This window comes from Arachis stenosperma, chromosome 6 (genome assembly GCF_014773155.1).
Source record: "Arachis stenosperma cultivar V10309 chromosome 6, arast.V10309.gnm1.PFL2, whole genome shotgun sequence".
Classification (NCBI taxonomy): Eukaryota; Viridiplantae; Streptophyta; class Magnoliopsida; order Fabales; family Fabaceae; genus Arachis; species Arachis stenosperma.
The window spans coordinates 138203113-138258771 of NC_080382.1; the positions used below are offsets into that span (position 1 = coordinate 138203113).

Genomic DNA, 55659 nt, shown 5'->3' on the forward strand with positions numbered 1-55659 from the left:
CAATGTTCCAGCAGGAGCACGTGTAATCTGTCCTCCATTAGAAACATACCCAACAAAGGGTATGGCTTCTCTACAGTCATATCCACTTGTCCACCTGACTGTCATCTATGTTTATTTTAATATTTCTTTACATTGTTACAGAATAATTTAATCATTTTTATTTTTATATTTTTATTTTTTAATGATCATCTACCTAGTGAAATAAAAAGGTATTTTTATTAAGAATAAAAATCGAAAATTATTTTTCTTATGGATGAAGAGGTGGTGTAATGGCTGGATATTAACAAAAGAGGGGTATTATCGAATGTGGAGCTCACAGTCAACACGTCAGGAGAGTAGTGTCTGAACAGGTGAGCAACGTAGCGACACTCCTTCAACACGCTAGGGACGTGCTGACTCAACACGTTGGGAACGTGGTACCTGGACACCCGTGACGCGGTGCAAAGTCTCGCAGAGTTCTAAAGCTGCAGTAGCACCACGCGTGGGCGTGTTGCAGGCCTGCCTGCATGCAGGGGACAGTCCCCCACTCCGAAAACCAACGAGCTCTCTCCTTCATGTATATGTATGCACTCTTTTCCCTTTTTATTGTTAACATATACACCTGCTAAAGCAAAGAACTAAGAGAGAAGGAAAGAAGTGTGTTAGCGTATAGGTTACAGTGAGAAAAGTAGTTGTAGGAGTGTATAGTGAGTAGTAGTAAATACTGATATAAGAGGAAAAAAATTATTAGTTTAAAGGGATTAAAAAAAATAGTACGTAATTATACGACGTTCGAAAAATATATTTTATCAACTATTTGGATCATCCTATTTATGTAAATTGGCAAATTTTAATTTTTTGTTTATATTTAAAATTTGTTTTTTATGTATATATATATATAATGAAAATATTATTTTGTATATTTTATGAATATTTTAAGAATATAACAATAATTTTTATAAACGTTAATAATATGTAATTTTTTAATAATTTTTTATAATTTTTGTTATTATGAATATATTAAAGAATAAAAAAATATTTTAATTTTTTAAAAATAAATATGTTGGGTATATTAATAAGTAAATATTATAATAAATTAAATATGTAAAAATGTATAAAATATATTGTTATTAAAAAATTGAAAAAATAAATAATTTGACAAATAAAGATTATTAAATACTTTATTTAAAGTGATAAATGTTATTAAATATTACTAAATATTGTTATCGCTTAAATATTTTTTGTAAGAATTAAATATTTTATTCGTTAAATAAATAAAGAATTTAATTTTTTAATAAATAAATAAATAAGCTATGTTAAATATTTTAATAAATAAGATATTAAAATAAATATGTGAATGTTTATTAAAATATTTATAAGGATTATTATTTAATTAATGTAACATATATCTTTGTTGATGCAGATTAATAGGAATTTGTTGGTGCATAAACTGGATCCGCCACATACGTAAAATCTGATGGTCAAAAACTATTTACGTGCCACGGGATTCTACCACGTCTCTAGGACTGGGGTCATAAGAGGATTTCAGCCCTTATTAGCTGCTCTGGTTGAAAGATGGAGGCCAGAAACCCACACCTTTGTATTGCCGGTCGGTGAGATTACAGTAAAATTGGAGGATGTCGCTCATATATTTGGCATACCCATTGATGGAGAACCTGTGAGTGGATGGACAGATAGTAGTGGCGACTTCCTTCAAAGTTAGAGCATAGCGATATTCGGTCGTGAAGCAGCAGTCAGTCATTCTTCGAAGTCCTATATAAAGTTGGGTTGGGTTCGACGTATCAGAGACGTAGAGTCGTTGGTATGCAGGGTCGTACTTTCGACCACACATCAGGGAGTGCGTCATGTGATAGTGGTTATATCCAGCGTCAGCGGGCATACGCAGTTGTTGACACATTCAACCCCGGTCCATCCGCTCCAGCAGAGGCAGGTGGGTCGGCCGCTCCGACAGAGGCAGGTGGGTCGGCAGCTCCGAGGGTGGATGACTCAGTTTGAGGTCACCCGTATGACCTACGGACGGAGCAAAATCCACCTGATAGGTATACTCCATCGCGATTCGGTCAGGGCATTATGGGTAAGGGACTGAACTGGTTCATTGGAAAGAAGTGAGCTTAGGTTTAGGTTTTTTAGATTTTATTTTCAGAATTAAGTTAACGTAAATTGTGTTTAATGTTTTGTTTGTTAACTTATGTACTCCGTAGTTCTTTTTTGTATATTTACTTCAGGAAATCAGTTAATGACAATATTAAGCTGACATTAAATATCAATGGATAGACTCCAATTGAAAATACAAACACGTCTAATTTCAAAAGTATCAACTGACAAAATGCAAATTAAAAAATACAAACATGACCGTATTAAATATCATTCACTGGGAAACACAAAGACAAACAAAGACCTACGAACCATCATCGTCACCCGCACCACTCGGTCTAGCATGTTGAGGACACCTACTCCGACTATGAACCTGAGCACCACAGAGACAACATATCCGAGGACCACGCATGTCGCGTGAGTCCATTTCATTCAAGTATCGGGTCAATTTGGGCCGGCCTTTTGACGTTCGCCTCAGTGCAGGATTAGCGACCCATGTGGGTCCTTCATAAGCAGGCCATGTCTCGGAGTCACCTAATGGTGTGAACTCAAATCTATATACCTTACGAACCTCTGTCATCTTGTACACATCATGCACATACAACTACCAATCGAGACGCTGGTTAGCACAGCAAGCAATAACATGGCGACATGGTATTCGTTCAACCTGAAAGTGTCCACAGCCACACGTCCGTCGCGCAAGATCAACAACTAACACCTTTCCGCTAGTCATTTCGCACACCTCATTTCGTCTATTAAAGCAGTGCACAACTATATTCCCAGCCTATTGCATATTTGCTTCTATCCGCTGTTGTGCAAATACCGAGTAAGTAAATTCAGCATGCTTGCGTTCGTGAGTCTCGGCACTCTTCCGCGTAAAAAGTTTATTTAACCTATAATATGTTGCTTGGACCAGCGCCAACACAGGTAGATTACGGGCACCCTTCAACACTAAGTTAATGCACTCGACAAGATTTGTTGTCATATGGCCTCATCGATGTCCCTCGTCAAATGTCAATATCCAATGTCTGAGTCCAATGGCATCGCACCACCTGGCAAATGCCTCGCCTCGCTCTTCCAATCTCTTATAGTTGATATTGTACTCTTCCACCGTTCTTGAATACCCTATGTTGACAACAAGCTTTTGCAAGTGAGGGACTTTGAATGCCCTTAAGAAGTTACTGCCGATGTGCCTTATACAAAACATCTACCATGCTCTTGGAGGTTGCCAGTCATATCTGGAACGATTTATTGCTGTCCGTATTGACTCATGCCAGTCTGAGATCATACCCACACTGTCTTTTTTAACAATATACATTCGCAGATTCCTGAGAAAGAAGTGTCACGCATTAGCTGTCTCCCCTTCCACCAAGGCAAAGGCGATAGGCACAATGTTCTGGTTCCCATCTTGTGCAACAGCGACTAGAAGTGTACCTTTGTATTTTCCGTATAGGTGTGTGCCGTCAACCTGAAACAGGGACTTGCAATGCTTGAATGCCCTAATGAATGGATTGAAACTCCAAAATATACGATGAAGTATTTTTACACCTTGCGCCTCCTCATTCTCGTTGTACAGTGGTCGTATTTCTATTTGGACAACTGAACCAGGCATCTTCTGCACCATGACTGAGAGCCACCATGGCAAGGCTTGGTAAGAATCCTCCCAACCACCAAAAACTTTGGCTATGGACTTCTGTTTTGCCAACCAAGCCTTTCGGTAACTGATGGTATAGTTGAACCTTGACTGGACTTCCGCAATTATAGATTTCACCTTAATGGACAGGTCCGTCTCGACCAATGGCCTTAAAGCCTCAGCAGCTATATCCGAGTCCAACTTGGAATTATCTTGTGAAATCGTTCTGATTGTGCACGTGTGCCTACCGTTGTATCTGCGTATCTCCTAACAACCTTTTTTCCGTATCAAGCTAGCTCAGATAAGTCAGTCGCACCCACACCCGTACATCTTGCATTTTGCATAGAACATCTGTGGTTCAGACTCATACACATCATAGTCAACTCCTCTAGATATAGTGTAACTTCTAATTGTTGAGACGACCGACTTTCTAGAACTATATTCCATTCTAATCCAGAACTCTCCGTCCTCTGGATCAGCAATGCTTACAGAAAGCCGAAATCATTGTTTTTTGATATATCCAAGGTATAAACTAACAAAAACTTATTATTTGGTCAACACGTACCTATGTTTGCATATTTCGGAAACTCAGGGGCATGCATGGCGTCGAGATCCAACTCACGCATAAAAGGTGGAACGTACATCGGTTGACTGCTGCAAGGATGAACCACTACATTCTCTACTGCTGCCTCAACTCCTACATCACCATCCTCATCTTCGTTGCCGCCTTCATAAGTGGCTTCGAAGTCCTCTTCGCTGTCACTATTCATTCTTTCGTACACTGCAGCTCTATCATCATCTATATCTATATCATTTTGAACTGCTACTGCCTCTATAGTTTCACACTCAACGTATAACTCAATCCGTGGGTGTCGCATCTGAGTCTGCTGGTGAATTTGAAACATATTCCGCATACTTGCTTTATTAGTGATCGGCATGGTATCAAACTGTATTAGACCACCAAAAACTACAACCGGATTTTGGTACAGAATTTCGCTCACTCTCTTTAACGTGCTGTTCTCCATGCTTTGAAAGAGGCCGTTCTGCAGCTCCATTAACGTCATCGTACATGGAACCACAAACGAAAACGGATTCTGGCACACAAACCTCACTCCCTCATGAGTATTACGTATTATCTCACCGTTGCGATACACCACCAAGTTTGCGGTGCCCTCTATTACACTAACAACACTCTCAAAGAACACTCAAAACGCACTCAAATCTTATTCAGAATGCAAAATACTATCGAGCTCTGCCTTATATAGAGGGGTGCATTTAACACGCCCCCACGTGCTGTCTGCCTCAGCCAATCACGCTTTGACATGTGTCAGAACGCCCCTGTGTACTGACTCAGCACGCCCCCATGTGCTGCATACGTCAACCAATCAATCTTCGCCACGGGGTGTGCTGACTCAGCATGCCCCCCATGTGCTGCCAATAAGCCTTTGCCACGTCAGCACGCCCCCCACGTGCTGCCTTGTTGGTTCAACCACACAATGCCATGTGGCTTCCACGCCCCCTATGTGCTTCAAGTAACACGCTCTTTGTGTGTTGTACTTTTATCTGACACGTCCACATGTGTGTAATACACAGAGTAATTCAATTTCCAGCCAATACACCACAATGTTTTCCATATTCAAATAATTGAGCCAATAAAAACATGTAATTAGATATTTATATAAAATATTTTTACACCAATGATATATAAATTTTAAATTCATATATTAATATTAATTATTATAATTTAGGTTAAGTAATTATTTTATTTTTTTTGTATTTAAAATTGTCTATAACGTTTAAAATTTATTTTAAATTCATATATCAATTATTATTTTATGTGTATTATTTTTATAGTTTTTTAGTTTAAAAAATAACAAAAATAAAAATAAAAAATCATCTTTCATATTAAAAAATATATAAAAAAAGTTCCAAACGTGATTTTTATTTATTTTATTTTATGCATAACAATAAAGTAAAATTTCAGGTATAATCGATTTTATGTAAAGTTGATAATTAAAAGCTATTAAATAATTTAATTGATTTATCTAAATTTTTATCTAACGTCTTTCAATTATTAATTTTAAGTGAATTCGATTGGACGTGAGTTTCCACAAGTAATAACATGAAATGAGAGGGAGCGGGAAGATCTGCATAGTTAGATGATGGGAGATAAGGTTGGGCAGCGTGGTCATCACCAAAACCAAGCACTTAAATTTCCAATCACACGTGGCATGCCACAAGCAGCTTCAACACTCGCCATTGACCCTTGCTCCTTCGTGACAGTGCCATGGCCACAGCTTCAGCTTCTCCTTCTCTTTTCCTCAGATCTTCTTCGTCCTGTGGTGGCCGTACTAACATAATCACTCTTCGCTCCTCTCATTCACGTTTTCCTCACCTGAATCGCCGCCACGTAAAGAAGAGCCTCACACTCACTGTTTCCGCTTCGGTTTCGGTGTCCAATCCTGAGCTTCGTGCCGCTCCCGATGATCTTGTTTCGTCTATTCTCTCAAAGGTAACTAAGATCACCTTCTGAAATTCAATTTGAGTTGAAAAGAGAAACTATTAACCGTGGTGTGATTGAACTGAAGGAGCTTATCTCCGCCCTTGACCAAGTTTCTAGGGTTGATATGCCTACAAGCTAGAGAAAGATTAGAATAAAAAATGTTTAAGTATAGATGATTGACATATGGTATGCATAGAGCATTTTTGTTAATACTAAAATTGGAAAGATAGATGTGATTAATAATTTCGATTTTCAAATTTGAAAAATTGTAAATGATATATATGTTGTAAATTTGATAATATTGCTAACCTCTCTGGATCTTTAGTTTCTCCTGTTCCAATTGGCAACTGATAATGAGTTTACTTATGATTAAGGCATCAAAATACTTAGCAGCAGATGATTGGAAGACACTAATTTTATCTAAAGAAGAGCATAATATGAACTGTAATGTTAATAAGTTTCATGTGATAAATTTATGATTTATGAGTTGTGAATGCTGTTGTTCCGTTTCAGCAGTGCATTTTTTTTTTTTATAAATTGTTATAGTTTCTTCCATTTCATTCGATGTTCAATTTTCCAACTTGCATGCTAAAAAGGAATACTGAATCCTGACTTTAATCAGGTGTTGGAAACAGATGGAGGTGTTTTACTAAAATCTCAAGAACATAAAGAGGTGGCTGAATTGGCTCAGCAATTGCAGAACTATTGTCTGAATGAGCCAGTTAAAAGCCCATTAATATTTGGAGGTGAGTTCAGATTGTGCTGCACAACCTTGAGATGGCGTTAAAAGGCTCTAACAAAGTATCTTTGTACAAAATTTGCTTACTGCATGTTGGTTTTGTAGTTTGTGATGACACCAAAAATAAAAACCACTTAAAATTGATGATAGCAAAATGAAATTGAACAGTTTCAAAAGTGTTTGGTTACTAAGGTGTGTCAACATACTTTTGAGAGCCTCCAAAGTGTAAAAGTGAAGATGCTTTTCATTTCGGTGAACTGTTTTTACTTTTCACTGTTATAAACTCAACCTCAGTACTCCCCTATCAGAATTGTTCCTCCGAGATTTATTTGTAAAATACTCAAACCAAACAATTAAAAATTAAGCCAAAGGACCCTTAATCTTCTTAACCTTGCAAAAGAAGCCCTACTCAATGTTTTATCTTTATATACACTTTTAATTTCTACAAAATATTTGCATCTTTATATATAATTTAAAATCATTAAGTTCACTAGATATCACCTTCTCCAAGCAGAGTCCACCTTCCATTGCTAATTACAATACATATTTTATAAACATTCCTTTGGGAATTTTAATTTGTGATACACAAATCAAATTGGTTTGCCCTTTTATCTATCTTTCTTTTTTGTTCATTCCATTGACAAAAGTTGTTTCCAGAGTGGGATGTGGCGTACTGTTCACAGCCAACATCACCTGGAGGTGGCTATAGGAGTGCGGTGGGACGCCTTTTCTTTAAGACGAAGCAAATGACTCAGGTTATTGAAGCTCCTGATATCGTGAGAAATAAGATCACCTTCACTGCCTTAGGATTTTTGGATGGAGAAGTCTCTCTGAAGGGTACGTTTTCTAAATATTTGAAAGGAGGTGTAAAACACTCCAATTTCCACATGCTGATGTCAAATCCAAAAAAGAAAGTAGCATTAAATTTATCAGCTTCATAAACTCTAAACTGAAGAAATAAATAATTAATTGAACGATCTAAAGTTTTTAAGGTAAATTACATTGACATCTCATGGGTTAGGCAATATAATATATAACACAAAACACTCTTGTGGTTGTAGAAGTATATGTTAATCTATGTTTAAGTTTGGGTGATACTATGCTCGACATCTGGGCATTTTTTTAAAATGTTATAGTCATCTTCTTTCTGAAAAATGACACTAACCTCCCCAAACTAAAAGGTACAATCAAAATGGGAGCTTAGTATAGGTTTGATGAATAGAAGGGTATTTGTGTATTTTTATGTAACTTTAAGGACGGCAGCATAACTGATTGCCTTGGATCTTAAATCTTGATATCTATTTGCTTATTGTTCGGTCTGCGCCTTTTCAGTCCAGTTTTTTGGGAATGTATCCTCTCAATTTTTTCTCTCAATTGTTTGGTAAAGTATCATCTCTCACCAACAATTGAGAAAAAAAAATTGAGAAGATCTACTCCCTAGTTTCTTAACTTTCTATGTGGTGTCACCTTCTGTGCTGATTTTATCTATGCAAACTTGGAACAGGAAAACTCAAGGCTTTAGATACTGAATGGATTCAAGTTGTATTCGAAGCACCCGAATTGAAGCTAGGGTCATGGGAGGCCCGGTATGGCGGCGAGAGTCAAGTTAAACTGAGAATCACTTACATTGATGAAAAAATCAGGTTGGGAGTGGGTTCTAGAGGTTCCCTCTTTGTATTTCAAAGAAAATGAAGTTGAGCTGCAAACTCTCAGATTTCTTTAGCTTTGTACACTGCACACTTCCATATTTTCATGTATAATGTGATTATGAGTGAATCTCATTAGATCTTGTAAATGAAAACAGATGACAAAGTCAAGGGGCAATTCACTAACCATTAACCAACTAACTATTTTCTATAAACCAAGGTATTGTGAATTGTGGCAGGACAAAAGATTTCTTTGATTATTCTAGATTAATATTATAATGATTAATATATTAAAAGACACATTAATATCTTATATTTTATAGAAGAGATCAAATATTCAAATTTTGGAAATGCAGTTTTTCTTTTATAAATCAATATAATAAAAGATATTTTAAACATAAAAATTTGTATACAAAACTTCATTTGCATTGTATAGAGTAGATTATGGGTTTGTTTGAATGAGTTTTTAAAAAGATATTTTTAAATTTTTTTCAAAAGATTTTTTAGAAAAATTAAATTTATTTTATATAAATTTTTTTTATTGTTTGAATATAATAATATAAAAGTATTTTTTGTTTATTTATTATATAAAAAATATTTTTTAAAAGACAAATTATAACTTCTAAAATTGATATTTTTTATTTTTTAGTATTTTTACTATTAAAAATTTGTCACACAGTCAATGTAAAATATAGTTAATTCCATAATTTGATGCACGTGCAAAATTATATAGTGCATTAAAATTAAATTTATGTTTAAAAGTATGGGTTAAAAATACGTTGTTAAATTAATAAATTAAAAAAATTTATCTACTTAATATATTAAAATTGGGTTTTTTTCCAACTAATAAAGGTGAGGTGTCGATTCCTCGTAATTATGTTTTTCCTCCAAAATGAATTTCCCTATTTTCTATTCTAAATTATTTTATAAAAAATATCTTTATTATAATTATATTATAATTAATATTAAATGAATAATACATAATTATACTAATTTAGAAACATATCTTTATTATAATTATATCGAATCAATATTTAATACATTATTAAACTACTTATCAATTATCAATTGAAAATAATAATAATAATAATAATAATAATAATAATATATGATAATAAAATAATAATTGCACCCGTTGTGATAATCATGATAAAAATATTTAAATATAATCATAAAATAATTAAATTTTAGATATTAATAACGCACATTAATTTTAAATATTTTTAGTCATTTTAATTATATTCATTTTAAAAATATTGATATAATTATAATTTTTATTCATTATCTAATAATAATAATAATAACAATAATAATAATAATAATAATAATAATAATAACTTGAAAAAACTTGTATATACACTATTTCAATTACCGGTATATTATTATTAAAATTCTATCTATTTATCTACTTAATATACTAAAATTGGATTTTTATCCAACTAATGGAAGTGAGGTGTCGATTTTTCAAGAATCTATTTTTCTGCCAAAATGAATGCACTAATTTCGCTTCTAAATTTATTTTATAAAAACATCTTTAATATAATTATACTGTAATTAGCATTTAAGTAATAATACATAATTATACTAATTTAGAAAAATATTTTTATTATAGTTATATAAAATCAATGTTTAAAGTATTATTAAACTACTTATCAATTATCAATCGAAAATATTTTTAATCATTTTAATAATAATAATAATAACAATAATAATAATAATAATAATAATAATATCATAATTATATGATAATGACACCGGTTATTAATAACCAATTTATATTTTTTTAAGTAAATTTATTTTGGAAAAATATCTTTATTATAATTATATTACAATATTACAATTAATATTCAATGAATAATGCACAATTATACTAATTTAAGAAAATATCTTTACTATCTATCTATTTTATTATATAAAAATTAGATTTTTGCACTTAATAACAGAACTGATACGACATGCTCTTAAAGTGTTTCCTGATTTATTTCATTTAATTCGTTAAAGCAAATCAATTATAATTAATTAATTATATCAATTAATTAATTTGATTAGACATTCAAATCTCACCATTTATTATAATTTATATGAATTTATTAATTATAATTAATTATATCAATTAACTAATTTAGTTAATTATATTAATTATTTGATTTGATTGGAGTAAATATTGAATTATTTAATAAATAATAAATATGATAACGAAATATATTAATTAATTTAATTAGTTTATTTTTCTTAATACCATCTATTTATACCAGGTCAAATATTTTTTATTTATTCACTTTCTTTTCTCTCTCTCTACCTCCCTTCCTCTTCCTCTCTCTCGTGTTTAGGTACAATTTTTGTAATTTATTGAATTTTTGTTTCTTTTATTTTTATTTATACATTTTTTTTATTTTTTAAAATTTTTGTTTATTTTAATTTCTTATTATTAGGCGCATGCTTTTTTTTCTCTTTTAACTTCTGATTAACTATAAAAATGTGTTATTTTTAAATAATCTTACTAATAATCAATTATGTAATTTTATTTTATTAGAATAAATATTTTATCATTTAATATTTTATTTGATTCATTAAATTACATTAATCATAACTTCAAATATTTAATTTAATTAGAGTAAATATCAAATTATTTTAAATTTTGATTGATTCATTAAACCAAATTAATTATAACTAGTTTATTATTTAATAAGATCGAGATAAATATTAAATTATTTAATAAATAATATATAAAACAATGAAATAAATGAACTCAATTAATTCAAATTATTATCTTATTATTTTATATATCCCTTTTCTCCCTCTTTATTTTATATTTTAGGTAAAATATTTGTAATTTTTTATTTATTTTTTATCTTAATTTTGTTAATATTTTTCTATGATTTTGGTTTATATTAATTCTTTTTTATTTATTTTGATTAATAATTCTTAAGGGTATTATTATTTTAATTAAAGATAATTTAAATATTTTGTAATATTTTTATAAAAGTTGATTAATAGGTTCTGTTTTAAAATATTTTTTTGAAAATTTTTAATAAGATTGTATTTTTTTTCTCTTTCATCCTTTGTATTAATTAATTATATTAATCTTTTATTGCAATACATTTTTTTATCTACTCCACACATTATTTTTTCTATATATCTTCTTTTATTTTTTTTAATTACTCTTTTTACTTTATTTTTAATTGTTTATTTTACTTTTACTTCTCATATATAGATTTATTATAATTCATCACATGTTTTTGTTTAATTTAAGTGATTTTTTAGGTTATATTTTGCCATTGATGCTTTTATTTTGTTTAATATATTTTTTTACTCTATGTTTAATATAATAATCTGTAAATATCTATTCTATTATGTAAAAATTAAATTTCTTCATTTAATGATAAAACTGTCGTAACATGTTTCTGATGGTATTTTTCGATTTATTTCTTTAAACTCATTAAATTTATTTTATTATAATAAATTAATTATATCAACTAATGAATTTGGTTAATTATTTAAATATTATACAATTTATTATAATTTCTATCAATCAATTAATTGTAATTCAAATTAAATGATTATTTTGTTATGAAATTATTATTTCTTAATCTATTTATAGGTAATACATATATTGATTATAATCGTAAATTAAGCTATTTTACATTAAATAACTTATATAATGGTCATCTCATTTATTATCATAAATGCTGAATTAAATAAGTTATTATTACTTTTGATTTAGAATTAAATGAGAATAAAACCGGAGATACCATTTTATTTGGTCTTTTGGGTTTAATGGGTGTCACACTCAAATATAAATAGTGACTTCCGAATTTTAGTCTCCAACACATCAAAGTCATCTCCGTAACTCTTTTTCCATAGAAGGAATTTCGATTTAACTCTATCAGGGATACATAAGGTTTTCAAAGAACAAAAAAATTGTCTGAATTTGCATGAATTCTAAATGTTCGAACTTACGACGTTGCTTCAGTTCGTTGTCGTTACGAGAATGACTCTAATCTATACGTGTGTAAGGATTAGAATAGATTAAATATTATTTAAGTAATTTATTTCTAATATTGGTATTTGATTAAATTAGTTTTAGAGAAATTTAAATTGTTGACTCAATTTATAAATTACGACTATTCTTTTTAAATGTATTATTTTTACATTTTTTAATATAAAATTTCTTTTTTTCTAATTTTTAAGTTTATTTTCTTTCTTGATATATATATCACCTTTTTTCTCATTTTATATTTCAAATTAGTAATGTAATTATTAAGAAAGATATATTTTAAAAAAAGAAAAAAATATTAAAACATCACTATTTAAAAAAAAAAAGAAAGATACGTGAAAAAAAGGAAAACGAAAAATTAAAATATCACTATTAAAAAAAAACTGTCAATATGCGTATGAATGGAGCTGGAATTGAGGAATATATATAAATATAAAAAATAAAAAATTATTATTACACGATTGTAGAATAAAAAATAATCATATATATAAACCGAAATAATTATAACAAAAAATAATTAATATATGTGATTCAGATGTTTTTAATAACTGATAACATAGAGTTTAACAAAATATAATTTACATATTTTGTTATTTATGTATATGTATATATTAAAAAAAACTACCGTAATATATATATATATATATATATATATATATATATATATATATATATATATATATATAACAAAATTAATATATAAGGTTATGGAAAGTTCTATCCAAATTTGACAAGAACAAGATGACTTACATAGAAATAATTCTCATGAAGGTAAGTTGATTATTTTTTATGATTCTTTTAAGTGATGTTAAGTTTATTTTATAAATATTTTTTTTTCATATTTTAATGTTTTTAATAACCGATAACATAGAGTTTATTTAATAAAATATAATTCATATATCCTTTTTATTTATGTATATGTATAGAATTATTTATGTATATGTATATATATTAAGAAAAATTACCGTAATATATATATAATTATTTAACAAAATTAATATATAAGGTTATGAAAAATCTCATCCAAATTTGATAAGAAAAAGACGACTTACATAGAAGTGGTTCTCATGAATGATAAGGTAAGTTGATTATTTTTCATTATTCTTTCAGGTGATGCTAGGTCCAATTTATAAATATTTTTTGTTCATATTTAAGTTTATTTTATAAGTAAACTTTTGCACGCGAATCAAGGACAGTGCGATTTTATAAATTTATAAGTGCTAATAGCCTTTATATTTAGGTCCAGTTTGGGTAACCAACTTAATTAAGCTTCTTTTGATAAAATAACTTAAACAATAAATGACTCTGTTAAAACTTAAAAGTAACTTATAAATAAGTTATTTTGTGTTTGGATTTTTAACTCTAAAGTGCTTATTTTATAGAAATGTGATGAAAAGTAGAAGTATGAGAGAAGTCATTTTTTTAACTACTCTATCAGCTCCTAAATAGCTTCTTAGAAAGTTGTAATTTGGTTTTGAAAATTGCACCAAACATTCATAAGTCAAAAGTTAAAAAAAGTTACTTCTAAACAGTGGCGGAACTTGAAATAAAATTTTGGGGGGGCCACATAGAAGATAATTATCAAAATGCTTTTGATATGGACTCCATTTAAGATAAGCTCGTCTAATCTCATTTCTCTAGTTTTGGTGATATTGCCAAATTTAAAGCCGTTTTTCAGGGTCTAGTTCCAAAAAATTAAGGTCAAACTTATCAGATGTAACTTTTTGAACTTTTAAAAGTTGTATCTCACTTTTTTTGCGATTCATTAAAGTAGAAAAACTATCTACATGTGTTGATATTGTAAAAATTATATGTTCTCCTTCTTAAATATTAGTCTTTCTCTTAAAAAATGCATCAATTCTTTAATTTTTCATTATTATTTTATAATAAAATTGAATATATATCTTGTAGAATATGTAAAGAAGAAGTTAGAAGAACAAATATTAAAATTTATAATATTTATTGAATTTTTTTATCAATTTATACAAATACAATAATATTAATACTTATTGAATATTCAATTATTTTTTATCATATAAAAAATTAAATTAAATAAATAGTCAAATATAAAATAATATTAAATTAAATAAATAAAAATATCTAATTTTTTATATTTAAATTTAAAGATAGAAAGAGTGTTGCTTATTAAATTTATTGGGTACTTTAAGTCATAGTAAAGTATTTAAACTAATTGAATTATTTTTTATCTTTTAAAAAAGTACTACTAATTTTTTATAAAAAGTTTGGGGGGACCGTGGCCCCCCTTGTCTGAACTAAGCTCCACCACTGCTTCTAAAGTTGTTCAAATGGACTCTTAATTTGTTTTATATTGTGATAATAATCAATATATTTATTGATGGATTTAATTATTACTATATTATTTATGATCATATTCAATATATATGTCTGATTTATTGAAGAAAATAAATTATTAAAATCGATTAATAACTATTTTAGAGTTAATCCAATTAACATTAAATTAAAAAAATAAACAATACATAATATGTTACTTTTTTATTAATTAAATTATTATAATTCAAATTAATTTTTAAAAAATAATTTAAAATTATAATTTCACTTTTATCACGTGCAAGACAAAGTAATTATACTTGTTTGATGACTAAAATAAAGACCATAAACAATCAATTTCTGTCGAGCATTTCACGTTTAGAAAATTATAAAAAATATGCCAACAACATTTTTTTTTAAATTTTCCAAAATCCCGGTAACTTTCAACAATAGATATCCTTTTTCAAAGAAAAAACTGTTCAAATAACGCAATTGCGCTGTGCGTTTTGCACTGTTTAATCTCCTCCTTCTGTTCGCCATGGCCACCGCAGTGTACCTCAATTCAGTGAGTTCGAATCCTTTTCAAGGTTCTTATTATTCCCTAAACATCACTAATTCTTGCATCCCCAATCTTCCAAAATCCCACATTCTTTAATTCTTCTTATTCCAAACATTTTTCAGCTACAAAATGCAAATACGCCGCTCAATCTGTGGTAACAATTCTCCCTCTCTCAATTACTTTTACTATCAGTTACCAATTGATTATGGACTAAATGCTCATTTTAGTACCTCAAGTTAATTTGGTCTTTGAAATTTTAAAATGTTCAATTTTGTCTCGAAGTCTCGTGAATCCCTTCATATCTTGAAATAGTAATGATGCTATTTTTGTTTAGAAAAGAAAAAAAATAAAAAAATTTGTTTTTTATAGAGAGCAGTTCCCATACGTGTACTATCAGTGGGGAAGAAGCGATCACGGGAGCTCCAACTCATGGTTGATGAGTATGCTGAAAAGATCAAGTATTATTGCAGTTTTGAAGATGTTCAAATTCGACCAAACCCTAGAAATGCACGGTGAATTCTCCGCTCTATTATTTTTACTTGAACAATTTTGGTACGACCTATTTGAATAAGTTGCTAACTCTATCACCTGATAGGCCCAGGGGTATATCAAGTTTCATTTTCTGTCGAGCTAATGAAATGACCAATTTGTTTTTTCGAATTTGCATCTAGCGCATTACTACAATCATTTCGATGTTGTGTTTCTCTCGTGTCAAAATTTCACATGCATGTTTTGCTCTGTAGAAGGTTAAATGATAGAACACACCGGTGAAAATTTGCTCAGGACTTTGTCATGCAGATTTTGCTCATGACGCAACCATGTGCGGTTAAGTCTAGAAATTGGTTTTCTCAGCTACATGATAGAAAACAAATAGAGAAGGTCATTGGATTTTGAAAAGGAAATTACACATTAGAATTTGTTTTAAGTTTGTAATTAATTTTAATAGTGATATAAGAAAATAAGCCTGAGATGGAACTTATTTGTATGTGTATATATAATCTTTAAAATTTTGATTATATGTATGTTGTATCTGTGTTTTCTCTTATCAAAATTCAGAATTTTCCTTGTGTCAATATTGTATGATGTTTGGTACTTCTGTGTCTATTGAGTGTCTTGGGCTCTGAGATACATAGGTGCATTGTGAATATATGCATGCATGCTGAAACCTCTTGTCTTCTAGGTATAAGAAGCTTGAAATTCTCATTGATCCCTAATGGAAAAAGTGGAATTTGGTTTGCATTGCAGTGATCAACGTGCTCAGGTTGATGACGAAGATGCAGCAATGATGAACCATATAAGGTCTGATGATTGGGTATAGTCTTTGAACATGCATGAATTGAAATCATGATAATATTTTTGTCATCCTACTTGAAATTATAATAAATACTTGAAATTGTATTCTGTTCCTACTTGACATGATGATAATCAAATTTCATACGACATTGCTTTCAGGTTGAGAATGTATACTGTCTGCTTATGATACTTCCTTACGTTCTGCAATTTAGGCCATGCTTGTTTTGGGTTTTAAAACGAGTGACTTTGCAACTCCAAAAAGATAAAAATAAGGCAAAGCAAACACACCTTTAATTTTGAAGCTTACTTGAATTGTTTGTCTTTTTTCTCCTCCTTGCCCCACATTGGAGTCTAAATTATAGCCTAATTATAGATTTCTTGTAATATGTTTATACAGTACTCAAGCTTAGTGTCTTTTGTTGATCTCACAATGTATTCAAACTAAAGTTATGTAGATGTTGGTGCTAATGTCATTGATGGAATTGCTAATGGTTTTCATGAACTTATTGATGACATTGGAAATAGAAATTTGATCCAGGTTTGTCTCCTGCTAGGGATAGTGTTACACTGATGGACTACACCACACCTTTAACTCAAAGCATGTTTCCATGTAAATCATAAATATTTTGTTGTATTTCAATCTCATATATACTACGATTGACATTGTTCCAATGCAACTCAAACACGTAATGCCATTCCCTTATGTTTGTTCCTTGCTCGGAAGTCAGAACATGCTTGCAGTTCCTATTTTCAAGATACAGTGAGAGTCACAGATTTATATATGTTTTATGAGCAAGAAACTGGGCTTGTTTCCCCTGCTAACTAGGTTTTGTTTGCAACACACCTGCACTAACAGGTTGTGATGTTGGATGAACGTGGACAAGACATAAGATCCGAGGAAATGGCAGAGTTGATTGGTAATGCTGGAAATACGGTAAGAACGTCTTATAAATGATCTCTTTCTCTTTCGTTTTTGATCCATGAGTATTTCAGTATTGCATGCGCTTATTGGCACTGCATTGAAATAGCACAAGTTTTCTTTCGTTAAAGACCTTTGGCATGTTGTCAAAAATGTAAATTAATGTTAAATTTTGTAAAAGTACAATCCTCTCAATTCATGTTTCTAACACTTGGCAGTGTTTTTAATTTCCTATCAATCATGTTAGTCTTTACTAATATTCAAAAGGAGCAAACTACCAAAATGGTACCTGAAAGTTTGCATCGCTGACAAAACAAACCCCAAAAGATGCTAACGACAAATAAGTCCCTGAAAGATTTAAAAATATGACAAAAGAACTAGATATTAAATATATTCTAAAATATTTATTTAAATGTTGCTATAAATATTTAGATTTAATGGATAAGTTAGTTTGTTAAATATGAAAGTTTTTTTGTTATTTACAAAAAATATAATATTTATTGGTTCTTTTTATCGGAATTAACCCTTTTCCAAAGTATTTGATGAGGTTATGTACGCTAACATGGCAGTTGCCACCTTGTTGAATAGGGAGAATTGGGGCCGGAGGCCTATCGCCAATAATTAACACAACCTCACCCAATACTTTGCCAACTACTTTATAGTGAATTGCCTTTATTATCGATAAAAGGCTTTTAATAGCCACCATGACGTGTGCCAAATATATTTTACTTTGTATGATCCGGCTATTGAACGCTGACTCAGCTAAGACACTAGGCCACTAGGCCTATGGAGCTTAGATGTCAAAAAATTCAAATCGTAATTTTTTTAAACCTGATCTGGGAAGTGGGATCCTAAATTCGTAAATTGTTAACTCAGTAATTTGATAACATTTTCACATCAGGTTTGTCTTCTTTTAAGTACCTAAATCCACTTTGATTTGGATTATTTGTTCCAAGATGACTTGTTTAGCTTCTCTTTTGATGAGAAATTACTAACATCAATTTCCATTCTCTATTACTGTCTATTCATGTAAAGAAATTAAATTTTTTGTTGATTTCTGCATTCTCATAGGGTGCTTCAAGATTATCTTTTTGCATCGGTGGGCCCTATGGTCATGGGAGAAAAATGAGGGAACGTGCTAACAAATCTATCAAGCTGTCTTCATTGGTCTTAAATCATCAAATCGCACTGCTTGTGCTCATGGAACAGCTCTACAGGTGACAATATCTTAATCTCCAATTCGTTCTACTTTTCTGATGTTCCATATCTTTTTGAAACAAAGTTTAACATCAGGATGATAGAGTAGCACATATTGGAGGCTTTTGACTTCCCTGCCTAGCCTGTTGTTTATAAATATATGCTTTTTGACTTCAATTGTTTATAACCCATTTGCTTTGTTTTCTAGCTTTCTCTACTACCTGAAATTTTGAACTTTTTTCATATATATAGTTTCCTATAATTTATTTATACCCCCGAACCACTGTCAGTTATTATCTCCAAGATATGCCATTTGTTCATGTTTTTGGATTGTATTATTTGATTGTTAGTGGCGTAACACATTCTTTTTGTTTTGTAGGTCATGGACAATTTTGAAAGGACAGAACTACCATCACTAGATATCCCTGTATCATTTTGTTTATCCTTCATATATGTATTTTGTGATCTGTCCAATTTTATTGTGAAATTTTTGTATCTTCTTTATCTGTTTTACGGAATGTGCATATTTTGAAAGTTGCGTTGAAGGGTTTGTCTTCTTATGAGCACTGAAATTTCATTAGCTGAGTGTGTATGAAGTAATGCTGAAAAGCCATTTGTTACCCTAACGAAGGGCGTAATGTAGTGTATTCATCATTCATGTGTTACTAACTTACTACTTTAGCATAGTTCGTTGAAATATTAGCATAACATCTTGGCGGAATGAATTTTTATGTACTGCTGTGTTCAATATAGTTTTTTATCTCTAGGAACCTATTATCCTATATTTAAAGAGTTTATTTACCTTTGTGTCTTTTTTACCCAAAGAAATGAATTAGAACCACACTATTTACTCTCAAAAAAATTGGAGACTTGGCATGATTCTACTCATAATCAGGCTGCTTCACCATGATTATTTTTTATTTAAATAATATATAACTAATTATTTTTTATTTATCCGATGGAAAAAAATAAATTATACCTCAGAATCTCAGATTTTGGGAGTTTAGGTTTCTTGATTGAAAGGTAATATTCTATTACCATGAATTTTATTCACGATAAAAAAAAAACTTTTTTTTGTGTGTGTGTAATTTATCATTTCCAAGCAATAATTTTTTGTACTCAATTTAGAACTTTTCTTTTATACTTTGTTTTTTCAAATTTCACATCAAATTATTGCAGAATCAATTTTAAACTTTTCCATATTATATTCATTGGCTTTGATCACAACTCACAAGTACTTTAAGGATACTAGTTAAAATACTTAATAAAACATATTTTTAGAATAATACTATATATTTAAATTTTTTTTGTTAACTAAGTTTAATTAAGTTAATTTAATATAATAAAAATAGTTATGTCTATTATTATTTTAAGTTTTATTGTTTAATTCGATTGAGTTTAGTTTATAAAAAAATTTAGATGCGTAATGATACTCATATTTTTATTAGAAAACTAAATAGTTATAATTTTTATTGTATCTGTGACGTATCTAACTATCTATTAAGAGAAAATAATTTTTTAAAAGATTATTTCTCATAGTGACTTTAATTACTTTTCTTAACTTTGTATCCAAAATTGTCACATTCTTATCTATCCACGATGTGCCAAATCTTGATGACTTGTCACTTGACTAACCAGTTGACCTATTTAATGAGTGAACAATAACAACATGCCACCTCATCAGTCATTCAATTAAATTTTACAAATCAAATTTATTTCTAAAAAATCGTCCGTTTTTTAAATTAGCCAAATCAACTTTAAATTAAAAAATTTTAATATTTCTTTTTAATTTGAAATTAATTTAATTTAATTATATAAATTTATCATGTATTAAAACAGTTAAGTATATGATATGATCCGATAGAAACAACAAAATCACTAATATAATTAATTTAAAGTTTTTTTAAAATAAATTTAAATAAAAAAACTTTTAAAATCAATTTAAAAAATAAGTAATTTTTGATAGATATTTAATTATTTATTCTTAATTTTATTTATCACACATGGTCTTCATTTATTGGGGGTTGAGGAAGTTCAGTGAACCACCCACGACATGTGGTATGCAATCCCCGAAATCTAAAGAGAGAAAAATAAAAACCAAAAAATCGACCACTTATAAAAATAGAGTTTAACTAATACATATTTTTAATACATATATTAAAATTATCGATTGAAGATATTTTTATAAAAAAATATAAAATTTAAATTTGTAATATATTTATTATGGATTTTATTAAAATAATTATAAAAATTTTATTAATAACAATTGTAATAACAATAGTAATTACTAAAGATAATAACAATACTAATTACTAAACTCATCCTAAACAAATAAATATAAAAAAAACATTTATTATATAAAAACAATAACTAAAAATAATTAAATATTTAATTCATTTAATTAAACTACTTAATCAATCTAACATATATCTATATCACAATTCCGCACCATCATTTTCGAGTAATTTATGGAAGCTCATACGATGATGAGAGGTTATTGAAGTGTTGCAATAGTGTTGGGGGAGCGTGAAGTACAAGGTGCGTGGCACGCTATGCCGTGTCCCGCGTGTGGGAAAAGGCATTAAGCCATTAACTAACCCCCCGAAACGGAAACCCAAAAACCCGTTTTAAAAGCCTCTTGCTTCCCACTCTGGTTCCCTCCCCCTCGATCTCCACCTAAGATAGATCCACCAACCACAGTACCTCAACCCAAGATTCTCGAACCTTCTCAGATCCAAGTTCGTTAATCCCACTTTCTTTGTCTCACTCATTTTCCTTCTCATTCTTAGTCGCTTCTTTTCCCTAACGAATTGCTGACCTTTCACTTACTCGCAAGCAATACGGTGCCGTATCATAGCTAACAGCGAAATTCAGTCAACAAAACCCTAATTGGTTGTTTTTTCTATTTTGTTTGAGGTTTTAGGGAAGAAGAAAGAGGGGAAAAGAATGGGTGAGGAGAATAAGGTAGTTGGAGAAGGTGAGAAGAAGAAAGAGGAAAGTGTTGGTGCCACTGCTGTTGTTGGTGATGGAGAGGAGGAAAAGAATAAGAAGAAGAAGAAGAGTACGAAGCAGGGGTTAATTTCTCGTATTTGGAACGGGATTTTCAGAAGACATAGCGATGATTTCGAGAAGAGGCTGCAGTATATTTCCAAAGAGGAAGCTGCGGTTATGGCCAGGGTCAATCGGAGAAACCGGTCGTGGCGGAGAACTTCGCGCCAGATCATCATAATTTCTGTTATATTTGAGGTACATTTTCCATTGCTGGATGAATGGGTTTATCTCTGTGTGTTTTTGTTTGTCATGAATCATTTCTCACATGAATTTGTGTATTTTAACATGCCATTCTATGCTAGAGTTTCTTTTAACTTGAAGTGCGAAAAACTACAAACTACGACTCATGGTAGCTATCTCAAAGATCAAATTAAAAATATAAAACTTTTGACAGTATAGGGATATGACAGAATAGAATGGAGTCACCTGATCAGTGTAGGTGACCCCCTATATAGTGGGAAAAGATGTTCTTCTCTTAATTGTTTTGAAATATGACAATTTGGATTTAAACGATTTCATCTCCCAGGCCGTTGCTGTAGGTTTCGCAATCATGACAACTAGATCAATGGATATGAATTGGAAGATGAGAGCAATCCGAGTTTTGCCAATGTTTCTTCTGCCTGCCTTGTCATCTGCTGTTTATTCAACGTATGTCAGCTTCATAAGGATGCGTAAGTGTTGAAATGTTTACAGCTAACTTGTATCTTGCAAAGTTGCAATAGCTACTGTGTTTTTCTCTTCTTTTTTTCTTTTTCTTTTTCATCTAGATAAGATTGGAGTGGTTCGTTTGTCTAATTTACTGTAATTGAGTTTATTTAAGTTTTGCTGAATTTGCATTTTGTGTCTAGGACAAGAAATGCTCCTCAAATTTAATGTGTTCCAATTCTTACTGCCAAATTTGATGGCTTCTGCAGTTGTAGATTCTTCTGATCTTGTTTGTGATACAATTTTCAAATGAAAAGAGATCTGGAGTTTTCAATTTCATTAGAATTGCTGCTATCATTTGTATTATAATAGAACGTATTATAGTTATTCTTTCTGAATTAGGGTGATAAGGATTCAAAGGTGAGTCTTTTTGTGCCATTTAATTAAACAAACTTGTCTTGCTAAGCTCTTGCGTTCAGTTACTTATCTATGGCAGTGGAAAAGTATGTGGGTACTATAATGGATAGATGCTTTTTAAAAATGAATTTCTTTGTGCTTCTTGTTGATTCCGACAGTGTGATATTGCAGCTAATGCTAGTAGAAGTATTTGATCTTGATAAGTTTTTATATTCATTTGAAGCTTGGAAGTGTGTGCACAAATATCTAGAATGGATCTTCTGGGTAGAGACAATATGCTTGAAGCAATAGGATTTGATATTCGGCTTCATAATGAAGAAACTTGTTCCTATGATTCTGATGATTGTAGCGTTGGATTTCTGTTTGATAATTCAGTTTTTTTGCAACAGATGCATGTTTTTAGGATTTGGTAGATCATCATGTGCTGATCATTGTTGCTGAATATTTATATAAATGTATTTTTATAGGTGATCGCAAGGACCAGAAAATTCTTGTTAAGCTTCGGGCTGAAAGGCAGGCAAAAATTGATGAGCTCAAAGAAAAGACAAATTATTACATTACTCAACAACTCATTCAGGTGATTGTTTGAGGCAACAATTTTTAGGTGTATTTCAATAATTTCATTCCATGTTGCTTGAAACAGAATGAATGTTTTTGTTTGGGTTTGTACTGGTCTGTCCATTTTCCTTAATATCAAATCTCTGGCTAACTATGGTGCATCTTTAAGAAATATCTTCTCATGTATGCAAACGCCATCAGATTTAACCATGTGTCTGATGCATTTGCATAACTGTGTAGTCAAATCTGGTCAACATTTTGATTGGGTTACAAATATTTCCCCCACAACTTGTCCACCTTATAAGAAGCAAAGTCTGACCTTCCTTGTCCCGATGGAAGGCCTGCTGGCTGGTACTGCTGCCACAACGACTCTTGCCACTATTCACCCAAAAATTGTCAATAATGAAAATGACATAATTATTCTTAGGAACAACTAATAATTACTAATCATCTTCCTTTTCTATATTTGTCAATTTCTCATTTCATTTTTCTTTCCATTTGGCTGCCCAATTTCACATTGTTATTTTCTGTTGAATATGAAATTTCGGCTTGTCTATTTCCGGCATGGCTACGGTTTTTTTTTCTCTGGCATTTGTTTTCATTCTATGTTTGGATTTGTTAAGATTACCTTTCTTCGTTATGTTCTTTCTAACATCTAGTCATTTAACTAGTGACTTTTTGGTGGTCATGTGGGGATTGATTTGCGTTACTTTTAGTTGAGATTATCATCAGTATAAAGAAGGCACTTTTGTGGATATAAGTACCATTTGTACTCTCAGATTATATTTTGCCTGAATTTTGCACTCAACATCTATTACGTTATATTGATGTTGTCAAAACATCTAAGACCTATACATCACGTTGCTTATAAAACTTCGCACCCAATATTGATGATGTAAGGGCTTAGTAGCCTCTTTGTAGTATGAGGCATACCAAATGGGCTAAGGTGTTGGACACAATGAAATTTCTTATACTCATATTCTTGAGTTCTGTCTTTACTTATTTATCTTTCTCCCCTTCTCTAAGAATCAACAATGTGAGCATGTCAATTATGTTAGTTGCTAACAGTGAGAAAAAAAATTTTTAAGGGGAAAAAATTAATGGTATCACCTATAACCAATTCGTTTCAATTTAGTATAGTCCTGTGCTTTGAATTGTATAACTTGGAAGGCAACTTAGGATGGTGGTTGTTTGCAACTGCTTTAATAATGCTGTCCATTTAACTTAGTTTGTGATCTACAGAGATATGACACAGATCCAGCAGCAAAGGCAGCTGCTGCAACTGTTTTGGCATCCAAGTTGGGTGCAGATTCTGGCTTGAAAGTGTATGTGGGAGATGAATCTAACTCTGCTGCTCCAACAGGGCAGAGCATTGATGCTGAGCCTGCAAGGTCTAGTGGACTTAGAAATCGGAAAACAGTGCATTCTAGATCCATTAGTTCTGGGACATCTACTCCAAATGTTCCTGATCAACAACTAGTTGGTGCTGCCGGAACTGATCAAACTCATACTTCTGAGCACAATCAGCTTGTAGTTGTTGAACATCACCAACCTCAAAGTTCAACATCACAAGATGGGTGGATTGCTAGAATCGCAGCATTGCTTGTAGGTGAGGATCCAACACAGTCATATGCGCTCATATGCGGTAACTGCCATATGCATAATGGTAAGTGCACTGGATTTTATTTCATGTTTCTGGGTTTGGCTTTTGTCAATTTATATATATTTCCTTGAAAAATGGTGGTGTAGCTGCCAATTGTGTCATGAATACAGTGGCAGGAAGAGTGTTTTTATCTGCTTGTGTTTCTTCAGGTCTTGCTCGGAAGGAGGATTTCCCATTTATTACTTACTATTGCCCACACTGTCGCGCCTTAAACAAACCAAAGCAATCAGATGAGCGTGTCTCCAGTGGTAACTCCCCAAATATGAGGTTTCCAAAAACAGATGATGGTGAAGCAGTAGTTAAAACTGTTAGTGCTTCTGCTGCTGACAGCATAATCAAAAGCAATAATCCCTTAGATACTGCTACCCCTGAGATTGAAGAAGTATCCGAAGTGGCTAGCTCAGGGGAGAAAAATAGTTAAGGGCAGCCTCTTTTAGTGATGGCCTGTTGTTGCGAGCTGTCTTGCCCCCCTTATCTCGGGAGGCTGACCAACTATGAGTATGTTCGGTTGGGGTGCTAAAATGAGGAGTGATTTTTCATAAACGAGTTTGATGTGTAAAATTATGCACGAAGCTCGTTCATGAATTTGTTACTCAATTTTTACCCTCCAACCAAATATAAAGGAAGCAAATTTGGGTATTGTTTCCCTTGTTGGTTCTGTAACAGGAATAGTGTTGATATTATACTGAGAATTGTGAAATTGTGATTTATAATTTATAGATTACATGTATCAACTCGTGACTTGACAATTTTGGCGATTTTTTTTACTGAAAATATTTTTTTGTTGAGGCATTCCTTTTGTTTACCTCTTGGACTTTATCAGAGAAATTTTGGGAACAATGATGTTGGAAATTGATTGAAAAAGAAGACTGAAATGTGAAATGTTAAATTATCCAAAGAGAGAATAATCTACAACCGGTAAGTTGTGTTATTTGACAGGTTACCTGTATTTTACTCTTGTTTGTTGTTTTTTTTGTCTGACTGTACTTCACCAAGTTTTGTACACGCTGCTCACTTTAGCTTTTGAGGCTTTGAATGGTGATGACAAATCACAGAATGTTCACCTACCTAATGGTGGTGTATTAGCGCCATTTTTTGTTTGTGATCCAAGATGCAATGAGTTCGTGTGAATGCTAGAACTGATGTATTTGGATTTAGATTGCCAATACGTGCTGCTTGTTTGAATGCAACACTGTCTTGTGCATTCAAAAAGCTTAAAATGAGTCTAACTCGCATATGGTTACGAGTAAATTAGTGACTATATCAAAAGTATATTAAAATCAACTATCAGTATAAAATACATGTGGAAATACAAATACATATTAAAAGTAAATTAAATCACACATGTATAAATATATTGGTGACTGATTTTAGTATACGAATAACATTCTTGCTAAACTAGTGATCACGGCGGGCCTTAAATCATAATTAAAAGAATTAAAGTATAATTGTCAAAATCAAACCATTAATCGAATTACTGATTTATTAGTTCATTAATTCAATCGATAAATCACTGATTAAATCAATAAAATCGGTTTTACTTAAATAATTATATAAAATTTTAATATTTTCTTCTTCGTAATAAATATTTTTTCATTTTATTTTTATACTATAGTAACCATTATTTTTTAAATTTTAATAACTAATTGATTATTCCATACCTATTATATTGTGATATACTATGTGCAATTATTGAAAAAATAACATTAATAAATATTATGTAATCATAAAAAAATTGTTATAATTAATAAATTTTTTTGTATGTGTTTAATAAAATTTATATTTATAATAATTATTCATAATTTGAGAGTAAGAGGTTGAACCAAAAAACTAGCAAATCAAACTTCAAATCGATCCAATTTCAGCTCTAAGTCCATTTAAGGTTGAAAATCAGCATGAAACTGGTGAGAACTGGCAATAACCAGTTCACAAAGAAAACTTTAAAATTTCAGCGAGCATGGTTTGAACTCAAGGTTCCAGCTTGTCACCAAGCTATGATACTTTTTAGTAATAAATATGCTATTTAATTAATATATAATAAAAAGTATAAAATTATTTTATATTATTTTAATTATATACTCATTTATTTTTAAAGTAATGCTCTGAAAGCAATACCTTGTGTTGAAAATGCTATTTTAGAGTATCAAAAAATGGAAGATGCATGTTCTGTCGTCACCCTTCGCACTCAGTCCAAAACACGTCTCTGAATTCAGAAGTGGATGAAGAAAGTTTGGGAATTCTAGAAAGTGATCTTATAAACATGTTGAAAACTGAACATTTTGGTGCCCTAGAGTCCAATATATAGATACTTGACAATAAACCTCCGAGTTATGCATAGTTCATACTCTTTACCACTTTACCCTAGTTATGAATAAAATTTCTGTCGTATGATCAATTAGATGCCCTTGTTGATCAACTCTTCAAGATTGCATTACTTTCATATTTGATGCTGCTTCAGAGATCCAAAATGTGTCAACAAAATAAACAGAGAGAAGAAAGTTTATCACAAATTTTCTCAATTCCTCTTATAGAAGGAGCGACTAACAAATAAATTTAACACATAAAACAAATATAGAGAAATCCTAAAAACTCTAGTATAATTTTTTAATGGTAGAATTTCTTCTTCCATACCCCTCTAACTACATTGCTTTACATTGTGAAGTTACAAATTTGAGGTACCAAATGCTTAGTATTTACATAGGCAACTAACAAGCACAACTTGACAAAAAAGATCCACCACATATCAATGTAGAAACACAAGTTAACACTTGGTTACAATACGTATATGAATACACAAATTGCATTCACAAAAGTTTCTCGTTTAGAAATGTAATCAAGCCACCAACCATCTATGTGTGAAGAATACATGACTTCTAACTTCTTGCATTTACAACCAAAGAACAATTTCTATTTGATGTTTGTTCATTTGAGATGCATGTTCAATTTTCTCCAAAACCACCATACAACTTGAACTTAGCCTATTTGATCAAACTTTAAACAACTGTGACAAATACTCTTTTTTCTTTTTTTTTTTTTTGTCAAATTTCTATCATTTGTAGATAGCCATAATTTGATCACATTTCATTAAAATTAATTTTTATTATTTATGTATAATATGTTTATTGTATAAGTGTAGTTGATAAAAATAATAAAGGAAAGAGTTAAGAAAATTGTTATTTTTTAAATCATATTTATTTATTAAGTATATCATATTTATTGGTTTATATTAAATATATATTTTATATTTTTTTTGGTTCAACATTCATATTCATTATTTGTTTTATCAGGTTTATCAATTTGTACAAAATATATCTATTGTATTTGTTTTTATCCAAGATTCATGCTTATTTGTTTATGTAAATCATGTTTACCAGTTTGATACAACACATGAAAGTTTAAAAAGAAAGAAAAGTAGAAGAGAAGAGAAAAAGAAAGAAATAAATAAAGAAAACAAGAAAGAGAACTGTCGATGCTGATTTTGAAAATTTAAAACATTTAGTTTTGCGTATTTTTTTATATCTGTGTCGTACAATCATAAGCCACATTTAGTTCTCATCGTATCCCATTTTATTCTACGATATTTGAGAATCGCTGCAATATCTCGGTATAGGTTTGAAATACTCTCTTGTTCCACAGTCAGAACTATTTAAACTAACCAATTTAAAATTTTTCGATATACTAGTATTAGCAATAGCAAGTGCATCTTTAATACAGTCATTAATTCTCTCGAGAGATTACAATTGCCGCAAACAGACATATTAATGACGAAGAATATATTTTTACTATGTTACACGAATACTTTACTTGTCCTGCTATTCTGTCCATCGCGTAGTCGTTCTCTCTATTGTGACGTCGTGGGTGCACTGTCGACACCGATGTCATTCTCGCCATCGCGTTGCCTCCACTGCCGTTAACACAGAAGCGCTCACGAAGAATCAAACCCGCCTTCGCGTTGCCGCTGACGTTTGAAGTTCCCTCGGACCTCACTCATGAGGTAGTCCACACGAGCACCACTGCATGATTCAGCTGCCACTCGCATCCTCTCTCACATCCTCTCTCCGTGCGATTTGCAGTCGCCGTCCTCTTTTCCGCACACCGCGTTCTTCTTGATTTTGGATGATTATTTTTATTAGTTTTGGATGTTTCTTTTTTCTAAGTTTCATATTTCTTTTCTTATGTTTTAGATATTTTTTTTCTGAGTTTTGGATGATTCCTTTAATAGTTTTAGATATATTTTTTTTAATTTTTGAAAATTCTTTTCTCAATATTTTGTTGGAGGTCTCATTTTATTAGGTTTTGGATTTTTTTTATGTTTTAAATGTTTCTTTTTATTATAAATTTTTAAAATGATTTTGGGAATTTTAAAATTAGTTTTAGAATTTTTAAAACGATTTTTGAAAATTTAAAAATAAATTTTGAAATTTTTAAAATGATTTTACATGATTTTAAATGTTTGTTATTATTTGGTGGTATATATTTTTTTTAGATATTGAATATTTTTTATTAAGTTTTCGATATCAATAATGGTAGGGAACTAAGATGGTTGCAGCAGAAAACCAGTTAAATGCCTCTGCGTGAATCTAAAATTTCTATGTGGATGGTACTTATGCTAGGCATTAGGATGTTTCTTTTCTTTGTAAATTAGATGGTTCTGAATCTGTTTTTTTTTTATTATTATATTTTAGACATTTGGAAAGAGAATGAGGGTGAAGAGCCGGAAGCTAATTGAATCAGTTTCCGTGATTCACGTTGCAATGAACGTATCTCCTACTGAATGTGGTGAAACATTTAATAACTAATATTTTAAATCATAAATAAAACTAATTACTATATTTATAATTAATTAAGTTGTTTCATTTTTTGCTGATTTAGAGTTGATTCCATATACTTTTTCTTTCGATATTTCTCGTGATAATTTAAATTGATGTTTTCTCTAAAACAAAATATTCAAAAAAAAAATTACTAGTTGGCCGTAGTTTGTTGTATTACCTAACAAAATTGATTGTATAAAATATTTTAAATAGATTTTTTTTATTAATAATTAATAATATATAATATTTTAAAATTCATTTAAATATATCAACTAAAAATAACAGTAAATACAATTAAACACAAAAGAAAACCCACTAATGATACAATTCTGGTATCCAGAATCTGTTTAACACTAGAACTTAAATAAAGGGTCATGGACACACACCTCAGCTTCTAGGTGTGTGTAGCCACTAGCCTGTGCCACAGAAGAGAAAAGCTCTGACTCGGACTTGACCCATCTATTCAGATTTCTTCCTTCTTACTTGGCCCATTCATTTTTAAAACCCACTCAAAACCAATTTCTGTCTTTTTCCCCTCTCTCTCTTTTTCTATTCACTGTGCGTGTCTCTGACTCTCCCTCTTCTCTTTTTCTACCATTCCCTCCCTCCCTACCATTTTCCCTCCGGTAAAAAGGTAAAAAAAATAAATAAGATTTAGATTTGGAAGAAAACAAAAATTACAGTTCTCAGTAATTCATTCTAGCTTACAATTAAAAGAATCAATTGAAAAAAGTCATATATAAATTCAATTATTCTTCTCTGCTATTGTTTCCTCGTTACCCTGAATCCTAAAGTGATTATTGATCTTTCAAAGCAGCTCGTCTTTTTCCTCTCTCTCTGGTAATATCACAAACAATCAACCGAAGTTTTTTTTATCATGTTTTCCGCAATTTATTTTTTATTTATTATTATTTATTGAAGCATAAACGTGTGTTTCACATTTCATCGTGGCTTCGATTCTACGTTGATTTTGCTTCGTTTTATTTGTGTTTTTGTTCCTCTTGCACTGTTCGAGATTTCTAGGGTTCTCTTTCAGTTTGGCTTTGGCTCTTTGTGCTTTATTATAATCTAAGACGTGCTTGTTCTGATGTGTAATGAATCATGATGACGAGGAAGTGAACTTACGGTAATGTGTTTTGTATATATACGCATGAATAAAGCCAAAGCTTCTTAAGAGTTTTGTTCTGGGGAAATTTTGAGTTTATTCATTCAAAGTGATGCTGGAACTTTATTTTAGCTAAATATTTGGGTTTGTATTGTGTTATTGGATCACCATTTTTATTATCATAAGAGTTCTTATGAGAACTATTATACTTGGCTCTTTGATATACAGTGGTCATTGCCAATTTTCAGAAGGGAAAACAAATAAAGATTCTGAGTTAATTTGATGTGTTTGAATGTTGCTGTAAAATTTTTTAATGGGTGTGAAAACTGAAAAATGTTGTGTTGATTTGTTTCTTCTATTCTTCTCTAAAGAAGTTGGTTTCTTATGCCTTTGATTGTCACTTTTAGGTTATATATTCTACTATGAGTAGACCAAATACGCGAAGCAAAAACAAGAGGCAGAGGCAAGGGGATGATATTGATAGCACTACCGAAATATGGAGGTACTAGTAACAGATGTTTATTAATTTTTAAATACTAGGAATTGAGTGAAGTGCAGCTTTTTGTTCCCTATCTGTGCTTCATTATTGTTTTGACCTTTGATGCGCTTTCTTGTGTAGGAAAATTCACAAAACGGGTGGTATAACTGAAGAAGATATAAACCAATTGTATATGATTTGGAAGCCGGTTTGTTCAGGTTGCCGTGTCAATGCTAAAGACAACCCAAATTGCTTCTGTGCATTGGTTCCTCCTCCAAATGGATCGCGGAAGTCTGGCTTGTGGATGAAGACGTCAGATTTTGTTGAAAGTCTTGGCCCCGACCCAACTAAGGATCTTCGCGCATCTGCTTCTTCACCTGCGGGTCTAACAAATCTTGGTGCAACCTGCTATGCCAACAGTATACTTCAGTGCTTGTACATGAATAAATCTTTCCGGGAAGGCATATTTTCTGTAGAACCAGAAGTTTTGCAACAGCAACCGGTGTTAAATCAGCTGGTTCGGCTTTTTGTACAGTTGCATGTTAGCAAAATGGCTTTCATAGATTCATCCCCATTCGTAAAAACACTTGAGTTAGACAATGGAGTTCAGCAGGATAGCCATGAGTTCCTGACATTGCTTCTTTCATTGCTGGAGCGTTGCCTGAGCCATTCCAAAATTGCAAAGGCAAGAACAATAGTTCAAGATCTTTTTCGTGGAAATGTGTCTCACGTGACAAAGTAAGAATCAGTGATTTGATGAACATATTGATTACATAAACATTTTTTTGATATAGGATCATTTTTTTCATTAATAATTATCAAGAAATCCGAAATTATTTTTCTGTTAAGTTTGATATTTCACAGTTTAGAAATCTCCATTTTCACTTTTTGTTGGGTGGGGCTTCGAAATATTGTAGACTAATCATATATGATATGTTTTTCTTTTATTTATTTTAACTTCTCCTCAGCACTCTCGCACAAGAATCATTTTTCTAATGTCATAAATGCAGCTATTCATTGTGATTTTTGGGTCTCCCTACTTATTCGAGTTTGAATTCTATGAAGGAATTTTCGTTTTTCTTATTACCAATGAGCTTTTAATAATCTTTCTGTGCTAATCTGGCTTCTATATTAGTCTTGAGTACTATTTGGAGTTTGAAATTATTAAGTAATTCGTGGTACTGGTTGTGTAGAATGATTTCATCATAATTGGTCAAAAGCTATGAAGCATATACATGGGACATGACACTGACTCAGACATGGTGGCACAGCAAGATGTGATGTGTCCATGTGTATTTTGTAGTGTCCCATTGTGATTTCTCTAACTCTTAAAACAAAGTATTCAACATGTTTCCTGCACAGCCCTTTTTTGAAATGTTTGTGCTTCATAAATCAGAAGTGACATTGGTATTTATGTTCAAATGATCTCAAGTATTTTCTTCTCCCTACATTCATGTTTGATATATGTGATTAGTTGTAGCTATGTTTGTGACTATTACACATTATTTAATTCTATCTCTTTATTATGCAGGTGCTCGCAATGTGGAAAAGACTCTGAAGCTTCTTCGAAAATGGAAGACTTCTATGAGTTGGAGTTGAATGTCAAGGGATTACAAAGTTTATATGAGAGCCTAGATGATTACCTTGCTATTGAAGAGCTTCATGGAGACAACCAATATTATTGTGACTCATGTAGAGCAAGAGTTGATGCAACTCGTAGCATCAAGCTCCGCTCATTGCCCGAAGTACTTAATTTTCAACTTAAACGATATGTTTTTCTTCCAAAGGTATTGTGGTAAATTCAGGAGTGTCCTTCTGTTTCTGTTATTATTGTGAGGATTATACAACTAAATATTCATCATCATCGTTGTTGTTGTTGTTGTTGTTGTTGTTGTTATTATTTGCCTTGTGTGTATAATATGGACATAGAGAAGTAGTGTTACTGTATTAGAATACAAGAATAAATATCCTTTAAGAAAAGGAAAATAACTATAATAGAAAGTTCTTTTTGCCATGCACTGTGTCGCGAAATGAGCTGTCTCTTTTCTAAGTTTCCTTCTCCATGCCTAACCTCAAATCAGATAAAAACTACTCCAACGTTACCACTTACCAAACATCTTGGTCCAAGCACATCACCAGAAAGAACAATGCATGCACAGTGGTCTGTCTTCACACACAGGGATGCAAGATATCTATTTTCTGTTATTTCCAGTTATTCTTTTTTGTTTTCCTTGTTTTCTTTGAGGAGAATGTGTTTTCTAAAGATTGTCTTTATTATTTAAGTTTCAACTTCTATTAAGCAGAATAGGGAAAGAACCATGAATGGTTTGCTTCACTTTACGAACATACGCTTTGCCCCATAAGTTTAATAGATATTGTTCCTAGTTTCTTTCTTAAATGTTGGCATCCTTATTTATTGTTACTGATGTGCTAGGGTGAAGAGTGAAACTATGTTTAATTGTTAATAGTATTATGCTTTGTCTTTCTTTAGTCTTCATATGATGATAGTTTTTATGCCGTTTTTTTCTTTTAGTGCACTTTAGTAATGTTGGGTTTGTCCTTCATGCTGTGGAGCAAAAGTTAATTTTCTCTATCACTCAGTTGTGTTCTGATTATTGTTTTTTGTTATTATCTATTCCTTATGACAGACTACAACAAGGAAGAAAATTACTTCGGCATTTTCATTTCCTGCTGAACTTGATATGCGCCATAGATTGTTTGAATCATCTCCTTTTGAGTTGATATATGACTTGTCAGCGGTACTAATTCACAAGGGAAGTGCTGTTAATAGTGGTCACTACATTGCTCATATTAAGGATGAAAATACTGGGCAATGGTGGGAATTTGATGATGAGAATGTCACTAACTTAGGTCGTCATCCCTTTGGTGAAGAAGCTTCAAATTCTACTTCTAAATTGGCCAAGACTGATGTAGTTCATAGTAATTGCTCTGAAGCAAAGATAGCTGACAGTAATGGGAATGGTTTAGATGCCAAACTGTCTCACTCTTCCCATGTGGAGACATTTTCTTCTAGCGATGCATACATGTTGATGTACCATCTTAAACGTTCGAAGAATGTTGATGGAAAAGATGTTATGTTTTCTGGTACTAACCATAAAGGAGAGCGTGATGCAGTTACTGCCCAGGATGATGCTTGTCTTCCTTTCCATCTTCGTGAAGAGATTAAAAATATCAATGCCTCATATCTTGATGCTTGTGAGCAGTACAAGCAAAAGAAAGAGTTAGAATTGAGTCGTATCAATGAGCGGAGACAGGAAGTTCGATCTGTTTTAGCTGAAGCCCCTGTTCAGCCACTGAAGCAACCATTTTTTTGGATTTATAGTGACTGGCTTCGCCAGTGGGCTGACAACATCATTCCAACGTTGGTGCATACTTTTATTCCATTATTTATTATTTATAATACATGCTTCAATTGATTTTTGTTATACAGTGTCGATTTCTTCCCCTCCTTGTCTACAATCAAACATTCCTCGGGTAAATTACTCAATTATTAGGGTATGATGATATCACTTAATCTATATATTACTTTCTAACTTTGATGCAGTGCTGTTGACAACACATCTATTCAATGTTCACATGGGAAAGTCCCAGTATCAAAGATTACCACAATGAAAAGATTGTCTTCTCAAGCATGGGATAAGCTACTCTCTAAGGTAACTGCATTGTGTTGGCTGTGATGCATTTTGGTACATTTAGTTACTTGCTTAGTGTGTTTAATGATTTGTCTACATCCCCTTTCCTGCTGTTTGACATTCATGACGGATAATACTAGTATGAAAGATGAAATGTAAAAGTAATCAATAGTCAGAGGGACCAAGACAACTCTTATGACCTATAGGAGGGTTACTGAGGGATTTGATGCTCTGGGCTGTTTTCTTCTTGAAGTGTGAAGCTTATCCTTTTTTTCTTGTTGGCGATGTCATCATGAAAAATTTTGTAATATATGGGTTGAAGGGGTATAAGCATGTTGGCAAATGATAGTTCTAGAAAGTAAGTTACTTTATATTTTGTTTATGGGAGAATGTAGCTTGCTTTTTTGAATGAACTCCTGATTACATAAATAGTAAGGTCATACAATTGCAATCCGCCTGAAAATTTTCAGCTGTTTATTTTTATGGTTTTTTAATTGATAACTCCAGTTCTGCCATTATTGCTGATATTTATGTTCATAACATGTTCCTTTATTGGCTTGTAAAATTCAGCATGGTGGGGGGCCCACACTTTCTCATGATGATTGCTGTTGGGATTGTCTGATTGAAGGAGCTCGGAATGTGGTGTCAGCAGATACCTATCGGGATCGAAGGGAATCACTGAAGCAGCTTGCACGGGATGTTCTAGATGGACATTGTGAAGATGGAAAGTACTACATTTCTAGGCCATGGTGTGATACCAAAATCTTCTTTTCATACCATTTTTGCTCCTTCAGGAACAAAGGAGTGGTTATTGAATGCTGACTAGTTGTGTTATCTGTTGTCTTGTGGAAACAGTTAATATGTTTTGTTGTAGAGATATCTATCAGCGGTGCTGATCTGTTTTAAGTTCGCTGCAATGTCTTCATTAATCATTATGATATCAACATATATCAAAAGCAATAACACTAATGCCTGTTGTGCTGATGAACTTACTTTTCATAGGTTACAGCAATGGTGGAAACGAAAAGTTCTTGATGCTCCATCTGAAGCTGATGCAGGACCAACAGCAGCTATTAGCTGTCCACATGGGCAGCTTATGCCTGAACAAGCTGCTGGTGCTAAGAGAGTGCTTGTTCCTGAGGATTTTTGGCTCTTCTTATATGAAGATTCTATCTCTGTAAAACCTGATGATCCTTTGGGTTGCCCTACTTTCCCTGTTGACTCCAGAGAGTGTTCTGAATGCAGTAATGAATTATCTGAAGTGGCTTGCTTTGAGGATTCATTGAGGTCGTTTCATTTGATGATTGCTGTTGATCTAGAGTTGATATATAGAATTTTAAATGTGACTTCTGCTTAAATGCTGCAGATTAGTGAAGCAAAGACAACGTCAGAAACATGAGAAACTATTCCTGGGTAAAAGTATGCCGCTCTATCTGCATTGCAAGTATTTCTTAGTTCCATCTTTGTGGATTTCAAAATGGAGAAATTATGTTAATCCATCCGTAAAGAATTCAGATAAACCTGAAACATTAGATGGGGTAATTGATTCACTGAAGTGTGAAAAGGTACCTTGTTATTCCACCTTGCTTTTTTATTGTGTTTTCTTTTTTTTGTTCTGTGGTATGGAGGTGGTTTGCAGAATTTATTATTGCAAATATTTTGTTAAATTTTGAGACAACTTTAGGTGTGCACTCACAATTTGTACTGGGTGTGCTCAATTTTAGCAATTCCATTTTGTGAAATTTAATTGTAATTCTTCCTCTGTTTTGTTACAGCACTCACGACTAGTTGAGAGGCCTCCTGAATTGGTTTTCAGACGCAGTGCTATAGTTCCAAGAGAGTCTTCTGTAAGTTTGAATAGGAGGAAAAGATGTCATTGTGTACTATAGTCAAATGACATAGACAACACAACTGTGTATCTATTCTTGCTTGCCATGATAATTATCTTACTTATGGAAATATAAATTTTTTATTTGGGGAAAAATATTTATAATTTCCTAATACCAAGATTTTTTTTTTTTTTTCGAAATGATCTAACTTTAAGTGCAGTTTTAAGTCTGATGACTCAGTTTGATATTATCTTTTTTGGATTCTAGGCAAGTGGTGTAACAGTTATATCTGAAAATGATTGGAAACTCTTATGTGAAGAATGGGGTGGTAATGAGGCCAAAGGAATATCTGCCAGTATTGAAAATATTGATGAGTCTGAGAATGTTTTGATGGGATCCTGTGAAGAGTTGCCAGTATGTGAGGATCAGTTGGGTTCTTCAGATAAAGTGAATAATGAAACTGAGAATGGACAATTCGTGATCAAGACTTGTCCAGAGGTAATGCAAAATACTACCTCAATCTGTTGAAAATGCCGTTGTAGGCTCCTATCCTTCTGTATGTACATATCTTGGTTGAAATAGTCCAATATGATAGTATGAATTTATATGTACTTTGATGGACATATCCTTGGCTTCCCTAGTTTCCCTTTAGCTGTTTCTCAGCATATTATACATGCACAGAGACAAACCCTCTGGAATTTTTTTTGGGGTCTTGTGCATATTCGTTATATTTTTTAATGAAAGCCTTCCATCTTCAAAAAGCAGCTTCAAATCTGTTTGTAGGTTTCTGTCTAATCTACACTGTTATCCATTGGTCCATCTTTTGTTCTGAATAAGTTATACAACTTACACGCCTTACATTCATTGTGTTATGTTTAATTGAATATATTAATTGATAATATATTTTACTACTGAATTGAAGTATCTCTGTCTCTTTCTCTATATGCAGGTTTGTGAAAGTTGCATTGGAGAAAAAGAAAGCTGTGAGTTGATGCAGAAGCTAAACTACTGCAATGAGAACATAACTGTAATACTTGTCCGTGGAAAAGAGGTACCTAGATCAATATTGGAGGCTTCGAAGGGTTTTGTTGAAACAGAACGGCGGGCTTCTAAACGCACCCGTAAAACTAAAAATGGGAGTTCTATTAGTCTGAAAGTTTCCGCTTCGACATCAATGTACCAGCTTAAAATGATGATATGGGAATCCTTTGGGGTAAGCCTACTTTCTTGTGCATATTTATAATATCCTAAGATAGGATTTTTTTTCTCTCCCTTTTAACCATGTTCTTGGATGTGATCGCTAAACAAATCCAGGTGCTTGCATTCAAGCATCCTGCTTTTTGAATGATGTAGTCCTAATTAGAACAAATGAAGAATAAGATGACTTGTTTACAGAAATAGTTTTTTATATAGGTGTGTGTGCTCATATTTGTGCAGAGTGAGTGATGGAGAAACTTAGAAGTTATGTATGTAGATATGATTGAGGAATATGATTTTATGTGAAACTTTTCATCCTCTCTTATACAAGAATCCAGTTTGTGGTATGGATAAATTCTATAATAGTTTTGGTTACTCCGTGTTTTGTTTCCCCATTGGAAGTGTAAATGACTCCTATATAAACGCATACTGATTTACAATTTAAAATAAATGTTTTTGTTGAGACATGAAAGAAAATATTTCACATATCTTAGGTGTTTGGATAACCAGTTCTTTTCTCATGTAGGGTGGTTTTATAATAACCTATTGTATTGCTTCTAATTTTTATGCTCCATACCCAGGTGGTCAAGGAAAATCAGTTACTACAAAAGGGCGATAAGACAATTGACATTGATGATGAATACACTACACTTGCAGATGTAAACATATTTGCTGGAGATCAGATTATAGTGAGGGATTCTGAAATCCATGAAAATCGAGATATTGCCGGTTAGCTACTTTGCTATTGGTTATTTACTTATAATTTTTTAATACATATACTGAAAATTGATCATTCAATTTTGCAGAGGAACTTTATGATGAGAAAATGGATACACAGCATACCGAGGAAGGGTTCCGGGGAACACTTTTGACCTCCAATGCTTCATCCCAGGCTGTTTAGGAAGATATCTTAGTGGTTGATGTATGCTTTGTAATGTTTTTAGGTGTAAATATCTAAAGAAAAATCAATCTAGTGGACATGAAATAGTTTGGTACAGTTCATCTTTGTAAATTCATATTTCTAGCCCCTAGCTAGCATTGAACGCACTATATTGGTATGCCATGATAATGGCAAATTTTGGAGTGAACTTGTTTCTTGAGCTGAACTTCAACGGATTGGAGGCTACCTATTTGAAAATCAAGGGCATGCAAAATTCATATTTTATGCAGCTTGTCTACTATGAGGCACTGTTAGGGCGATAAGTTGCAGATGGATCGATCAATTTCTATTTCTCACCATCCGTTTTCAAATAAAAGAAAAATGTTTCTGGTAAATAGTGTTAAATGTAAGATTCTTAATAACAGGATTAGATTATTCGATTGATGATTCAGTCAAGACTATATATTGTTAACTGCTACGTTAACTTGTACAATAACCATCTTTATCTAATAGCTTTTCAAAGAATATGTAAAGCCGCCTATCTGATTCATAATTATTAAAAATAAAAGAAAAAGTATATTTTTTGTTACCATTATTAAAAGGTTACAAAATATTCTTAAATTTTATCCCAATTTTGTTTTAGAAGTTTTAAATTTGTATCAAATATACCCAAACATTAAATCAATTATGTTATTGATGTGGCAACTAGATATCTGAATTAGATAAAAAAACATTTATTTTTTAAAAAGGGTAAATACCCTTTCCGGCCCCTGAGCATTTTAAAGTGGGACATGTTGCACCTTTATCATCCAAAAACCTCCAACAACTCCTCAACCATCAACGTGAGTGACCGTTTCGACCCCTGTGACCGGTTGCCAACAGGTTGCCCTGATGATGTGTCAGGTGGAGGCTGAGTTGTCAACCCCTGGTGCCACGTGTATGTATAAGTTGTTGAAGGGACTGAAAACCCCCTTCCTGCAACTGAAACGGCGTCGTTGCCTTGGATTCAAAATCCCCCTCAACATCGCGGTACATTTACTGTAATCTCCTTCTTCTTTTCACTCATTCACCAAAAAGCCCTAACCCTTCATCTCCCACCCTTGTTTCCCTCCAGAACCTTTGCACGAAGCTAGAACGGAACTCTGGCATATTGAAATCTGCGACGAACGTGTGGTGGAGGTAGTTGTTGACTATTTGAGGCGGCAGTGAAAGGTTAGTTACTTTTTTTGATTTTAATGTAGTTAGTTGAAGAGTGTAATTGTTTTCCATGCATGTCTATGAGGGGTGTGAACTGCTTTACGTTCATATTGATTAGTATGATTAATGGATGAAGTGGTTTTAGAATAAACTCTGTTTTTAATTATGGTTTGGTAATGGTAGGGGTTGATAAACGTAGTGAGTTTTCTGGGCAATGAAATATGTTTGTAATGTTTTAGCGATGATAATGTTTATGGCATTATTGTGCATTACGGTAAAACGTGAATGATCTGGCTTATAAATGTGGCAGATGTCTGTGTTTGTGATCCCTATATTTAACCATGGAGGAAAGCTTCTAAGAGCTAATGGTAAGCTACATTACTTAGGCGGGAAGGTAGACAAGTTTCCTCCAATGGATATTGATTTCGTAAATAAGAAGGACCTGGAAGAACTTTTCAAAGGTTTGGGGTACTTGACATACAAAGAAATCTACTGGCATGACCCAACTGCTATTGAGTTCGAGGATGGTCTGCATGTGCTCTATGGTGACAAGGAGATCAACGATATGTGTGACTTCACCATGAGAAATAATCTGAAGGAGTTCCACGTTTACTTTGAGCATGGAGTGGATATTCCTGTTGTAACTGATGATGAGCCTGTGGTGGAGGAAGTTGATTCTGAAGATGAGGATGTGTTGGTGGTGACAGGTTCTGAAAAATCTTCTTCCTCCTCGTATGATTCATACGAGAGTGCTGAAGATGAAGCCTACAAGCCCCCTCCTTCTGGGTATGAGACTGAGAATTCTGATGACTCTGTTCATATACAAAGAAAAAAGAAGAAAAATTCAAAGTCTGGCTCACCTAAGACTATGGCCAAGAGAAGGGCCTCCAGGAGATATACTGGTAAGAGGAGGAGGAAACATGTTCTGAATAGGGAAATGTAAACTGGGCCTAGCAGTGCAGATTCAGGGTTAGGCCAAGGCCCAGGTAGTGGACGCTCTCTTGGGCCGGATCTGGGTAATATGGATGGCCCAGATAGTGTTGAAAATGTGGGGCAAAATGGGGCTGCAACTGAGGGTGGTGAGGAAGGTGTTGATGGTGATGACATTGTATATGAATATGAATCTGAGGGTTTTGTGACTCCCGTTTCATCTGATGATGAGAGGGGCCCTAGTGGTCCAGATTTTACTGAGGGGAAAAAATTTGGAGAGGTGCAGTTTAGGCTGGGTATGCAGTTTGCAACTATGGAGCAATTTAAAAGAGCACTTAAGGATGTGTTTGTGCAAGATGGAAGGGATTGCATGTACCTGAAGAATGAGCCGGGGAGAGTTAGAGCAGCTTGTGCAGAGGAAGATTGTCCTTGGTTGATTTTTGTGTCCAAGAACTCGGTGACCAAGTCTTTTGAAGTCAAGACCTTTCACAGTGAGCACACATGTGGAAGGGACTATGGAAGCAATCTTGCTGATAAAAAGTGGGTGGCTGAGAAATTGGGATTGCGACTCAAGACGCAACCAAAGTTGACACCTAAGGAGGCCATGCAACATATGAAAGAAGACTATAGTGTTCAACTGAATCGGAAGATGATTACAAGAGCAATAAAGCAAGCTAGGGAGACTGTGTTAGGTAATGAAGGGGCACAATTTGGAAAACTGAGAGACTACCTAAATGAGATACACAAGAGCAATCCAGGGAGCACAGCACATATGAACACGTTACCCCAGCCACAAGGGCCAAACTTGTTTCAGAGGTTGTATGTTAGTTTTGATGCTTGCAAAAGAGGGTTCAGAAATGGTTGCAGGCCACTCATTGGGCTCGATGGGTGTTTCTTAAAGGGTTACTACGGAGGCCAACTTCTTTCTGCTGTGACACAAGATGCGAATAATCAAGTTTTTGTCATCGCATTTGGGGTAACCAGAGTTGAGAACACTGATAATTGGAAATGGTTTTTGACTTGCCTTCAGGAGGACTTTGGGGCAAGCATGCTATTTGGATGGCATCTGATATCGGATCAACAGAAGGTTGGTTAGTAGCTACTAGAATAGCATTTACTATTGTTAGTTTCTGATATTTTAACTGTGTGAGGTACTATTGTGCAGGGTCTTGTGAAGGCAGTCCAAGAGGTGATGCCAAATGCATTTCATAGGAACTGTGTGCTGCATATGTGGAAGAATTGTGAAAAGAGGTTTAGGGACAAACAAGTTAAAGGTTGTGTTTGGGAAGCTGCTAGGAGCACAACTCCAGTTCAGTTCAGGGCTGCAATGGATAAGTTGAAAACTGTTAGTAATGGAGCTTGGGAGTACATGAGTAAGTTTGATCTTAGTGTATGGTGTAGGGCATTTTTCAGTCACTATCCTAAGAATGCTGCTGTGACAAACAATATGTGTGAGTCTTGGAATGCAGTAATTGTGGAGGCTAGGGAGAAACCAATTCTGACACTGTGTGAGGAGCTACGGGTTCATGTTATGAACAAAATGGCTAGACACAAGAGGATTCTAGGAGGATATAAAGGAAGGCTGGCACCAGTACAACAAATGAAACTGGACAAATGGATTAAGCCACAAAGTCACAAGTGGAATGCTCAATGGTGTGGTGACAATGACAGGGTTGTATTTGAGGTATCCAGGAATACACATAAGCTTGGGATTAACTTGAAAAATCAAACCTGCACATGCAATTTATGGCAGCTCACAGGTTAGGTGTATGAATGTCATTCCACTCAATTTTCTGGTAATGCTGTTGTGCTATGCATGATGTTATATTTATGAATTTTTATGAAATTATGTATTGTAGGTGTACCTTGTGTTCATGCTGTTGCAGCAATATCCAGGGTGAGGGTGAAATCCGCTGAGGACTTCGTGTCTCCATTTCTCACTATGGAGGCCATAAGGAAGACATATGATATTTGTGTCAATCCGGTTCCAAGTGAAGAGTTTTGGGAACCGACTGACCAACTTAAGGCAGATCCACCAAAAATTGTGAGACCCATTGGTAGACCGATTAAGAGGAGAAAGGATTCAGCTACACCTCCAGCTCCAACTGATGGTAACAAGGTCAGAAGGACCTTCCAGGTTACCTGTAGCAAATGCGGGGAAAGTGGCCACTATTTCAAAACATGTAAGGGAGTACCTAAAAACCCTAACTGGCAACCAAAAAGCAGGAAAAATAACAAGGTATGGAAATATTTTAAAGAACATTTGCTTCCCTATTTTTATTCTTGGGAATACAATAACTTAATTGTAATCTCATATCATTGTTCAGGGTGGAACATCTGGCCACACTCACACCAAACCCATGCCTCAGATGCCGAAGCCTACTTTACAAGAAATTAGGGTTAGAACTGCCATATTTTACTCTGCTATGCTATGGGTGTCTTTTTAGACCTTACTGGTTTGCTGATGTTCTTGGCTGTGTGTGTTTTTAGATCTTATTGGTTTGCTACATTATTGTTTGAAACTGAAACAGGATAAGCTAAAGAAGCAAAAGAAAAAGATGCCAAAGAGGCCACATGCTCCACAAGAGGAAATTCCAATCACTCAATCTGCCCCTCCAGTGGTAAATCTTATTCACTATCTTATGCAGTCTAACTTGTCCACTCATTTTTTTGGTGAAGTAACTTGCTCAAATTGTTTGTTGTTGCATAGCAATCTCAAGGTGAACCAGCAACACCAGGCCAGCCAACTCCTGCACCACCAGCCCAGTCAACTCCTGCAGCAGCAATCCAGCCAACTCCTGCACTACTAGCCCAACCAATCCCTGCACCACCAGCCCAGCCAAGTACCAGACCACCAGTCCAGCCAAGTGCCAGACCACCACCCCAGCCAAGTGGCAGATTCAGGCCCAAGCTGAAGACCTTTAGGCCACCAGATCCTCTGAATACACAAATAGGCCACCAGCCAGCAGCTACACCAGATAATCTTGAGGCCATAAGCGAGGAAACAGTGGCTGCATCAAGTGGGGGAACCTCTTTAGACTTATTGAAGTTCATTCCAACACCAAATTTCAATCCACCAAAACAGACTTAGTTAACTAGGATTTTAACTCTATAAGACTTATATGTTTGATATGCTGATTATGTTTTTTTGGTTGCTAGCCCATATTTTGTAAAACTGCTGTCAAGTATTGACAAGTTTTTTTGGAAAACTACTTGGCCTCACATTGTATGTGAACTTTATTTTGTAAACTTTGTCTGGTGTACCCTCTGTGTTACCTTATGGAAACTTTGCCTCACATGGTTGGTTAGCTACATATAATGAATCTTGCATTTTGGGAAATGACTTTATTTTGTCATCATTGTGTAAATGTGCAGCTTTACTATGTTTTCAATTTCTTTGAACCATGATTCTGTCAATCAACTACACACAAAACTATGAAATGCAAAAAAATAATCATAGCTGAGTAAACAATGTCTATTAATCCATAGCCATAGTTGATTACAATTTCATATTGTTTTCTTTCACTACACACAGAAATTGTATTCATTGCAGAAGTCAGAATTTACAAGTACAAAGTAATATTAACATCATACAGCAGTAACTAGACTACATCCCTTTCCTATTACAATGCCCAGCAAAATCAACCCTAACGCTTTCCATCTGCTAAGAGCACCACTGTTCTTCTCCTCGTTTTTGGTTTCATCCATCTTCTTCTCTATCTCTGCAATTCTTTCTTTCATCTTTTTTGTTGGGTCTGCTACTCCATCTTGTAGCACTTCATCATTACAAAAAGATGCAACATACTCATCTAGCCAAGAAAAGTATTTGCAATGTCCTGTGTTGTTCTACATCAAACATGTCTTCTGTTAAACTCCAACTAGTTACCAAAATAACGCAGCAACCCAAATATTCACGATTTCAAAAAATTTACCTTGAAATAAGAACAACCAAAGAAAAGCCTCCTAGGATTTTTTGAAGTGCCAGATTCGAACAAAATGGCGTATGATCCACAATTGCACATTGGATGAACAAATTTCTTCTTTATCCTTCTTTCTGCTCCTTCTAGAATGCTTCCATCGGCACTCATTCCACTTCCCCAACTCTCCTCACCCACACCGCATCTTTTCTTGCGACTGAATGAAGCAACAGAATTTGCAATCGCCATGCCCACTGTTGCAGGTGCTCTCACATAGCAGCAACATGCAAACCCTAAGCCCTTTTAATCATTCAATAAGGGGGGATTTTGAATCCAAGGCAACGACGCCGTTTCAGTTGCAGGAAGGAGGTTTTCAGTCCCTTCAACAACTTATACATACACGTGGCACCAGGGGTTGACAACTCAGCCTCCACCTGACACATCATCAGGGCAACCTGTTGGCAACCGGTCACAGGGGTCGAAACAGTCACTCACGTTGATGGTTGAGGAGTTGTTGGAGGTTTTTGGATGATAAAGGTGCGACATGTCCCACTTTAAAATGCTCAGGGGCCGGAAAGGGTATTTACCCTTTTAAAAATTATATTAACAAATTAAAGGATAAAAATTTCAATCTAAATCCTAGAATTTATTTCTTCTTCCTCAAATCCATGGCTTTCCAAGAGTCTACATCATCACAAAAGAGCAATAGGCGATGAGGAACACTTACATGCAATTGTGGTGAATCCCTTATGTCGAGATGGTCAAACCAGAGAATTCGACTAGAGATTTTGGGGCTGTATATACTTTGATGTAAGTTTAAGTGTTCTTATTTTAATGTCTGAAGTTTTTCAAGTGCTTTTTGTTTATGTTGCAGATTGGGAAAGAATGCACTTTCTTTGCTTGAGCAAATAGAAAAGTAACAACACAAGAGGTTGAAATTGCAAGATTGAAAATGAGGATTTCGAATTTGAAGGCTAAATTAGTTTATGCTAAATGGAAACCATTGGTGGCTACCATCTTTGGTGTTTTGGGTTGTTTTATGGTGACTTTTATGTTTTATTTGTGAGTGAAGGTTCGAACTCATTTGGGGTTGGGGTATTGACATAAGGAGGTTGTTAGATGAATTATCTGATGCGTTTGAAACTGCTGTAATAGCAGTAGTAATAGTAAGACAGAAGTAGTAGAAGTACGGCATGTGTAGCTAGTTTTAAAAGTGTACTCAGCGCGAAACTTTTTAAGTTGCGCTTGAAGTTTACTTTATGTTTCAAAAATACCTCTTAAAGAATTGAAATAGTTTCGGTTTAAAATTGAGATTAACACGCTGTTGTCACTAGTCATCTTAGATAATACAAACAAACTCAAATAATATGAGACAATCTCAACAGTACACTAATAAAAAATACATAAAATAATCAATTACATAACCGTAATTGAAACCATCAAACCAAATATATGTGTTTGCCATCCATTTGTAAAGGAAGAATTTTTAGTGCTAACAGAGATCAGTATGGAACAAAAAATAATTGTGGTGTTAAGAACTACGTGTTCACCAATTCACGGTTACAAAAAAATGTGTTCCGAGTACCAACAAATCCAAAGTTATGCTAGAAATTACATGCAAAAAGATTGAAGCATATATTTTTCATGCTATTTATTTTGAAGATCTTCAATCACCGACGGTAATCCTTCTGGACAAAAGAGAGATCAAGATGACACTTCAAAGTTAATTTCAACACCTTTCCCACCAATTTCGGCAGTGAAACACTGGAACCCGCATGACTCCAATTCAGCAACTACTTTTTCGACAACGAAACCTGATAACACTGATTAAAAGCATGTCAAGGAAAAGATACATAACATAAACTTCAAGATACATTTCATAATTAGAAAGCTATGTAATATCATGTTGGATTCACAAAACATGGTTTGTGCAAGTAACAATTGTATAAAAGACAAGAAACCATCCATCCCTCCCACCCCAAAACTAAGGTAAGGTGAATAAAATGAATGATAGTGCAGAGAATCTTTATGCAAATAAGCCTAAAATGTGGGTGGCAAGTGTTCTTATCATGTTTGTGTGCTGGGCATATAACTTGATGTATAAGTCTAAAAAGTGGTTATCAAGATGAATCTCCTTTATATAATAGAATCATAGTATATATATAACAGATGATGGAAAACCTTAAGCGAACAACTGAATCAGAATCAAGATGAGGAGTAAAGAGGATACATGTTGGAAGCAGTGTGAGAACACAGCCACCACCACCAGCTCCGGTCAATTTAGAAGCCAACTTGTACTTCAATGTCGTTCTAAGAACAGTTTCTATTGTGACATGACTAACCCCCATAGATTGGAGCAAACCTTGATTCATTTCCATCAGTTCCCCTATCTTCTCTTCTTTCTCCGTTACAGAGAGAACATCATCTGAGGCTGGTGACTGCAAAATCAAGGTTAATTCCTGGCTAATAGAATCAACAGCACTGAACACAAAAGCCATTGCGTCCGGGTGCCTTAGCATCCTCTCTGAAACACCAGCCACCAATGCTTTCGTGTTTCTCCCTACTTTGGTGTTAGTTATGAGCATTTTCAGTAACGTATTTGCCTTCATGTGTGTCATGCTACCAGACTTGAAACTTATGATGTTACCTGATAACAACATAAGTCACGTAACTTCAGCATTCAGAGGCAACAACTTAACACTACAACTATGAACAACCTACAAAGTAATTGAAAATTTCAAACGAATCACAATCTGTATAGTATATAGATCTCCCAATCAAATACTAATATGTTATAATGGATCATGCCTGGACTCATCCATTTATTTAAATACAGCAATTTTATGAAATGAACTGAAGTATTTGTATCATAGCTGATATGTTATTTCTCAATTCACTTGCACCATTTTAGACTATATAAACCTTCAAAATGCAGAAACACATGTTGAAATTATGTGTTAAAATCTGACCAAGTCAGGGCTCACCATATGCGCTAACAGAGTTGTCAATTCCAGAGGGCTTTCCGTGGATGATCTTCTCGCCTTCAAAAGCCCATTTATTTACCAAATCAAGTTGCTTCTCCTGAAAAGACTGCCATCCTTGTTGTTTCAAATCCAGAGAAACAAAATCAGTGCAGGCGAGCAAGGCAGCCGCCAGCGCCACGCAAAACGAGGCTGATGATCCGAGGCCGGAACCCATGGGAAGTTCAGAAGTGAAAGACACAGTAGCAGGCTTAAATCTGCACAAGCAGAGAGAAATTAAGAAAAAGAACTCACACGACTACGTTTGGTATGTGTTCAAACTTCAAAATAAAACTATATCACTGTCCTTGCCATGTTTAGAAATTGGAACGGTAATAGTAGGGAGAAAATAACCCAAAATTACCTATTTAACTTAGTATCTACAGTTTCATGCATGTAACATCCATGATTAATTATACACTTATTAGATAATATTACCCAATTATTACAGCAATAATCAAGGAACGCAAAGTAACTCTTGGCTGTTTAAACATTTCTGGAATTGGAAAAAGAAAACAAATGCATACTCTTTGAACACATTTACTGCATACTTCAAAAACATTCCCCACCACTAATTTCAAATTTGTAAGAATAATACCCATGAATGGAAGTGTATAACCAAAGGAAAGCAGAAACACCAGAAGCAATAGCGATCTTGGCCTCAGGAATGTAGAGTCCTTCAACGAGAGATGCAATAGACTTGGCAGACTCGACGGAGCACGAGGGTGGCGCCGGAGATTGCGGCTCAGCTGATGATTCCGGAAACTCTTGTTTGATTCTGTTAGTCGGCCACGAGAACTCTAAACCCTCGTCCTTCAACACAAGTTTCAACGAATCCTGATCGTCTGTATATAAATAAATACATACAAAATTGAAAACAACAAAAAACGAAAAATGAAATCAAGAATGGATCTAGAGAGAGAGAGAATGAAAGAGCGTACCGGAAGGGGTGGAGAAGCGGAGAGTAACGTAGGTGTATAAGTTGATAGAGGCGGCAACAGCAGTGGATCCATGAACAACAGCATGTTCCCCTGAGAGTATGATCTTGCCTGGAGCTCTGGCTTTAACCTCCATGAATGAGCTCTTGGTTTCCCTTTTCTGTGTTGTTTGGTTGTGATGTGAGTCAGTGAAAGGCCATTGGTTCCTCTCTAAAGGTAGTTATTGCTGTCGTTGTCGTGGTTGTTGAGCGGAGAGTGATGGAATCATGGAATCAAATCCCGTACTGCTGTGCCTCTCACTGTTCCCAAACTCGATGGAGGCCCCAAATCCATGCGGAATGCATGCTCCCTTTTTAATTCTTTTTATTTTTTTAAATATATAAAAGAATTCAATATATGTCCCATGTATAAATCGACTCTCAGGTATATTTGTCTTTATGTAAAGTTGATAATTAAAAATTATTAGATAGTAATTTAGTTAAATTTATAAAATTATTTAATAATTTTTAAATATCAACTTCACATAAAAATAATTATACTTAAATTTTCATTTTAAATAGACTCATTTTATTATAAATATAATATTATTTATTCTTTTATACAATCATATTTCACATGGTAAATAGTTAATTTTGTCGCTTAACACTTGCTTTTTAAAATGATTTTTAAATATTTTTTTAATTAAATTCATCTTTTAAAAATTTTAAATTAGTTATATTAGTAATTTTTTGTAATTTTTTTTGACAATATAATGTGACATATTAAATGATACTATAATATACATTTAAACATCTTAATTAGATATTAATATAATAAATTTATAAAACTAAATTAAACTGAATTCTAATTAAAAAGGATTTTGAGGTATTATTAGAATCTCTCAATTTGAAATTGATTTAATTTAATTTTATAAACTTATGATATTAATTGTTAATTAAAATCATTAGATATATACTGTAATATCACTTAATATATTACATTAATAAATTGTGATATCGTAAGTAATAAAAATTATAAAAGAACTACTGCAACTAACTTAAATTTTTAAACACAAAATTTAATTTAAAAACTCTTTCGAGAATCTATTTAAAAAGTAAGTAATTTTGTATGAAACAATTTGGTTATTTACTTAAAAAAAATATTAGTTAACAAACTAACAAAACTTTATATTATTAAAATAAGTTGTTCTGCTAGTATGGATAGAGTACTACTATAAAAGCAATTGTATGGATCATGAGCTTATACTATTATGGACCAAGAGTGTAACCATGTAGAGAATCCTATATGACACTAAAATGCGGCGTTTTGCAAAACATGTTTGAATGCTAATAATTTGTGTTCTAAAGAGATTTCAGGAATCAGTGGCTATGCAATACATAAAAGATTAAAATGGGCCGGGATAGGACCTTGTTGAATATATAAAAGGGATCCTTTCTAAGTCTTGCTCTCCATTATGGGCAAGAATTTTGTGCATGGTGTGGAAGGTATCTGTTACACAACAATCAAACTAATCTATCAAAAACAAAACACACAAATATCCAATCCATTCTATACATATATATGTATATATTTTTTGGTTAAATCATGTTAATTTGCCTGCTATTTCTTTTTTCAATTTGTTTATATTGTTTTATGACACTACTGTTTTTTATTTGTTTTGTTCAACTTTTTCTATATTATATGTTGCTATTCTATCTCTACCTTTTAGGTTTACAATCTTTACAAGTAATTCGGGTGTAGTTTTATGGAATTAAATAAAGTAAAAAAAATAAAATTAAGGGTATGTAAATTTGTAAAAAAAAAATTTTATTAGTGATAAATAGACAATACAAGAATAAAAGATGAGAAATAGTAATAAAAAATAAGTGTTAAAATTTTTACTAATATCGTAAGAGAATAAATGAACTTTTTTAAAGTGAATAATAGTTAAGTAGAACTTGTTCCTGAATGCTAATTTTATCTTTTTATTTGAAATTGATGAACGAAATGAAGAATGAAAAAGATTAGAAAAGAGAAAAAAAAAAAGAGTTGATCTCCTAATTTTCGAAATTTTTTCTTAGGGCTGAGTTCAAAACCTTTTTTATAGTTTCAAGCCATTTTAGAGAAAAATACATTGTCCAATAATTATAATGTCATATCCAATATACTCCTTTTATTCAAAGGTTAGTTACCAAATAGAATAATTGTGAACATGTATTTTTTTATATTTTTATTATTTTAAATTTATTTAACTAAAAATAAGTATAAAAAAAAGTTAATCTTCACAAATTAAGATAGCAGTTCTAATACTGCTTCCAATGTCCATAGCAAAAAGGTGTTAGGGTAAAAGAAAATTTATGACATGTAACATTATTAAAAGAACATTTAATTTAGTTTATTTTTAATTAGATGATATTTTTTATATTTTAAATCCAACAAATTCACTTCTACAACAAAAATTTAACTCCTTAGAGTATTTCTTTAAGTTTTCATTCTTTTGGTCTAACACTCTCAGGAAGAACTTTAATTTTTTTTTTATCATGTTTTGTACCATGTTAAAATTAATCATATAAAAAAAATCATACTTTTAGCATCAATCAACAAATTACATTACAATATACATAAATTCAAGGATTGAATTATGATTTACTGATTTTTAATGGTTAAAAGGAAAATACAAAGCTGAATTTATGATTATTTATCTGATGTATGTGCTTCTACATTTGGAGTTTAAGGTTAAACTATATAAATTTTGAGTTGCTGTAAACGTGGAATTTTTATTTTTAGCTGCTGTAACTTTGCAAGATGATAATCATGAAAATAATTGAATTATTCAACGAAATTTTGTAAGAATGACATTTTTTATTTAAACTATTTTTCTTTTGTTAATTGTTATTGAGCTATAGTATATGAAATGTGGATTTTTAAATTGTGCATTTGTGAACTTTTATCAAGTATTTTTTATAATTATATTTTTTAAAAACTTAATTAATCTGATAATAAATTAACAATATTCTTGTATTCAAATATTTTTAAAATTAAAGAATTGAAAGAAATTTATATACAAAAAATCTTCGTATGAAATTATTTGCTAAAAGCTTACAATAATTTAATATTAGTGTAAATAACAAATAAGCCTCTAACTTTTATTTGGAAAATAAATAAATTATTAACTATTAAAAATATAAAAATATTTTTTATTTTTTAAAATATGAAACGTCTAAGAATTTGTTTGTGTGGATTTTTAAGAAAATATATTTTTTGAGTTATCTTTTTTTAAAAAATTTTATAAAAAAATAAAAGTAATTTTATGTTTGGATATCTCATGAAAAAAAAAATTATCTATCAAATATGTTTGGATATAACAATATAAAAATATTTTTTATTTATTTATTATGTAAAAAAATCTTTTTTTTAAAAGAAAAAATATCTTTTAAAAAAGATGTAAACGACAGCTTCTCAAAAATATATTTTTTTAAGTGCTTTTATTTTTACTAATAAAAATTTACCAAACACGCTAAAAAATAAAAAATATATAATGAAAAAAAGATCTTTTTTTATTAACTTAATAACACCCAAACAAGTACTAAGTCTCTCTAGAATATCGATTTTTTTTTGTGACTAAACAAACAAAGAAACAAAGCAACACAAAATAAAACGCTTATCCTATATATCATCAAGCATGAGTTACTGTAGATCATCACAAGACTCGGACCAAATAATATGAGTAAGATGAGTCTTCACACCATATCTCGCTAGCCAATCCGTCACAGTGTTAGCTTCATGGATTATCCAATCAAAATACATAACCTAAGGTCTTGATAGAAGCTCCTGGATCTTATTAAGAATATCAACATCAGAATTATGCCCACTATCCGGATTGTATAACAGGTGCAAAATATCAAAATAATATGTTTCGCACACAATATCTTTCAAGTCACAATCCCAAACTAAAACTTGACCCCTCTAAATAGTAAAAAGATCACATAAGACAATAGACCCTAGAGGACAACTACTAGCTAGAACAAGCCAAAATTCAACAGCCATTAGAATCTCTAAAGACAACCAATTTTAGCCAAATTCCAATAAAAAAATAGACTCACATCACAATTAACTTTAAAATGATTACCTGCTAGAGGTTCGCACTTCATCCGATTCTTAAAAGATCTAAAGCACACACTGATTTTAGCAGACTTTCTTAAATTATTAGCAGTTATCTGTGTTATAGCAACAACTTTGTGATCTGACCATTGATCTCCAGTGTTGAAAAAGATCTTTACACGCTCACCAAAGATCCATCCCAAATAATTTCTCATTACCCGACATGACCCTTCGAAACCAAAACTCCAAAAGGGTACCTTCAAATGACTCAAAAAACGAAGTATCCAACATTTTTCAAATGACTCTAGATTTCACAGAGTCTCTAAGATAATGCTCCATTATTTCCTAATCTTTATTGCATTTTGGACATCTATCCGACTCAGTTAAATGATGCTTGAAACAGAAGGTGTAAAATCCAGTTAAATAACAAATAATTAAGTGATAAATTAATTATGAGCAAATATAGCTAAAAATTTAATAATTTATAATGTGAAAAAAATAAAAATATCCAAAATATGAATTAAAATACTTATTTTAAAGATTTTGGCTTTAAGTTGGACCAACGGACCAAAAATCACAAAACGGCCATGTTGAGTCCAAGCCCACATACATGACCCTCATAACTTAGTGAATTTAGTCATTCCTTCCTCCTCCTTTCATTTAGAGTTCCACAGAAAATAGAAGAGAGTGAAGACTTTTAAACCCTAACTTTGATCGAAGACCCGTTTGTAGCTATGCGTCACTCTCGTCGCGCTCTTCGATTCTATCTAACTATTGCGATAAGAAATTTTAAAATTCTTGCCTCATTCTTCATTTATCCTCAATTTCGCGTATTAATTTGAATATTGAAGAAATTTTGATTTTTCAATGTTTAAGGGAGGCTCAATCTTAAGTTCTACCAAGGTTTTGACCCAATGCTATGAGAAATAAGGTAATTAAATATTTTCTCTTTAGTTTTTTCAAGTTTTAGTTATGAACATTGTGTGAATATTGTGAAAATTGAATGTGATTAAATTGAATAGGATTGGATTTGTGTAGATTCAGTGTGGAATTAAGTCAAAGATCACATTGGTGAGAAATTTGGTGGAGCTTAGATCGGTAGAGGTTGAAATTATCGGAGAAGAGTTTTTTCGAGGTTGAGACTGCCGTCAACGAAGGTACGAGTTTTAATTTCGGATAGACATTATATAACATTTTGTGAAAACCTAGCTTAATTGTCCTAGGATAGTGTTGAATGTTGTGTGTTGATGATGAAGTGTGATTATGTGAATTGGGTGTTTGGTAAGTGCTATATGATGGTAAGATTGAGATTGGATATGCATGTTGTGGTATAGTTGTTATTATATCGATTGGTGTAAAATTAGACTGGAGACCGTGATAGGGTGAGGTATTCCCTATTTGGTAAGTTATGATAAGTTGCATAATTGCCATATTTTGATTGGTTACGAAACGATGCGGTTTGGCCGGGTGATTAGCATGTGATTGATTTGTTGATAGAAGTTTGGAAAGTTGGATTGTTGTGTTGGAACTTTTTGATTAGGTGTTGAATGGATAGAACTAGATAAATATATGTTGAGATACTTTTGGAATGATTTGAGACTAAATTGAATTGAGAGTTGGTAAAATTTAGCAATAGGATAAATTTAGCAAAAACAGAATTTAACCAACATCGATGGATCATAACTTAGCACTCGAAGTTTGAATTTGTATAAAATTTATTTTAAATTGAAGATGGTGCAAAGAACTTTAAAACCGTCTAAGAATGGAAGAAAATAAATTTTATAGAGAAAATTATGAAGGATTGAAAAGTAGTATAATAATCTAGAATTTAAGATTATGCAGAAAATCAAAAATTTTGGTCTGCGTATCCACGCACAGTATGGTGTGTGCGCACTACACAAAATGGGTGTAAATACTCGTGCGTACGCACGAGGGTGTGCGTACGCACATCAAGAAGTTTTAGTAAGTCATGCGTATGCATGAAGTGATGCGTACGCACAAGTCCTATTTTCTTGAAGAAATCATGTTTTTAACTGTTTGGCCTTTCCGGCACTCTTGTAAACTTCTGTAACCCCTAAATGAATCTCGATAACTCATTTTTAAGTCCTGGATAGGGTGTGGCTAAGTCTAATGAACTAAATTTAATTATTCTGGAATTAAACACTTAGTTAACCGAAAAAATATTACGTGATGGTGGTTTTATTTTGACTGCGATAAGGACAGAGGTTCCATCCCCCTCACGTGTTAATAAAATTAGCAAATTGATAAATGAATTAGGGGCTAATGAATTCAAATTATTGCAATAGATAACGAACTAGGGTTAATGAGTGGAATCACTTATGAAATTACGAAAAGACACTGATATTGATTTATTGTGGTCTGAATGGCTGGATTAGCAAGGTCTGGGTGTTATCCCGTTTG

The 55659-nt window shown here is 32.6% G+C and overlaps 5 protein-coding genes across 9 annotated transcripts; 4 read left to right on the top strand and 1 right to left on the bottom strand.

Annotated features, from left to right (window-relative positions):
- The first annotated feature begins 5887 nt into the window (after positions 1-5887).
- LOC130933160 (probable plastid-lipid-associated protein 8, chloroplastic) lies at positions 5888-8786 on the top strand. The gene is made up of 4 exons (XM_057862702.1): positions 5888-6239; positions 6853-6976; positions 7627-7806; positions 8474-8786. Exons 1-4 carry the CDS (start codon positions 6015-6017, stop codon positions 8659-8661), a joined length of 717 nt encoding a protein of 238 aa, XP_057718685.1. The 5' UTR covers positions 5888-6014; the 3' UTR covers positions 8662-8786.
- Positions 8787-15358: 6572 nt separating this feature from the next.
- On the top strand, positions 15359-19496 carry LOC130936388 (putative RNA methyltransferase At5g10620). 2 transcript variants are annotated; one of them, XM_057866449.1, is made up of 7 exons: positions 15359-15488; positions 15583-15614; positions 15830-15972; positions 16706-16772; positions 17610-17687; positions 18744-18889; positions 19249-19496. In XM_057866449.1, exons 1-7 carry the CDS (start codon positions 15440-15442, stop codon positions 19286-19288), a joined length of 555 nt encoding a protein of 184 aa, XP_057722432.1. In that variant the 5' UTR covers positions 15359-15439; the 3' UTR covers positions 19289-19496. The 2 variants fall into 2 exon arrangements, with proteins under 2 accessions (XP_057722432.1, XP_057722433.1); XM_057866450.1 differs by having other exon boundaries at positions 15360-15488; positions 15837-15972.
- Positions 19497-21439: 1943 nt separating this feature from the next.
- Positions 21440-26134, top strand: LOC130935382 (uncharacterized protein At2g24330-like). 2 transcript variants are annotated; one of them, XM_057865108.1, is made up of 6 exons: positions 21448-21607; positions 21793-22115; positions 22447-22591; positions 23450-23559; positions 24783-25206; positions 25353-26134. In XM_057865108.1, the coding sequence occupies exons 2-6, from the start codon at positions 21816-21818 to the stop codon at positions 25622-25624; spliced, it is 1251 nt and encodes a 416-aa protein (XP_057721091.1). In that variant the 5' UTR covers positions 21448-21607; positions 21793-21815; the 3' UTR covers positions 25625-26134. The 2 variants fall into 2 exon arrangements, with proteins under 2 accessions (XP_057721090.1, XP_057721091.1); XM_057865107.1 differs by having other exon boundaries at positions 21440-22115.
- Positions 26135-30562: 4428 nt separating this feature from the next.
- On the top strand, positions 30563-39441 carry LOC130935455 (ubiquitin carboxyl-terminal hydrolase 26). Of its 2 annotated transcripts, none has more exons than XM_057865211.1 (14): positions 30563-30648; positions 31527-31621; positions 31739-32335; positions 33129-33384; positions 34246-34979; positions 35163-35271; positions 35821-35999; positions 36253-36537; positions 36617-36815; positions 37026-37097; positions 37347-37577; positions 38029-38292; positions 38858-39005; positions 39083-39441. In XM_057865211.1, exons 2-14 carry the CDS (start codon positions 31542-31544, stop codon positions 39175-39177), a joined length of 3249 nt encoding a protein of 1082 aa, XP_057721194.1. In that variant the 5' UTR covers positions 30563-30648; positions 31527-31541; the 3' UTR covers positions 39178-39441. The 2 variants fall into 2 exon arrangements, with proteins under 2 accessions (XP_057721194.1, XP_057721193.1); XM_057865210.1 differs by lacking the exon at positions 30563-30648 and adding an exon at positions 30753-30854.
- A 7166-nt stretch (positions 39442-46607) lies between these two features.
- On the bottom strand, positions 46608-49483 carry LOC130932856 (mevalonate kinase). 2 transcript variants are annotated; one of them, XM_057862300.1, is made up of 5 exons: positions 49162-49483; positions 48819-49065; positions 48185-48438; positions 47382-47847; positions 46608-47014 (listed from the first exon to the last, which is right to left on the bottom strand). In XM_057862300.1, exons 1-5 carry the CDS (start codon positions 49292-49294, stop codon positions 46987-46989), a joined length of 1128 nt encoding a protein of 375 aa, XP_057718283.1. In that variant the 5' UTR covers positions 49295-49483; the 3' UTR covers positions 46608-46986. The 2 variants fall into 2 exon arrangements, with proteins under 2 accessions (XP_057718283.1, XP_057718282.1); XM_057862299.1 differs by having other exon boundaries at positions 46612-47023; positions 47431-47847.
- Positions 49484-55659: the final 6176 nt, after the last annotated feature.

Excerpts from the sequence above, each read along its gene's own strand:
- LOC130933160 (XM_057862702.1), top strand. The coding sequence starts at position 6,015 with ATGGCCACAGCTTCAGCTTCTCCTTCTCTTTTCCTCAGATCTTCTTCG. Across the intron at positions 6,977-7,626 it reads AAGCCCATTAATATTTGGAG|AGTGGGATGTGGCGTACTGT; the intron begins GTGAGTTCAGAT and ends AGTTGTTTCCAG. Across the intron at positions 7,807-8,473 it reads TGGAGAAGTCTCTCTGAAGG|GAAAACTCAAGGCTTTAGAT; the intron begins GTACGTTTTCTA and ends AACTTGGAACAG.
- LOC130936388 (XM_057866449.1), top strand. The coding sequence starts at position 15,440 with ATGGCCACCGCAGTGTACCTCAATTCAGTGAGTTCGAATCCTTTTCAA. Across the intron at positions 15,973-16,705 it reads CCAAACCCTAGAAATGCACG|TGATCAACGTGCTCAGGTTG; the intron begins GTGAATTCTCCG and ends TTTGCATTGCAG. Across the intron at positions 18,890-19,248 it reads CTCATGGAACAGCTCTACAG|GTCATGGACAATTTTGAAAG; the intron begins GTGACAATATCT and ends TTTGTTTTGTAG.
- LOC130935382 (XM_057865107.1), top strand. The coding sequence starts at position 21,816 with ATGGGTGAGGAGAATAAGGTAGTTGGAGAAGGTGAGAAGAAGAAAGAG. Across the intron at positions 22,116-22,446 it reads TAATTTCTGTTATATTTGAG|GCCGTTGCTGTAGGTTTCGC; the intron begins GTACATTTTCCA and ends TTCATCTCCCAG. Across the intron at positions 22,592-23,449 it reads TGTCAGCTTCATAAGGATGC|GTGATCGCAAGGACCAGAAA; the intron begins GTAAGTGTTGAA and ends GTATTTTTATAG.
- LOC130935455 (XM_057865211.1), top strand. The coding sequence starts at position 31,542 with ATGAGTAGACCAAATACGCGAAGCAAAAACAAGAGGCAGAGGCAAGGG. Across the intron at positions 32,336-33,128 it reads AATGTGTCTCACGTGACAAA|GTGCTCGCAATGTGGAAAAG; the intron begins GTAAGAATCAGT and ends TTTATTATGCAG. Across the intron at positions 37,098-37,346 it reads TAGTTCCAAGAGAGTCTTCT|GCAAGTGGTGTAACAGTTAT; the intron begins GTAAGTTTGAAT and ends TTTGGATTCTAG.
- LOC130932856 (XM_057862299.1), bottom strand. The coding sequence starts at position 49,294 with ATGGAGGTTAAAGCCAGAGCTCCAGGCAAGATCATACTCTCAGGGGAA. Across the intron at positions 47,848-48,184 it reads CAACTCTGTTAGCGCATATG|GTAACATCATAAGTTTCAAG; the intron begins GTGAGCCCTGAC and ends TGTTGTTATCAG. Across the intron at positions 47,024-47,430 it reads TCTCACACTGCTTCCAACAT|TGTTATCAGGTTTCGTTGTC; the intron begins GTATCCTCTTTA and ends GCTTTTAATCAG.